Below are 71,224 nucleotides of genomic sequence, written 5' to 3'. Positions count from 1 at the left end.
TATAAAATTACACTTTGCCCCTCTGATAATATCATTAATTTTTTTAAGAATAATAATATAGCCACAAACTTTTTTTCAATATTTTTATAAATTGTTGAGATAACAAATCGTTATTGGTTTGTATCTAGGCTTTCTACTTATATCATTTTTTTACTTAACAATAACCACTCATCACGTCATTAATTTATAAAAAAAGTTTGTATCTTTAACATTTTTCTCCTTTTAAAGGCCATAAAAAATGTATAGATCTAAAATCTAAAACAAAATTGTGGGGCCCAAATAATTTATGGGCCAGGCCCATTCGCCCTTAGAGAGTCCGAAAGCCCGAGCCAAGGAGAACTACGGCCCAAGCTCTACAATACAGAGCACCTAACAGTTTTGTGATGTAGCCGAGGACAACTCAGTCCTCGGCAGATCCAAAACCCCACCAGAAGAAGAAGGGTAAAACTGGTATAGGGCCAAACTTAAAAGAGAATCAAGGAATATCCAGGACAGCTGCTCTCATTGCCATTCAATGCGCTGCCCCTGACAGAGCCGTACTCTCCAGCTTTATCAACCATCCCCAACAATTCCGGGATTGGACTGATAGGACAAATGTCAGTTTTGTAAAGATTGACCCTACACGTGGACGAAGGACAGCGAATGCAGGCTAGTATAAAAGAAGGAGCAAATGAATCTGATGGAGGAGGGCAATCTCCAAAAAAAAAAAAAAAAAAAAACTCCATAGGGGGAAACACCCTAATAACATGTGCAGACCATAAAAGGACCCGCCGTCGGGTAACCTGGGAAGACCTTAATGGTCCTCGGACCAAGTCCGAGGAGCCCAATCACAGTGGACGCCACGCTTCACGGCTTAAATGGTCAAACCCAACTCTTTTCTTTTACTGGAACCCCTCTAAAATCGAGCCCGGAACATCGTCCCGTGACCAACGGCTAGCTTTTCAAGCCCACTCTCTATAAATCATATTGTGAGGGATCTTTCATGCGCGAGCCCAACATCCTTCTTGGGCCGCCAGAGAATTGTGTCCTTACAATTGGCGCCGTCTGTGGGGAAGCTTGCGCGTTGGCGCAGGTGGCGGTGGAGTCAGCTCTCTAGCAAGCAGAAATTCCTGGGGCCTCCTCCGACCCCGGCGACATACAGTTGTTGCTCCGGCATAAGCTTCTGCTAGGGGCTACGCCTTACAGTGCCAAGGGCGCGGGCATCTCTAGGGGCTTTCGGCCTCAAGCCAACTTTCCCCGCCCTGGTATAGGGGCTTATGGTCGAAAAGTAAACCGAATAAAAGAAATTTTACAAGTTTTGGACAGAACCAAGCCCTTGCATGGTCCACGGACTCAAGCCTATGGGGAAATCAAGTACCTAAAAAGATCATAAGTTTTGGACAGAACCAAGGCCTTGCATGGTCCACGGACTCAAGCCTATGGGGAAACCAAGTACCTAAAAAGATCATAAGTTTTGGACAGAACCAAGGCCTTGCATGGTCCACGGACTCAAGCCTATGGGGAAACCAAGTACCTAAAAAGATCATAAGTTTTGGACAGAACCAAGACCTTGCATGGTCCTCGGACTCAAGCCTATGGGGAAACCAAGTACATAAAAAGATCATAAGTTTTAGACAGAACCAAGGCCTTGCATGGTCCTCGGACTCAAGCCTATAGAGAAACCAAGTACATAAAAAGAACTACTATGGCACACAAACCTCAAGATCCATTCGAAGAGAACTCCTCGTTAACAGTTGGGTCAATCCCTTAATTGCACGGGTTCCCTGGTCTACCCTCGGATCCCCCGTGCCAAAGGGAATAATGCCATACGGTATAGCATATTACCCGAAAGCACAAAGTCCTTCGCTACTCGACTATCATCTCGGACGAATTGTTTAGAGTTTATCGTTCTCGGGAATTGGTCTAGCGTGCATCGCGCAGCACTCAACAGCTATCCCGGTTAGTTCCATGAATTTAATCTATTGAGGATTACCATCGTTATACTTGATAATATTTGCGAGTTTAAACTAATAGGGATTTGTGTTAAAGTATTCTTCTGCCCAGAATATTGTTGAAGGCAGGCTTAGACTTAATATTCAGGCCCAAAGTAGTTGTTGCAAAAAAGTATGTATAAAGAAATAAACACATCTTTTATTAAGACAAAAGAACAGCACAGTGTACAATAAAAAGCTGAAACAAGCTTACATTAGAGTTAACTGCGTAAGCAAAAGAAAAGTACAAAAGAGTGAAGATAAAGCCGAGGACATAGCTCAGAGGAGAGATTGGCTACCGTTCCAAGATGCCGTCTAAGGAAACTATTCCTCGACGCTTCTACATGCCCATAACTCAGGCAGCCAAAGAACCTGACCTCAGGCTAACACCATCTACAGAAAAGGTGCAGGGAGTCGGAAGTTGGGAAGCTCCTGCAAAAATTTGCCTGCTACAAGGCAAACGGCGCTGATGGCGGAAATTCTTTCTTCGGACATACCAAAAATCTGACATGACCAGAACCTGCTTCGGATTTTGACTAAAAGAGGAAGGAACCCCATCTTCCTCCTGTCAAAACGGAGGACTGGCTCGAATCTGTGCCATCCTTGTCCATACCGTATCATCTTGAGGATTCGGTGCCTCTGAAGCGAGCGGAGACCTTCCACCCCCATCCACGCCTCAAACATCTTGCTTTAAGGCAGTGGCACTAGAAAGAGAGATCGTGGATATGGAAGAAATATGGTTCTGAAGAGAACAGGAAAGTTCATGTGCAAGTAAAGTGATCCCCTATCCTATTTATACCCAGAAGTGAACCGGTGGCATTTAATTCGTGCAAGTTTCCAAGGAATGCTACGGACGAAGCAGACTTGGCTCAATTTCCAACTTCATCCTCAGCCGTAGGATTTGAAGATCCTCGAGAAGGCGCACCTCGAACACTGGGACGCCAAAAAGTACCGCGTGACCAAAGACTACGGAATTGCCTCTTAATTTGTGGGCCTGGTAAATTCGCGACCCAGGCCCGTTCTGCATGGAAGCCCACGGACTGTGGCCCACACCAAGGAATAACCGTTGCCGAGGACAACTTCCTGCTCGGCAGCTTGTGAGACACCTGAGGAAAGACCAAGTGCATAAAAAAAATAAAAAATAAAAAATAAAAAAAAAAGTTCTGGACAGAACCAAGACCTTGTATGGTCCTCGGACTCAAGCCTATGGGGAAACCAAGTACAAAAATATTTATTATTACGAGTTCTGGACAGAGCCAAGGCCTTGCATGGTCCTCGGACCCAAGCCAATGGGGAAATCAACTACTCGGATAAGAAAAGGTTTGGATTTCATAAGGTGGGTTACTTGATAAAAATGTCAGATCATATGACCCACGGCTTAAACACCATAAAAGGTTAAGGACAACAAATTGTAAGGAAGGTGGTGGAACGCCCCAGTATTCAATGGCCTAAGAGGGCCGTTCATTTAGTGGGTGGTATGTCTTCAAATGGTTATTCCTCACACGGCATCAAGCCTTCGTTTCTCTCCTCGGCTAGCAGGGGGTAAGTATTACTTTTTACTGGTTTGCCTTATTGTGCCAAACACTTCTATTAAAGTTATGGCCACATCTTTTTATTATTAAGTATTTTGGTCTTAGTCGTCATTGATTTAGATGCGATATTATTGAGCCGAGCAGCACTTGCAAATTTATAAAAACAAAGAGACAGAATATGCGAAATGAAATGACAACAATTTTTTATTAATATGAAAAATTATTACAATGTACAAAAAGGGGCCTCAACAAGCCTATACAAAAGAGGGGCTGCCGAGGCAGCACTAACATCCGCAGTACAGATAAGTAAACGGTCAGTCGCCTTTTAAACTCGTCTTCAAAGTCTCTCCAATCTCTGCCCTATTGTTGCTCATATTAAGAGAAGGACCCACTTCAAAAAAAAAAAGTGAAGAAGAAGGAAATAGTAAGGAAGAAATCAATGAAGAAGATGGAGGAGATGAATGAAGAAGATGGAGGACATGAGTAAGAGAAGGAGGAGAAGAAGAGGGGAAGAGATGAAAAGACAAAGAGAGGAGCAAAAGAGGGAAAAGAACAACACCAGGGCGGAGCTGGTGTTGGGAAGACTAGTAGAGGAAGGCGGGGGAGGGCACCAGTGAACAAAGAGAGGGAGAAGCAGAAGCACTTAGCCTCTGCCTCAGCCCTGACTCCTAACACACTGGTGTCGTGTTAGGTATGCTCGTGAGGAGCCAGGTGGTGCTGACATTGGGTATTCTCGACTCAGTCACGCCGAGAGTTTGACGTGACGAGCCCCTGTTTCGGATTTTGGCTGAAAGAGAGGCGGGACATATCTTAAATCTGCGCCATCCTTGCCCTGACCGAGCCATTTCAAGCTTTATCAGAACATGGTGTTTTGAGGAGGGGCATGGTTCCTTCATCATTCGTTATGGTAGACATATAATGATATGGTGTATAACAATCGAGTTAAGCAAATGCTAAAGGAGGCTATGGGTTTCAGATCTCAGAAGGATGGAAAGGGGTCTGCACGAAAGTGATGGCCTCCTGCTTGCCTTCTTATAAGAAGAGCAAAACGGGGGGTATTAAATGCATTCAAATTTCCAAAAGAATCTAAAGAAAAAAGAGGTGTCCGTTCCACTTCCCCACCTTATCAGATGAGTCGCCAGACATAAATGAGCCTCGTAAAGGGGAGTCATTAAGGGCGCGTCTGGGACAGCCAAGCGGTAGGAGTAGATCACGAGCAGATTAAAGGGAGTTCCTTGAAGACCGGCTAACTTCCTGGACAGGTGGAAAACCGCCCACATTAATGCGGGGCTGAACTAAATAAGCCATACTAAAGGCCCGGGTTTACCAAAACCCTCATTTCCAACCCAGAAGTCGGATAGCAGGGTTTTGAGGGGCTATTGTGGGGCCCAAATAATTTATGGGCCAGGCCCATTCGCCCTTAGAGAGTCCGAAGGCCCGAGCCAAGGAGAACTACGGCCCAAGCTCTACAATACAGAGCACCTAACAGTTTTGTGATATAGCCGAGGACAACTCAGTCCTCGGCAGATCCAAAACCCCACCAGAAGAAGAAGGGTAAAACTGGTATAGGGCCAAACTTAAAAGAGAATCAAGGAATATCCGGGACAGCTGCTCTCATTGCCATTCAATGCGCTGCCCCTGACAGAGCCGTACTCTCCAACTTTATCAACCATCCCCAACAATTCCGGGATTGGACTGATGGGACAAATGTCAGTTTTGTAAAGATTGACCCTACACGTGGACGAAGGACAGCGAATGCAGGCTAGTATAAAAGAAGAAGCAAATGAATCTGATAGGGGAGGCGATCTCCAAAAAAGAAAAACTCCATAGGGGGAAACACCCTAATAACATGTGCAGACCATAAAAGGACACGCCGTCGGGTAACCTGGGAAGACCTTAATGGTCCTCGGACCAAGTCCGAGGAGCCCAATCACAGTGGACACCACGCTTCACGGCTTAAATGGTCAAACCCAACTCTTTTCTTTTACTGGAACCCCTCTAAAATCGAGCCCGGAACATCGCCCTGTGACCAACGGCTAGCTTTTCAAGCCCACTCTCTACAAATCATATTGTGAGGGATCTTTCATGCGCGAGCCCAACATCCTTATTGGGCCGCCAGAGAATTGTGTCCTTACAAAAATATACATGCCTAAAAATATTAGTGCAACAACAAAAATTACAAATAGCAAAACTATTAAAAAAAAAAAAAAATTAGCTCAACCAACAAATTTTACCCAAAACAAACAAACCCCCCTTTTAAAAAAATTGAAACAAAATAATTTTCTCCTTACCTAATGGCAAACACATGAACAAAAAAAAAAAAAAAAAACCTCAGAGTCTAAGCAGCAAAGCTAAAGGCTGGAGTTACTGCACGCAGCCAATAATAGAGCTGCCCCCCTTAGCTCCAAGTCCTAATTCCGTCCCTGCCCCCACTACCAATAAACAGTTAAAATGCCAATTGATTTATATATATATTATATATATATATATATAGTTCACTATAACTATATATAAATCCAAGTCACATCTCACCTTCTCAATTTAAACACTCTCCCACTCATAAGCTGCACCAAAAAAAAAAAAAAAAAAAATAATAATAATATATATATATATATATATATATATATATCTTTGAGACAGATAAAGACTCCCAAGTCCTAAACACAATCACATATTCAAATTCAATTCACAATCATCCTTAGGGGAAAAAAAACAACAACACAATCACAGATTCACAAACATTATAATATAAGCGTATTCATAGATTCACATAGAAAAATCATATCAATGTTATGTTAGGTTTTGAAGTTTAAGGATAGAAAAAAAAAAAATACTTAAAAGGGTAGATCGGAATTTTGGGATGGAGGCTGCAGCGACTAGAGATGGCGGTGGGTTGGGCAAATCAAGTTGCTGGAGGCGCTAGACAGATGCAGGGCTGTAGGCTGTGGAGGTGACGTGGGTCAGTGGGAGAGATGGCGGCGTCTTGGGTGGTTGACAACTTGTGCTATGCAGTGGCGTGGTTGACTGGCTAAGTTACTAACCCTTTACTCTCTCCACTCCAGTCTCTGTCTCTACTCTCTCTCTCTCTCTCTTCACAACTTTTTTTTTTTTGGCGAAACTACACTATTAGTCTCTAAAGTTTACCGTGTGAGCGCAATTGGTCCCTTAAGTTTCAAATAAGCGATATTGAAACTTTAAGTTTTTAAAATGAGCTGTATTAGTCCTTTTATTAATTACCGTTAGTAGTATTGCTTACGTGGCTAACGGAATAATAATTTGGCAATTTTTTAAATGTTGTGGCATATTTTAATGAAAAATTTTTAAAAACTATTTTACACATCAAAACCCTTAATCCCAAACTACTTGACCTAGCCATTCTCCCATTTGATACTGAAACGCATGAGAAAGCAAGGTTGCCTGGAGGGGAGATCATTGTTTTTCCATGGCTGTCTTGAATGTTGCATATTCAATCCACCATATGGCACCATCTTCAATGACATTGCAATCAATCCATGGGTTTAAAATTGTGGACAAAACAGTATTGATATTGAGATTCAATCATGGCAAACATATATTGTATATCATGGAGCGAAGAGTGGATTGCAATGGTTGTTTGCATTGCTTGCATTTGTTTTGGGATATATAGATTCGCATCGGAGTTGGGGGATGTGTGGGTTTTTTTGGATCTAAAATAAAACAAATGTGAAGCGTAGAAATCGTTGATCCTTATGTATTGTAGTGGTTTAATGATTGAGTATATCTTATTTGTGAACCTTTGTCAACCATTTTGAGTTTAAAACTAAATGATTGATTAAATTATGGGTCATTAGCAAAGGGTCTTGCACATTTTCAAATAAAAGAAGGTTATGGTGGGAATACAATTCTAGATCGGTGGATTGCAAATGGTGCCATTCCGGTGAATCGGTGTGACTCTTAAGACAGCCATGGAAACCAACAATAGTCTCGTAGACAACTTTTCTCTCTTGTGCGTTTTAGAAACTGACATGGAGAGGTCAGATGACTCAGATCAAGTATTTTGATATTGGTTTTTGAAATTTATTCATTCAAAAATTCCACATCATTAAACAGAATATGACAGGTCATTATTCCGTTAGCTACATAAGCAATACTACTAACTTCAGTTAATAAATGACTAATACTGCTCATTTTTAAAATTTAAGGGACTAATAGTGCTCACTTGTAACTTGAGGGATTAATTGCGCTCACAATGTAAACTTCAAGATTCAATAGTGTAATTTCACCTTTTTTTTTAATAGTCTGAATCGGTTTGTAGGGTTTAGGGTTAATTTTGGGTTTAAAGTATTTTCTTTTGGGGTTGGGCTGGGCTATGGGTCTAGGCAGTGTCGACTTTTTTTTGGGGGGGGGGGGGGGGAGGTAAGGGTGGGCTAGGGTTTTGGGTATTATAAATACCATTTTTTTTTTGGGCCAGGGGGGCTCAAGCCCCCTACTAGGCCCATCCTTGGATAAAATAAATAATTCCAGAGTTACAAAAAATTTATCAATTATGAAGGTAACAAGTTATTAGTAATTAGTAAAAAAGTGATGTCATTAATGAGTTGTGTATAGAGCATTTTTTTTAATAAAGTATTAAATGCATCTTAATCACTGTCCTTAATGTATTTATTAACAATTTTTTTTTTTTAACTATTATGATAATTGTTGGGTATATAGCATTACTCTTTTTTTTTTTTTTTTTTTTGAAAGAAAGGAAAAAAAAAAAAATAAATAACACCATTGTCACTCTTTCTGAGGAGGGTTTAACGTGCATGTGCAAACAAAGTAAAAAGTAATAATATAAATAATAATAAAAAAAGGCATGCATTTTATTTTATTTTATACCAAGTGGTATAGAAAGAAAGGTACGTAGGCATAATGGTGAGAGCTCCAAACTAGGTTAACGTTGGTCCATCTTGAGCTGGTCCACGTTACGCTACGGTCCTCATGTTTTCTAGTTGGGCCGAGTAAAACTATTTTGTTGGCTAAACATTCAAGACTCTTTCTATCTATCATATATATATATAGTAAATGTCTCTAAGAAAAAGCCTCAACCTTTCACATATATAAAGGATCTCTAACCTTCATTATCTTCCTCATTACATTAGTTGCTTAATAATGACTCTGTTTGGTCTTTTAATTTTGTGTACCAAACAACAAAACATAAAAAGTTCAATAACAAACCTGGTCTCTGTCTAGTAATTTTAAGAAAAAAGTTGTTAAAACCGTTCAGATTAGTTCAGACTAATTTGCGCTCTCATTTATACATGAATAGCTTTCATCTCCTTAAATAGACAATTTTTATAGGTTTGTTTCCTTTGAACTATTCTCCTTTTTCTCCATTACTGGACACTACTTTGTCTTTAACCTCGTGCAAGGTAGCATAGAAAAAGACAAAGCAGAGCTGCAGAAGCAGCTTTATTTACTGGTATGTTCTTAAACTTTGCTCATATCTTTGTTATTAATTATAGTCTTTCAATTATTATTTTTTTATATTTTCAATTACTTCCACATATTCTTTGCAATGCTGATTATAAACAAGAATGATCATTGTTAAGACTAAGAACATTTATTTGTTTGTTTGTTTGTTTTTTTTTTTTTCATTCCTAGCTTGGTCTCTGCCATTTGACTGGACCAATGCATATTATCATTGAGTATGGGCTTATGTTCATGGGAACAGAATCATGATATCATACCACAATTTTGGTGCTGGAAAAAGAGTTGGGTTATTCATTTTTTTTGATCATGTAATTTGTGAAACTCATACATAAAAGTAAATTGCTATTAGATTAATGCAAAGAAATTGAAGAAAATGAAATACTATATATAGTTGTAGAATTAATCAATGACTGATGCCAGTGGATCTTTTGTATTGTCTCTTTTTGGCTTAAACCCTTTTAATAGTAACTTTAGACTCGGGCATCTTTAATGTTCTTGACAATCAAACCGAGCTCGACACTAGCTGGAACCCTACATTTTTTCATGCATGCAGATTGCAGAGGATCACGATTAATATGTATATATATATAAAGTCAAAATTAAGTAAGATCATGATGAAAGAGAAGGATGGACCATTTACTAGTTGGAGAGGCACTTGAAGAGATCGAGATCCTCTAGAGTGTTAGACTTATGGTTAAGTGATTAAATTCACCATTTCCTAACAGCTTAAACTTTTGGGATAATCGGTAATTTAACACGGTATTAGAGTAGGAGATCCTGAGTTCGATCCCTAGCTTTACTCTACCTCCCATTTAAAATGTTAAATTCCCACTTGTTGGGCCCCCACTTATTAAGTGGAAGTTTAGGCCCACAAGTGAAGGGGAGTGTTAGACTTATGGTTAAGTAATTAAATTCACAATTTCCTAACAGCTTAAGCTTTTGGAATAATCGGTAATTTAACATAGAGTTCCTAATGTCTTTTACCAAATATAAATTTTTAAATCCTGACATTTCTTTTACAATATAAGAGTAGTCTAGATTATGCTTTCTCAACATTCTACTAATAAATCAATTAAAATAATAATTTTTAAAACAAAAATTCCAAAACCAAAACAATTTCTTAAAAAACAAAGTTTGCAAAGAATAATAACGTGCTTCAAACTATTTTGGGTATTTTTATTTCCTTCACTGTTTTTGAGGAGAGACTTGGGTTTCAAAGCACTTATACTGAGTTAGTTGTTTTGCTTTGAGGAGATGGAGTTTTTACAGGAGAGACATTTGTAAATTTTTTTTTTATAATTTTTTTTAATTTTTTATCTGGAGACATTAACTTCAACATTAACAATTAGTTGTTTTTTAAATACTGTTAATTTAATGGGTTTGAGTGGAACGCTGATATGACATAATTTGAACCTTTGTATTTTAAATAAAGTGTTAAGATTTTAAGAATTCTATATGGTAGAGAGTGGTAGAGAGTATAACTAGATAATTTTGATTCCACTTGAAGCATGATATGTATCGCTGGTCACCAAAATTAATTTATATAGTGTGGACCAATGGTCTGGCTATATTGGCATGGCTTTATATTTTGTGCTACAAAAGATCTTCTAATGCTGATACTAAATTGATTTTAACCATACGTTGTGAGGTCAATAAAATAAGAAAAACACAGTGAATATATAGATTACATTTGATTAATCTAATCCTTCAAAATCAGTGTGTGTGTGTGTGTGTATATATATATATATATATATAGTTTAGTTTACATAAATTGTTTGAAACAAAATTATATGCCAATGGGCTGTTACTATTATGTTGATAAGTTTTCGAGATATTCAAGTTTAAAAAGTCTCATTAACGAGAATTCAACAATGATCTAGGTCTGCATAGTAATCAAGCTTGATTGTTTTGGATTTTATTTATCACCGAATTTGGCTTAGGTGCATGGTAATGCTATGGGATGTGGTTGGGTAATTAAGGTTTAAGTTTGTTTTTGTCTTGGTAACGTTTTTTGTATCTACCTCATGGCCTATTAATTTGTATCCAATTTAGGGGAAGGAAATGCTAATTGCTTAGAGACTACAATGGCTTTAAAAACAAAACCCAATTTAGGTGCATTTCATGCCTTAATTTCCACCTTTTGTCTTTCTCTAATCTTTCAATCATATTCCACTTCGCCTAATTCCAAACCCTTGCTCTTTAGTCTTTATTCGTGTGAAAAATTAGGTCTTTCATCATAATCCCATTACCTTTTACCGTTCTAGTTCGTATATATATATATATAGACACACTGAATTTAAACCTTTTGCTTCTATTGGCACATAAGGCAAAATTAACCTGCCAATGTTATGATTTTATGTCAGAATATTCCCTTAATGGAAAGAGTCAATTTCTCTTCTCTCTGGCTCTCATTGTTGAATATTTCAGATATTGGTTGAATTCATTAAGATAATACTGATAGTTACACTCAGCATCAATAATTACTTTGAAGTTTGCACTATTCTTTCTTCCTTTGTTACGGGATTGCATTGAACAACGACTTGCTATAATGTTAATTCCTTATTAATGTATGGAATGTGCTGGAAGATTCAGCATTTGGGAATCCCTTTAATGGAAACCAACGTATTTTGTCACTAAATACCAAAAGAAATCCCATTAACAAAACACACCGAAAGAAAGGAAGAATGGGGCATATATAATGGAAGCCAACGTATATTTGGCAGTAAACACTAAACATTCCCTCACGGCCTCACCCCACCAAAAGGCAATTACTGTACGGTTTCAAGTTTTTTATTATTATATATTTTCTCAACCAAAAAAAAAAAAAAAGATGTTATATAAATTTATTGCTAAATTATTGTTACATTTAAGTGTTTCATGTATGTAGAGATAGTGGCAGTATTCATTACTCATGAGTAATCTTTATATAGTTTGCAATACATATTTGACTTTTTATTGTAGTTGTCAGACCGTGAGGATTATACCACTCTATCTCAAAATTAATTGGTGATGAGAATAACACTCAAATATTGTATAACATTTGACATCTTGTTCGGGCCTATTTTGAGAGTGAATGTAGGAAGTCGAATAATAGTTTTCCAACAATCCCCTATCACAATGAGACTCTTATGACTCAAAGCTATGACTTTAGCACTAATACCACTTGTTAGACTATGAGATGTGCCACTTCACCTAAAAAATAATTGGTGATGAGAAAGACATATTCAAGTCTTTTATAGTATTCAATATCATGTTTTGTAGACTTGTTTTTAGAGTTGTTGTAGAAAATCAAATTGTGGTATCAACGGTAGTTATCATGGCTTTGTCATTGTGTCATATTTTCCATGGTGTACCGAAATTGACGGTGCAAGATGCCTACTACAGTTCTAATGAATGTCAAACATAAGGATTATATCTAATTGAAGAATCATTTATTTATTATTTGATCATTTTGCATTGACTAAAATATCTACTAGTTAGTACACAGCCACTTTCGTATGCTCTGATTCGAATTAGAATATAAATATTTTTTATTTATGTTGTATTTAGCTTGGTTGACACAGATATTTCTTTATGGTGCAAATTAATATCAATTGGTGACATCTGTTTTCCCATTTTTTTCGTTCAACTGCAACAACTGTGTCTTTGCTGTTTTTTATTAGGACTGGATATATATATGTTTTTGCTGCCAATAATTTACAACGTTGTACCCACAGTTTTTATAATCTTCTCATCATTTAAAAGTCTAGCCTTGAGCTCTATGCATTACAACTCAGATTAGGCATTATTTTTCACATTTTATAGTTTTATTGTGTAGCTTTTATATATGGACCACCACTTTTGTTTCATGTTCTATACAATTTCAAATATCAAGCATAGCATGGAATATAATTGTTAATATTGTTATGGGGATGTACTTGTCCTTCAGATTTTAAGCCTTCTAGTAATCGAAATATGTTGCTTATTACATGTACTCATTTGTTGTTTTTGCTAACATCATTTCTTTATTTCACACACCATGCCAGCTAGAACAGTTATTGGCACTCAGTTACACTTAAATTTGATATTAATTTTTGCAATTCTTGTGTGTAAGATAGATGCAGTCAAAGGTGGCTCTTGTTGCCGATCATTTAATCCACCTAATTTGTTATTAGAGAATAAGAGAATATGATTTTAATTAGGGTGATAAAATTATGACAAATCATCCAAACCGTGCTTTGTTTGCCTACTATATATATATATATTCTCACATCGCTGGAGTACAGTTTATTTTTGCCAGTTTGTATATTGCAGCTCACGTTACCAAATAAATTATCCGTAGTTACATCAAACATGAAGTGCATTTGACGTAACCAGGGCCTACATTAGACTATATATGCTGTTTCCTATGGTTGGTAGACGTGTAGTTACGCTTATTTGTTTTCTTAAACCGCATATTATTTTTTTCTTTAGCCCAAATATGGCCTTCTTCTGAACTATCTAGTGACTCATCTGCTCGAGAGAAGAGAAAAGGATTCAACATCTTTGGTGCTTGAGTGCAACTTGGAGTTTTGCTGCATGAAAACCAAGGAGTGCATAAGTAGAAACCATTTTTGATATAGCAGTAACTTCGAGGTTAGGATTTTCAGTCTTTTATTTCTGCACTGTTCTTCTCTAATCCTATACAGATATAGCTTTTAATGTCTGCTTGGATTCTATTATGATATTGCTTTTATTGATTGAAGTTTCAGTCAGATAACAATAATGTTTGCATTTTGAGAAATTCAATAATCTTAGGACAAAATTTAGCTACAAAATTAGTTATAGTCTTAAGTTACAACCTTACTTATTAAAATAAACATTACTTCATATTTTGAAAATCGGACCGTTGAATTGCATGTTCTTTACACTTTTAATATATATATCAAATTTTGTGTCAATCAAATATTATTTATTATATGATCCATAAGCTTATATTTTATGCATAATTTTAAACTATAAAAACTTGCAATTTAAAAATTTTATTAATGACATAGCTATTAATCTTTAATTTTCTAGAACTTTTGCAAGCATGTAGGATATAAGAAGAAGATGTAATTTTATGCATAATTTTAAACTACAAAAATTTGCAATTTAAACAATTTATTAATGACATAGCTATTGATCTTTAATTTTCTAGAACTTTTGCAAGCATGTAGGATATAAAAAAAAAAAGATTTAATCCAATAGTGGATTTGTCAAAATTTACCATCAATAAAAATATATTGAGTAAGGTTATAACCTTAAATTACAACTGATTCTGTAGCTAAACTTTGTCTATAATCTTATAGTCTCCCAAATCCCATCCCATCTTTTAACATGATATCTGGCCATGGTTTCAACATTGAAAAACAAAATGATTGAAAAACCAACATAGAATGGGAAACGTGAAATGACTAGATATCGTTTTAGCTTAACAAAACCTTTAAATCCAGAAAGGTTCCTTTGTTAGGTTAGTAGTGTTGGCAAACCATGATAAATTGTTAAGTCTTGTTATGTCTTGTTATGTTGTAATGTTCTTATTCAAGTTCAAGACAAAGACCTAAGTTTGGCTCAAGGAAAAGTTGTTTTCGTAATCTTGACACACTTCTTGATTGACTCGATCTATTGACAAAGAGCCTTCAATTGACTCTCAACTGAGTCTCGATTGATCATGAATCAAGAAACCTGATTCTCTTAAAGGTCCTTTTAATCGACTAATGAGTTGAATATCAAATGCAAAAGTATATAAGGGCACACTAAAGTCGACCAAGTTTGTTGGGAGAATTTCATGATAGAATAGTCAAAGGCACTTGGAGAAATTTGTGGGGTCATGAGTACTGTGAGTTCTACTTGAGTTAGCATTAGATGTAAGGGTTATTTCTATTGTAAACTTTAATTTGATTATAAATAGTGAAAATATTCATTGGATTTGTGATAACCCGTGGTGTTTTATTCCCTTTGGGTGTGTGGTATTTCACATCATTACCAAATTGCATGTGTCAATTATTTATTTCTTTTTTGGTAATTCAATTTCCTATTGCAATTAGCCAGAATTTAATTTGAATACATAATTGGTTAATTGTTCAAAGTTGATATAACAATACTAAATCAACCAAAGGGGTGAAAACTTCCTTTTATCTTTGAGGGCACAAGGAAAACCCTAGAATCTACCAGAAAGAAAGAATAAAAAATAAAGAAATCTTAAATAATACCTGTAAGGACACGATTCGTAACGAACCGTAGCGGTGTGGGGTTTGTACGTAAAAGGCCCAGACAATATGATTTGTAGAGCGTGGGTGTAAAGAACTAGGTTAACTGTGGTATCTACCTCCAAGATTTTCTCTAAAGCCCGTACAAGGTTTTTTTTTAGTTGGTATAATGAACGTTTTTCTTTAGTCCCTAGTGCAACTCTCTCTCCCTCCTCTTACTTCCTTCTCTCCATTTTATGTCTGTTCTTTTCTTTCCTTCTTTTTCCGATCCCCTTCTTCATGTTCTTCTTTTAGTTTATATACTTCCCCTTGCGCTCCATCCTCGCCGAACACGTGTAGGTTGTGTCCGGGGGATTTCTTTCTGTCCCATCTGGCACCTCCTGGAACTTCCTATGGGCAGCTGTAAGGCTGCTTCCCTACTGTTCAAGTATCACCTCCACATTAATGCGGCTAGAGAGTTGGTTGAGAGGTCATTAATGCGGAGGCAGCTGTAGTTTCAAATTTTTGTTTGCCTTATCTCTTTCATCTTTAGTCGGCTACTCTACCCTTTGAGATGACCTAATTCTGAGATCTGATCGCGGCGAGACCACGTCCTGATCGTCCTCGGACGCGATCGTCCTCGGACGCGTACTGCCGAGGAGCATGATGTCCTCGGACGGGTATACGGCCTCGGATGGGCCACTGGCCCAACAATCCTCAACCAATTCTGAATCCTATGAGCCTATCAATCGAACGATCCCCACAATACCCTAACATAAAAGGACCCTTAATTGACTATAAAAATATTTAAAATACCTCAATGAAATAAAATCTTATATTCTAAAATTACAAAAATTATAGGAAAATATCAAAAATTAAAAATGATAATAATAGAACCCTACATTAGACCCCTCCACTTGGATAAAATTTGATCTCAAGTTTTCTTCTAGAAATAGAAATCTTTGTTCCAAATAAATAGATCCCTCAAATACTTCAATAACTTGATCTAGTTTTGAAATTGGTATCCTTGAAACAGTGTGGCATAAAATTTCTTTCCGTTGTCCTTTAATTGATTTACAACATCAATCAACAAAGGATTGAAGATAAAATCAAAAATTTCTACTCCTATAAATTCAATGTATTTGTTGCATTGTCAAAAGGATCTTGAGACTTAAGGGTTATAGGCTCACACTTACATTTAACTTTGATTGATAAATCTTCCATAGAATTTCTAACATTCTTGAATTCATGATTTTTTCCATTCTCCTTCATCAATTCCATATTTTCCCCTTTAGCCTCTTCAACAACTACTTGCAAAATATTATCTTGATTTTCTATCTTGACTTCTGGCAAGAATTCATCATGTTCTACGTCTTCAATATATTCTTTTTTTGAAATTGGTTTGGCATTATTGAACTTTAAACTTAGCTCTTCACTTGATAATTGGACATCAAAATTCTTGTTGTTATGCGAGTGTGCTTTGCCAAAATTATTATTCCACAAGTATCCAGATGCTGATTTTGATTGTCAAACATGGAAGAATTCATGAGGAATTGTTAATTTTGATATGTAGTTCTCACAAAGTGTCGTTAAGTTGAATTTTGATTGTTATTAGGTGCTACTTTCAATTCAGTTATTCTCCTTGTGTAATTACTGTCACTTGTTAACCTTGGATTCCTCAACTCATGGCTAGCCCCTTCAATAACATTAGCATCTGTATCTGTGTTTTGATTTCTTTGGCACCACTTACCAAGTTGTTCTTGAAGAACTTGATTACACTTTTGTTATGAAAATCCATTGGCAGATGAAGTATACATATACATGATCAAGCACACCTGCATCAGTTATTTGTTAATTATATTAATGCAATTAAAGTTTCTTAACGTGTGCAATATCTTTAACTAATTTTATTCAAAGTATTCACTTATTATGAGAGCTTCATATACCTAAACTCTTGTTATGCCTTTCAGGTGTTTTTCTTAACATGGAAGACAACACACATATCGGTTCTGCACAGCAGAATTCCACTGAAGTCCCATCTCTCCTCAACTATATATCATCAAATAAAGTAGCTGGCTTTGATGACATTAATATATCTAGCTCCACAAATGATCAGTGTCAGACAAGCGAATATGGATCTTTCAGTCCAACAACTAATGTACGTTTTCTTATAATCATGTTCCTATTGAAAAGGAATTGGCACTTCTAGATTCATGTCTCTCGGATGATTTTGCAGGACTAGAATGCCTGAATAAGCATTTAAATATAATAACTACTATCATTCAGATCTTGCTTTGCAAGATCTGCTGTGTGGCGATGTTCTATTATCGTTCTATTACTGTCACATAGGAAAATAAAGAGTATATAGAGATTAGGAATATATACTTATATTATGTATTATACTAGGGAACTGAAACAACTTCTATATTAAGGCAGGGCATTGAGTCTGAACCCATTCAACGTCATCAAAGGGTACCTTCTATTTCTATTAGCACGCCTGCATCTCCTGTGAATGCTCACTTACCGACCACCAAAAGAGTTCTCTTTAGCGGCGAAACAATTATTAGGGATGGATTTCCAGACTCTTTTGGTGTACCCAAGACTGCTAGCAGCAAACCATCAAAATATTCAAAGTATCATTCTCAGCCAATTGTTACAGGCCCTGCATTTAAGGAGGCAATTACTGATGGAAAATTTGCATACCACCCAAGTATTAAAAGGATAAAGGACAATAGATTTGATTCTTTCAAAACATGGTCAGGGAAACTTGAGAGGCAGCTCACACAACTACGTGGAAAGTTGCCACGGGAAGCTGGACCCAAGGATGACATAGTGCATAAAACAGAATTTGAAAGGAATTTGCCTGTGGACCGATACTTTGATGCCTTGGAAGGGCCAGAGCTGGACACTGTTAAGGTATGTGTTTTCTTTCCTCCACCCTTATGCGCATTTTAATTCTTGTTTTATTCTCTCTCAATATTTTGGGTTCAGCGACATCTGGGAATTTACACAATTCACAAAGTTAGGCCATCAAATAATTACATTGATTTTGAAATAAATAGGAGGTTTGCTTCATAAACATTGAAGGCTTGATTTTATATTCAGCAAGGCTAGCCTTATTTCCCTAATCAATTATGAGAACAATGTTTATATCTATTGCAACACATCAAGCATGTACTTACCTGGAAAAAACATGTGCTACTACTCATGCTAGCATTTTACATAGATTCTTCTCTGTTTGCGTGTAAATATTGCTACTGCAACTAAGTGATATGAAAGTTACACTCCAATAGTATGATTATGAGGAAATCTTTTTGGTTAGTCACAGCTTTAATCAAGTTAGCATGCTCCATTTATGTACAATATATGGGTTGTACTTTCATTGCCAAATGATTAATTGACTATTTTTCTACATAAAGAATAGTCAACAATTCTTGGTTGCTACTATATATCTTGTGACTATGCAACCTATGTGTTTCACATTGTTCATATAATTGTATATGATCTTGTTTTTCTTCAAAAGAAGCCATATTTTGTTTTGCACGTTGATCATGTATTGGTTCTTTTAACAGGCTTCAGAGGAAATACTGCTTCCAAATGATGATTTATGGCCATTTTTTCTACGGTTTCCCATCTCTTCATTTGGTATCTGTCTTGGTATTACCAGCCAAGCAATTATGTGGAAATCTCTGGCCACCACTGCCTCCACAAAGTTTCTCCACATAAGTCTGACAGTAAATCTCATTTTATGGTGCATCTCTATTGCTCTTGTAGCAACTGTTGCTTCCATCTACCTTCTAAAAGTGATTTTCTACTTTGAAGCAGTTCGTCGTGAGTACTACCACCCTATCCGTATCAACTTTTTCTTTGCCCCATGGATAGCCCTCTTGTTTTTAGCTCTTGGAGTGCCACCTTCAGTTGCTAAAAACCTGCCTCAACCTCTTTGGTATGTTCTCATGACACCAATTTTCTTTCTCGAGCTTAAGATCTATGGACAGTGGATGTCAGGAGGCCGAAGGAGGCTATCAAAGGTGGCCAATCCTTCAAACCATCTCTCCGTTGTTGGAAATTTTGTGGGGGCATTACTAGGTGCATCGATGGGTATAAAAGAAGGGCCTATATTCTTCTTTGCTATTGGGTTGGCTCACTACATAGTTCTATTTGTAACTCTCTACCAGAGGCTTCCAACAAATGAGACACTTCCAAAAGAGCTACACCCTGTATTCTTTCTGTTTGTGGCAGCACCAAGCGTTGCTTCAATGGCATGGGCAAAGATTCAAGGAACCTTTGACTATGGTTCACGGATTGCTTACTTCATTGGCCTGTTCCTTTATTTCTCACTGGTTAGTTTCTAATGTAGATGGACATAGATTATTACTGCTAACTCATTTAAATCCTCCACCATGCACATATGCTTACGCACATATTTTTAAGTGTACTACCACCTTTTGTTGCATCTAGAACAGATGATTAATTATCACTTTTCCCTAAAGCTTAAGCTTTTTGGACAAGTGGTAGTTTATCATGCATTACAAAACAGTGAGGGAGAAGTCTGGTAAAACATGAACAAGGTACAAAAGCAAGCAAGACAGAGAGGTCAAATTTAATATGACCAATTTTTTTTTTTAAAGAATCTAATTAGTAGTAAAAAAGAGAAATTTATAATTTGGTAAAAAATTTGCCACTTTAATGCCTTCACCATGAACGGAAACTACACTTCATTTAGTATTGACTTGGTGCCAAAATATAAATAGTTGCCCCCTAGCACAAACACTAATGATCAATTGTTATGATGGTTTTTTGAACTATTATTTTTCTGTGTTTTTGCAGGCAGTTCGGCTTAATTTCTTCCGAGGATTCACGTATGATATGACTTACATTTCTTAGCTGCATAAGTATTGTTCCACCTTTTGTTCACTTTTCTGATACTATATATTCTTTTCAAATCCATAGGTTTTCGATGGCATGGTGGGCCTACACTTTTCCAATGACTGGCGCTGCCATTGCAACCATTAGGTACTCAAATGAAGTCACAAGTGTGTTGACTCAAGCCCTGTCTGTCATCCTCTCCGCCACTGCTACGCTTACAGTTACGGCTCTACTTATAACAACTATCTGGCATGCCTTCATTCTCCAAGACCTTTTTCCTAATGACCTTGCTATTGCCATCAGTGAGACACAGCCAAAACCACACAGGAAATGGTTTCATCTAGGACACGGTAGCTCAGATGACAAAGATGATGAAAATTTCTTAAAATTTAGAGGCTCAGATGGCAATGATTTAGAGGCCTCTACAAAACCTCCAAGCTCTGAGAGAGGTGAAGCTTAAGCTTGTACTATGAGGTCCATTTTTCAACGGACTTAAGAAGTTGGTGACATTCAATGAGTGTATGGCTACTCAGACATGGGAGGAACAAAATATAGAGTTTTGAAAGTTCCCGTGAACATGTGTAGTGTAATGAAAGTTTCTTTACTAAGAGGAGAGTGATGTGTAAACAATAGCTAAGTATTGTAACAGATGGTGTTTGGTAGTATATTAATACATGTATATTTTTCTAGTAAAATATCTAGTTATTTCCACACAAAAAGGTTCTGCTGTGTTCATTTTATCATTATCTTTCTCATCCTAGCAAGTAACCAGGTTTGATCATATACAGGGCTTTGATATTTTTAACCACAGAACATAAATGAAATGAAGTGCCTAGGAAGTTTTCACCTTGCTCACTATGGCATGGTGACTCAAATATATGATTGATAACTGCAAATATTGGATTTAAGCACATTGGTCACACACTTTCATCCTAAATCATGGTGGAGTTGGAATAAACAAAAAGTATATTGGATTTCTATTATGAAAACTTTTGGTTTTTGGGGAGTGCAATATCATTGCTACAAAAATTTTGGGTCGAAGGAAACTTGTATATCATTCTTTTGCTGGGCTACCAACCATACTAACTCTTATTATGTATGCTGTTGCAATTTTAGGGATATAATTTCTAAATTATCAAATAGCTTATATACCATATATGTCAATTTGTTTTGAAGGCAGTGCATGTAATATACACACACAAAAAAATATGGAATGAATATATTTAAGTTTAAATTTACAAATTTGAAATAATTACCTAAACACCATAAAACAGAACCTACAAGGACTGGTTGGCTTCCATTAAACCAGCCTTCTCTCTCTCTCCCCTATGTTGCCTTTGTCATATTCTGGCAAACCTCACATGAAAATGTAAAAAATTCATATTTTTGACCCTTTTGGATCCTTTGCACATTTCATTCAATAAAACACTATCAGATAAGTAAGCAGACATATTATTCCCAGATTTGAGGTCAATTTTATTTAAATCTTATTGCTTTGGTTGAAATTAGAGAAGACTTAAAGTTAGGGTTAGGTTTAGGTTTAGGCCTTGATTTAGGGATTTCCATGTTACACTTATATTTTCTTCCAATTGATCAATAAATCATGAAATTTAGGGCCCAAATTGAAGATTTAAACAAAAAATTGATCAAAACAGTGGCTGCTTAACAAAATTTTAGATATTTGGCATATTAGAATTAGGGTTTTATGCCTAAATTAGGGATTTTGTGTTCCAGCTTTCAATCTATCAAATTTATTACTCAAAAATGTAATTAAGGGTCTCAATTAAATATTTAAACTCCCAATTCAGTCAAAGTTTGATCGGAATGATAAGATTTATCAAAATATGGGTTTAGGTATTAGGTTTATTATGTAAATTAGGGTTTTTCAATCTGCTATGGATCTAATCAAATTGAATCAACTAATATGTAATTGTGACATCTAATTAGGGTTTGGTAACACCAATTGGCCGAAAAAATTATATATTTGGGATTAGTAGGATCCCCTATCTATTTAGCATCATTGAAAATCTAAATCTTAGATATTACAGACATATTAAGAGGTGCAAACTAACTGAGTTATAAGGCTCTTGGGTCTATGATTAGTTAGAAAATACCATGTCAATTGATGGAAACTTAAATCAAGGACTAGTAATCTAAGACCGTCGGTATATTAATTTTTGAAGTAGAATAACATGCTTGTGTAACTTCTAGGTGAGAACTTTTAAAGGCTCAGATTTTATATTGTTCATAATCATTACCATGAATCTCTGATAATCTTCACTGGCTGGACACGTTACTAATTAACCCTATGAAATTTTCTCCTTTTTTTGGTGGTTTGTGATTCTTCCTCTGCTTACCAGCAATGACATCAAATTCTATGCTCTTTTTTCTTTTTCTTTTTAATAAAAATTTTAAGTGAGGGCTGAGCTATGTTTATGAATTGCCTCAATATCTGAGAACCATATCTCACTTTGAGCAAGTACTTTTCATGCAGTCATTTGATAGCAAATAGTATCACTTCAAAAAAAAAGAAGACAAAAGACAAAAGACAGGTGCAAGTAATAAAAATGATATGTATAAAGAAGTCTTGGTTTCCCCTGATCAATCTTCATGGTCTGTTGAATTTGTTCACAAAAAGGGCAACATTAGAAACCGGTTCGAGTTTCTAATAGTGTGTATATACCACATCCATTATAAAATTCTTCCATGCAAGACTGCTATATGCCATTATATCATTGGGTCTAAATGCTTCAATTCTTGTCAAAGATAATAAATGCCAAACAACTCAGTGATATGGACCCTGCCCTAGTGCAATGAATATTATTAAGTGCAACACATGATCTGAACTGAAAGAAGTTATATGCACCATTCATTGTCCTAAATTTTGCAAGAATGATCTTAGGCTGAATGCTTCCGACATACGGCCTGTAACAAGGTTTTGGTTCCCCAGCCTGTTTATTTCAATGTGTCTAAAAGTTGCTTCAAAGAAGCCTTCTGAATGCATATCTCTTGGCAAGGAAGTTAACTCTCGACATTCATCATAATGGGTTTAGTAAAGCATATTTCTTTCAATAATAAATTATGTGACATGGCAATTTATAGCCACCAATACCCTTTGTGCATTTGTGACACATTGATTCTTTCATTTTCATGTCTCAAATATTATATTGCACACATTATTTTCTGTGGCCCTCTATGTCAGGCTTTTTTTTGGGGGGGTGGGGAATAGGATTGGGAGTGGAAATGAATTTTTTATGTACTTACAAGCTGAGAAAGAAAGAAAAAAAAAATGGGAAAAGAAAATCATTATCTACAATCCTAAAGAGCATGATTTTATTACCCCTATGTCTCATTTTCTCAGTGAAGCCCTTCTTAATGTGATGAGACATGTAAAAAATTCTTGTATTTATATTTCTTTGTCAATGATTTGTCTCTTATTCAAGATGAGATGAACTTCAAGGTTGTGTTTTCACATTAATTTTTGTGTCCTCAACAGGACTAATCTTGGAAAACCATATCCTCAACTTGCAAGTCTGTGCAGGGTTTTGATAACAGGCACAATTGTCACTTGGCTAAAGTCTTGTTAGTAGCTACAGTGACTGAAGGATGTATAGCAGCGACAAGTAGCATGTATAAGTTTCTGGTCCCCCACAAGCTAATTGATGTAGCAACAAGAGAGAGAAATTTATGAAGGTACTCTTGGATGTTCTTCCTTTGATAAGGAGAAGAAAATCCAACATGGAAGACAAACGGAAGTAGAAAGAAACGGAAAAGCTGTGTTATCAAACTTTGGAATTTCTTCTAGCACATCTTGTCCATGTCTCCCTATCTTGCTTGTTGACATGTGACAAACTTCTTAGTCTTAGCCAGTTCCTTTCCCATTTCCACTGGCTAAAATTGGGCCAGCTAAACTTGAATTAGGTGCCATGAGAATTACTTGCAATGGAGTTTCAAGATTGGAAGATTAGGCATGTCTAGAGTGCAAGTCCTATCACATACCGGACCCATCGGCGCAGGGGACCAGAACCTTTTAGCATGGTTCTTTCCTCTCTTTGATATCGAAAATTCAAAAGGGAATGATTCTCAAATAAAGTTCCGTTTAGTAAAAGATGTACATCCCACGTCAGTTTTAGGAGCATTTAGCACAATCAGCCAGAGCTAGTAAACACTGAATCTAGCATTTTAAGTCAGCTAATTAAAGAATTTTATACTATTGCAAGAAGGATACTGCACTTTTGTACAGTTGCCCAAAATTATGAAAATAATTATGTGGACAATGCATAATGTGGCTGTACTTGTTGCAATCTTGTGTGGTGTAACAGCAATACCTAGATGATCTCCAACTTCACAATAATACCCAATCCAAGTATCAATGGCATTAAATTGGCCAATTTATGTGCTGGTATCACTGAAGTATATAATTGAGCAGACATAAATATATGCCACAATAATGCGGTAGAGATATGGACACAGCTAGAGCACATTCCATTATACCAATGATTGTACTACAAAGATCACATTGAAGTTTTGTGTGAGGACACTGCGAATTACTCTCAATGAAGCTAACATACATGCTAGCTTTCCTTCCATACAAAATTAAAGCTCTATATGGAATCAAAGATTTTCCCAATTCCAAGCAAAAAATACGTACCTCTTGCACCAATCCTTTGCCTCTATCACACGTTTCTTTAGTGCTACAATTTGAATATGAGATGCTAGTGCCTAGAAGAAAAGAAAGGAACCCGGTATAATTGTGGAGCCACATCAGGCATTATTAAGTAATCAATAAAGAATGTAAAGAATAAAAGGACTGGCAAATGGAAACCATTTCTAAACAACAGGGTAAGACTATTTGGTTGGGGAAAGGATAAGATAGTGAATTAAAGTATAAGAAAAAGAGTCATCAAATTAATTGAACTAAGAATGATAAAAGTCAATGTATTTTGATTTTGACCCTTGATCAGACTCAATGTATTTGATTAGCTAGATTTATTTATCCCACATTATGTGCAAACTTTAATAAAATGTGGATAATGTACTATATTATGTGAGTAATTAGTTTTTTTTTTTTTTTTTTTAATTTTTTTTGGAAAAGTAAGTCAGCTGCCAAGATGAAAGTGTATTTAATAATAGATAAATCCAAATTCTTGACCTTCTGACAAGTAAAAATCTCCTCTTTTTCTGTTTTCTGCTGGAAACAAAATTAAACATGATGTAAAATCTAATGTGGGCACTGCAAATATCAGTTGTCATAGGTAATGGAATAACACTATAATACTATACTAATTTTCTAGCTTTTTTTTAGTCTTGTTAAATTGTGTAAGAGGGCATGTGAAAGATAATATTCTGCTTTGTTTGTTTAGAAAATGTCCTAACTTTTAGCACGTGCTGGAGAGAGAGTGAGAGATTCTATGGAGCCCTACATTGACATCAGGGTTTCCAAAAAGAAAAAATTTAAACAAAAAGTCTAACTTCTAAACTATGATTTTAAGCTAGTATTGCTCTATTAAGCCTTGGATTTACAATATGCTAGAGTGGTGGATTATATATATTCTTTAATACAACTTTGGCATTGTTGCACTAACAAAAAAACCGACCTATATCAGCGCTTCAATAACACTGCTATAGGTCTCTAAACCGCTTCAATAACACCGCTATAGGTCTCTAAACCGCTGGCATAAGTCCAGTAGGGCTATACCGGCGCTTTCTATTTTCAATTTTTGAAATAAATCATTGTGTGCAAAAGAGTATCTATTGATCCAATGCTAAGATTACCTTAAGAACTTGAAACCCACTACTAGTCTACAAGGCAAACTTCCTTCACTCAGACCTTTCAAAATATAATTAAATCCTATATGGAATCCCTCTCTCAAAAGCTTAGCAGGGTATATATTTTTGGATAAAGGGGGGCTAAGACTTAGGATGGCCTATATAGATATAAACATTGTATTTTCGAACTGATTTCAAACTTTATAGCATTTGAATGCACAGATCATTATAAAGAAAAAATAGTAAGGCCTGTCATATAAGCATAAAGTGTTTACATAGTCATGAACTCTGGCATACATGCTAAAAGAAAAGGAAATCATTCATGCTTAACTTTCATCTCAACACTTTAGTGACTTTACTGTGGTCCTTCAAATCAGTACTACTAGTTTCGTATCTGTATAGAAGTGAAAATATACCATGAATTATACAATCCTCTTTTTCATACATTAGATACAACTTCACAGGAATAAGCAAGGCAGATTCTTAGTGTTCTTCCCATAATGAAAAAGACAAACACAAAATTATAATGTATCCTTTTTTGTTTTTCCTCACTACTTTCCCAATGCCAGAAAATTCCATGGCCGACCATTCACACTACTTCTACTCCCTTGTAGGACAAAAACTTTACGTTATCATTCCCAAAAATATAGGACAAAGGGACAAATAACATGTGGCTGATGATCCTCTTGTCACCTCACATTTCCTCTGTTACTAAACGTATCTTGAATTGCTCCTTTCCTTTCTTTACTTTTCTTTGTAACACCCTCAATTCATTTTCCTGAAAAATAACAAAGTTTGGAAAGCTGTTTAGAACCCAAAATATTTTGCAGAATGATGACAGTAATACAATAGTAAAAACCGATTAAGAAAGACATATATTAATATGTACCTATGGATCTTTTGCAATGGAGAACTGCCTCATAAATTGAACTCTCAGAGTCACAAGATTTGCGCCAATCATCATCAGCAGAGTAAGCTACACTAATTCTTGGAGATGTTTCTGATGAGTATACCCAGTTCTTCACCACCTTATGAACTCTTTTATCAACACTGTCAGCTTTAGAACTTGATTTGCTTCGTCTTAGTCCTTGAAACAATGGCCTAAGAAAATCCATATACTTTTGAAATATGTGCTTTGATAATCTTCGACACCTTCTAATACTTGAAGAGCGACGAGGAATATCATTTGGGATTAGAACTTTAGGTGCATGGGAAGAGGATGGCAGAAGGGTTGGAGTACTGCAATCTGAGGCCTTATAATTATAAGCCTCCATCTTCAATGGATCAACAAAGAGAGGCATAACATAGCCATTGGAAAAGAGCTCGTCTGCGTGAACCAGAGCAAGAGAAGATTGTGAAATTGGAAGATCAAACTTGAAATCCTGAGAGTCCCTAAAGAATCTCTTGGAGGGTGGCATTCTTGGGTCCATCTCAATGAAGGAGGCTTCATCGGATGCATCAAGCGAGTACCTGAAGGAGTTGTCTAAGCTTTCTAATGATGGTCTTAGGTTCACTAGCCAACTGTATGAAAAGCTTTCAATTGAAAGAGGCTGTGAAGCTTCCATGGATTAAGGTATGTTGGGAATATGAGATAGCAGAAGAAGACTAATATATACACTACAAAGGGAAATGCATACAAGGTGAGGTAGTGGCAAGCATAGGCCCTATATAGCACATATCTTTAATGTGTACATATATATATACCTCAATATCCTCTTTCAAAGAAATTGCTTGTGTGGTTGTCTGGCAAGAGACAACGAATTTTAATAATTGAAAAAGAGAAAAGAGAAAAGAAACAGAAATGTGAGCCCCAACAAGACCCATAATGTACTGTTGCATCACAAGTTTACCCCACTTTTTTTTCAATCATTTCTTTTTTTCTTTGTAACTTCACAAAGAAGATGGTTTCTCTTTTACAAACTTATTTTATTCACTATCAACTAGAAGTAACTAACTAAAGAGAAACAGAATCAGATTCATGCATGCTTCTTTTTTTTAAAAGTTCCAAGTCACCTATAGAAATTAAATAAAGAGACAGTAAGCACAATTGAACCTCTACAAAAGGAAAGTAATTCTAAGAAGTTCAATGTTTACGGGAAACAGGTTCATGCATGCTCCATTAATCATGCAACCTGCTCAAAAAACTAGTACAAAGAGTTCAACCAAAAAAAAAAAATTAATAATGTTGAATGTTTCTCCATAGTCCTATACTCTATACATTGTGGACAATGTTGATGATGCTTGCTTAGCTACCTCTGTTTGTCATTATCTTTTGATGTTATAATTTTTGTGCTAAAAACTTTTGAGTGGGCATGACCAGTTTGAAAAGATGATTTCACCATTTTGATGCTTACATCCTAACTGCTTCAGCACAAGGCTCTACCTAAATGATAAAATATTTGATTGTACCATGATATTATAATCAAATGGTGGTCTGGATAAAACAATATTACAATTGTTTAAAGGGAAAAGAAGAATGTTGCAAAGGTTTAAGTAGGTCATTCAGCAGCTTTAGAGCACAGTATGCTGCATTAAATTTTGGATGGTGTATTTTTTATCCCTCTCCAACACAATCTGGACAATAGGGTGACCTGGATCTGTTCTAGAAGAGCTGCATGCGTCAAACTCACATAATTAAACAAGAAAAATGTAAGACACAAAAGAAGAGTCGGCATATGCAACAAGACCAGTTTTTTACCAATTAACCATATATGGGGGAACAAGTTTTTAAAACTATGGAAAGCTGTTTTAACATTTACTCTAGTTAGTATTTTATGAGATGAATGGTGTGAGTTCTAACATATTTTTCCAAATTTTTGAAGCAGGAACATCATTATTTTCAGCACATCTGCACCTTACATGGACCATTAGCCAATAGGTTCCACCCTTAGAGGATTGGATTTAGGGTTTTTGGGTTTAGTTATGGTTTAGGGTTAATATATAGTACGGCTCTTTGGGTTTCGGTACTTAAATAAGATAAAAATGTATGTAATCACAGCCACACTCCCATAGACATATACAATAACAAAGTCTTAGTACCAAAACTTTCAAGGTCAGTTATGAATCTTTAACGAGTTGATTGGTGCTGACCACGTATATTATTCTCAGTCATTATGTCTTACATTTTTCCAACAATCTATAGTAATTTCTTGTTCAACAAAATCTTGTATCTTTAATTCCGCAGCACCATTATTCGATATACCACATTCAATTTGATACTGTCTTTTAATACATAAACCTCATGAAAATAGGTTATCCTTAATAGGGGGATGGGGATATATATGGTCCTAACTTTTAAATAATTTTTTGCATTAAGTGGCAGCTTTTATTCATCGAACCAAAAATTACGCTTGAAAATGTGACACCTTTACTTTTACACAAAATAATGGAACCTAGAAAAGAAAAAGACAGATAGCTCACACTTGAAAAAAAAAATAAAGTTGAAAAGGAAAAGAACAGAAAAAGAAAAAGAAGTGTGAGCATCGTATTTGCACTAACATTTGACAAGATTTATGAAAGGTAAATTCAGGAAACAATTCTTGAATTACTCCCTTTCATTACAACTTCAAAACAAATACACAAGAAGACACTTGACATAAATTCTATTTTTCAATACAAAAACAGATAAGAATAAATGACATCCATTGTCATATGTAGCTACATTTTTGTCCTTGAATCAGTTAAAAGATACATCTAAAATGTGAAGGAAAAGAATATGGAATTAAGAAAATATCACAACGTTATTGGTAAGGAAATTTCTGGCTTTTCCATCCACTAACAGTTAGTGGTGTTCAATTCAAATGACCTCAAGTTTAATTGTCAAAGAAGTTATATCCTTTTCTTTCACAATTGAGCTAATTACAATTTACAAACAATTGACAAAAACAAATATAGCAGACAAGGGTCCCCAGATTGTCTGCGAAAGAAATGAACATTGACTAATGTTTTGGGACAAAAGTCAGAAATAGAGAGTGACATGATACCAATTGGTCCCCCCTCATGTGGCACTTCAAGACAATAAGCAGCTGTGAGAGAATCCAAACACTCATAAATGCAGTTTAATATAAGAAAAGAATGTTTTTTTTCATTATGCAAAATTTGATTACAATTTGGAAGAAAAAAATCCATCAGTTATTAGTTGACTTACTACACTTCAGATACTGAAAAGCTTGAAACGCGAAGAAAGAACCTTGATAGCTAACTCTGTTGCCAATAATGTGGACTTAAAACTTGCACAGAGCAGCCTATAACTTGTTACATGAATACAATTGTATACCTGACTCTGTACACATGATTCACTGTATGCTGTGGGTTGGTCTCAGTGATTGCCATAACCAACAGTGATCAAGACCACCATCTAGTCCATAGGAAAACATGTACTCATCTTTCCCAAAGACAAGTTCCACTTCGATTCACTATTTAGTCATTATTACCAAATCAGTAGCATACATGATAAACTCGTCTTTTTGAGAGATGCTAGTAGTGTTTGCGCTCGTCTCTCAGACGAATTTACAAAAGGCTGTTTCCTAAATAATTTCTAAAAATGCATTATTTATTAAAAAAAAAATGGCCCATTTATGAGTTCAAAATTAATTGGGAAAAAAAAATTGATGCTATCATAATCTAAAAAAATATTGCCCATCCCAAATCATAGTGCACTGCATTGAACCAAGGAGGAGAAACAGTTGCAGGGCTCGCGACAGTTGTAATTGTCAAATGACCGCGGTTGTAGTGAATACAAATATGCCATGCATTACATAGCAGGTGGGCTCAAACCTATGCATTTGTCATGGATAAGGATCCTTTTCATTTCACTTTCAAATGAAGAGAATCCATTTCAAGGCTAGAATTTATTTGAGATAAATTAGAGAGAGAGAGAGAGAGAAATTTAAATCAAAATAAGCAGATAGCAGGATGTAAGCGTTACACTCTACATGATCTTCTCCATTTTACTAGAAATGAAGAGCCCATTTCACGTTTAAGATTTTATTTCTTGTATCAAACAATTTACAAAAAGTACTATCTCGTTTAAAATTTAAAATGGTAATTTTTAATTTGAACCATGAAATTAATCATTTTTGAATGGAGAGAATACTGATACTACAAGTTAGCTAAGCTTTCCAATGCCAATTCTATAAAGGGGTGGAGGATATGACAAGGGAGGCCGGAGTTCGTTGTGGCTGGCAAATTGTTTTTGATAAATGATACGCCTCAAATTGTAGAAGATCTTTTAAGCAAATTTTGGTGTCTAATTTAAGCGGGAACAGAGAAGAAATTTTTATTAAATGTTTATGAATGGTAAGTCCAAAGCACGGCCCAGTGTCAACTTAGGTGATGCTTCAGGGAGTGGAAGTTGTAATGCTCGTTTGAAAGAAAAAATAAAAAACCCTATGAAATTGTCGCAAGAGATGAAACAGAATTGTTTCCTCTCTCCACCTGCATGCAAGCCAGACCAAACATACCCAAAAAAAATAAAAAATAAAAAATAAAAGAAAAAATACAAGGAAAAGCAAAATTGGCATGCCCAAAATTGAAAGTACTAGTCAAATAATGGAAGTTGCTACACCTAGTGGGTTGCTTTGGCAAATTGAATCCTGGGATCATAAGCAACATTTAAAAAAAATTAAAAATTAAAAAAAAAAAATAAAAAGGTTACAAATCCACCACCCCCTTTACAGAATTGGCATCGGAGAGCCCAGCCTTCCGTGCCTCCATCCTCTCATCTGCACTCTGACATTGCAGACTCTGTATGGTTGTCTACCACTTATACATAGTCTCACTATTTTTTATCCACCACTCACATTGCCACATCACAATTGTAGCAATGAAGTTGTAAAATAGTTTGTGATCCTAGATTTTTTTCAATAAATTTTAGCCAGGACTCTCAAAGTGAAATGGAGAGGATTCTTACCATTTGTCACGCACGCACTACTCATGCTCATCAGCCAAGGGCCAACAGCATCAACCATACAATAGTTGCCAGCAAGCAGTAAAATTTCAACAGCAAACCAGAGAAGGATTACCAGGATTAAACCAACGTGAATTTTTTTGGATACGTTTAAACCAACTTGATAATTGTACAAAGTGGGACAAGCGATGCTAATTGAAACTTGATTTGAGAAGAATGGAGTACAGAACAAAATCATTTCATGAGATCTAAAAAAACAAAAGCATTCCACAAGCTATGCAACAACATCGATGGTAAAAGGTTCCTTGACCGGGCAAAGACGGCACCCATTACCACCCCAAGAAATATAAGTGGTAGCATCCTTTGCATATTGAAATGTGCCAAGGCAAAAGCTACTGAACTCACTAAAATTGAGCACCAAACGGGCATGTACTTGGTCAAGGAAGGAAGAAGGAATCCACGGAAAACAATCTCCTCCCAAATGGGGGCACAAACTGAAACTACTACTGCATAGAGGGCCATTGCCACTGGGTCTCGTGCCACTATTGATTGCTCAACACTAGAGACAGTGACAGGCGTAGAGGGAAGAATAGGCCACAAATTAAGGTTGACCTGTGAGAGTCGGTTGACAAGGGGAAACATGAGACAGCCCAAACCAACATCAAATTGCCACTTCCCTTCAAGGCTAAACTTGAACCAGTCGGATGGTAGGGGATGAAACCTTGTGAGACAGCGATGCAGGAGTGCTATCCCAGCAAGACCTTCAGCAACATCAGTCAAGAGGCTGTACAAGGCTTGCCCTCTGTATGTCAAGGATTCCTTCCTAAATCCTGCTGCGTGGGCTAAAAATGGAACTACCCAAGAACCTACCAACCAGAATGAGGCAATCCAGAGAAGCATAACCTGCAGAACCCAAAAAGCTTTTACTTTCCTATTCTTATTATTCCTTTCCACTCATATTCATTGTGACTAACAGCAAGATTTTTCATTTACTTCTCATGAAATTTAAATTTCAAAGTCAATAAGATAACATTATTAAACTTGTTAAACCTTTATTCATACATAAAAGATGTGATTGATTATATGTAATCCAAACTTTAATAAAAACATAAAAGCTTCAAAGATTTTTCAAAGTTCTTCAATAAAATACCCCACTCCAACAGTAGTTTTTATTTCTTTATGAATTACTTTGGGTATAAGACTTAACATTTCATAAATACTTCAAAACCTAAAAGGCAAATATAAGCTATTCAATATCATCACTACTATCTTATGATTAATGCACAGCCACTATCTTTGCAATCTAAAAAGCCCGTATACAAAACTTCATCTGATTTCTGATTAACCTAATTATATAACTAGCTGCCACAACTATAATATTGATTCAAATTGGCCTGTTCATTTGGCATTCCCATCATTTAAAATTATGCACATATGGTTGCAGTCTTTTAGCTTTTTGAAATTGGGATCTTGCTACTAAATTTAGGAGAAAAAAATGATAATAAATAAATAAGAGGAAAAAAAAACCCTATGAAAGTCGACTTTAATGGCCACAACTGATGAAGGACCACAGCAACAACCAATAACAACATAAAAAAATGCATCCCAAAACTAATTCTAATTCCCAAGCATTAATGTGGCACTTGTCAGATGACGCCAAGGGTACCTGGGAGCTTGAATAGGCTTTCTGGTAGATTATGACTTTTATTTTATTATGTTTTTGAGAATTTAATAGTTCTAGACAGATTACTGATTGTTCGATTTATTTTTTTAGTGATGTTTTAATTTCTGACAAGTATTAGTCATCTATTTATTTGAATGTAATACTTTCTATTCAATACAGAGAATAAGTTTTTCTAAATTTCCAGAATTTGTGAATATTTGTTTGTATCTCTTTTCTTCCACGTCCTTCAATTTCCCCCAACTTGAACCTTACAATCACTGTTGAGTCACCTTTAAAACCCTAGAATCCCAAAACTTCAAAACTCTAAACTATCCATCCATCAAATAGCTCAAAATAACGGCAAAAATAGCTAAATAGCATTTTTTTTGCAAACTATGTTGCAATCTACCACTGTTTCGAAAAAATGTAAGGATCTACCACTTTTTAGGTACTCAAATTTGGTGAAATCAATTTTTCCATGGTACTCAAGTACCATGGAAAAATTTTGAAAATTTTTTACGGTACTCGAGTACCATAAAAAATTTTCAAAGTATATTTTTTCAAAAAACTCAAAATTTTGGAATTCAAGTTTCATGGCAAACTCAAGTATCAAAAAAGTGGTAGATCCCTATATATTTCCAGAACAGTGGTAGATTGCTAATTTTTTTGCTAAATGGTGGTAGTGGACCATTTTTGCCTCAAAATAACCCACAAACAGCCAAATTACTGTTCACGGGTGACTATTCACAGCCCTAGAACAGCAACCTAGACCCTTGGTTTTCCCCTTTGTTTCATCACAACTCCTACTATTCCTTTTCATCAATAGACACCCTATATTTCTACTATTCTCCTGCAGATTTTCCCACCAATCCTGAACCCTAACTCTTCAAAGTCCTAGCTGCCCAAAACTTCCAAAGTAGATTCTGTTTCATTTCCCTTTGTCCCACATCAATGTCCAAAAGAAATCCCTCTTGACTGTAATCTACAGACCATGTTCTTATATGATGACTTCATAATTAGCCTTATACACTATGAATGCATCCCAATGTTCTCTTCATATGATTACTACGATGCCCCAGCTATAAGTGGAATGTATCATCTGCCCCCAACTCCATCTTTAACGCAATCAACACAAACTCTTTCATTGCAAAGCCAACACCACACTACGCACACACATCAAGTCTCCCACCAAGGACTGTCAAATCCATCACTTTTTTCCCATCCACCATGTTTACACAAATACCACCATGCAAACACTCACCTTCTCAACACCACACTACCACCTCCCACACCACCATTCACCTCACCATCCTAGACATAGAAATCATGTTTCTCCCACTAATTAGTTTACATCCAAAATCCTCCCTGAAGTTGATTAAGTTATGAACGTTCAAAGATTGTTAATTATAAATATCGCACCTAGGCTGCTCACAGGTTGAGTTGGATTGAGTTTGGTGTCAATCCACCACTTGACCGGATTTATTCAGGACTGAGTTGGTTACATCTGCCACTGACCAATAAAATGGTTGGAACTGTTACTCAGACTTAGCAGTTGGGTGCCATTTAAATAAAAGATAAAAATAATAATAATAATAATAAATAAAAAATAAAAAACCCTCAAATGACCCAAAGGTACCAAACCTAAACAGTGAATCTGCTGCTTTAGTTCAAGCCATTAACACTGACTCAGATTTGCAGGCTATAGCTCAGATTGGCGGCAACTGTCTTCAATCTTCTCTACAAAGGTAGCTCTAGTTCAAGCCATTGATGGCAGCTTGGATCTGTGTACTGTGGCTCCAATCAGCGAGAATTGGCTTTGACCAGGCTCAGATCCGAAGGTAGTAGCCGAAAGAGAGAAGAAAAAGAAACTGAAAGAAGAAGAAGAAGAAATGAGGAGGACTGAGGAGAAAGAGAAATATAGGCGGCGTGTATGGGTCTTGATGAGATCTCCGGTTTGGGTACTAGGAATGGGAGATGCATCAAATGATTTGATTGAGGGTTGAGACACTAGTAAACATAATGTTTCGTTTTTCGGAGGACCAACCTGATACCCACTCACTCATTCTTTCAATCCCTTAATGCTCAGGTCGGATGGTTGAGGTGGTTGGATGAGCATCCCTTATTTGAGACTGTTTTTTGGTTGGATAAAGCTTTATTGAATTCAGAAAATTGTGCTAGTAAAATTGATCATATCTAAGAATTTCTTATTTGCAATTGTTTCTCAGCAAGAGCTCCAGCATGAAAACAGTTTTATTAGGACATATCTCCTCAATCTTTTTCTTTTTTAATTTTTTATTTTATAAGAGGACATATCTCCTCAATCTTGGACATAACTAAAGTTGAATATAAATCTGAAATCTAAAATCATGATAACAATATAGGGTTCAAAATTTTTTTAATAGGTAAATAAGGGGGGAGGGGAAGGTGGGGTTTGAATCACAAACATGGGATACTAGGTTCACACTATCATATAGACAACTCTTATTGTACACCCATGTCAAAAGAATGCCCTTTAGGTAGAGATTTGGCCCAAAAAGCAGACATACATATCATTCTCACCAAATGGAGAAGAAAAACAGAGAGACAAAGGGGAACATTGACGCAAAGATTATTTATGGTCATGTAGGAAACTTAAATCTATGCATAAGTAGTTGAGTGGATTAGCTTCAATAAAATTGCAATTTGCAAATAAATTTATATGGTAAATAGTAACTAGAAAACTTAGTGCAAAAAGATGAATGCCACATAACATCAAAGTAATATAAACAGAATGCTTCACCTGTACTATGGTCTTTGCTGTCCATGGCACCGTCCAAGGCCCTGCACCAAAAAGTGCATCTGTAACCTGCAATATTATCACAAAATAGATATCAATCCCAAAAATGTGCAAAACACTTGGTTATCATTCTTTAAAGAGGAAAACATTACACTAGTGTAAAACACTTTATGCAACAACTCTTTAAACTGAAATTAACAAAAACTTCATCTAATTTTCAGTAGATTTTGTTTATGATAGTTATGGAGTTAAAAAAGATCAGGTCTATTTCAATACTATGGCTATGGCCTATAGGTCCATAATAATCATATACCAACCAATAGTAGATACCGTTTGGTTAGAGCATTTTAATGGAATGAGGTTCAGACTTCAGAAATCATCAACTAAAACATGTAAGGGTGAGTAAGCACCAGACTTTACTAGTAACAAGGCATTAAGATTATGTTTATGCCTCTAGTCTTTAATGGGTTCAGGGTTTAATTAAGAAGAAAATTATATACAGATGAATTCATTTACATCACAGTGACATGAAAACTGAACGCTGATACCACAATCCTTTTTTTAATGGACAAAATATAAAAATGAGATCAGAAATCATTTTGGGTACGTGCAAAAAAGTAGTGCATCCATAAAGAACATAGAGATTAAAAAAAAAATTATTTGAGAGAGATAGAAAGAGCATTCAAAATCAATCTCCCCTTAGAGGCATAAACTTCAATTAAACAGTCACAATCCCCCACCCACCCCCCCCCCCCCCCTGCGGGGGCCAAAAAAAAAGAAAAGAAAAATGGAAAACAAATAATCCTAATCCAAAGACTGAAGATCATTGCACAAATGTTATAAAAGAAAATCCTACCTTTCTAAGTCTTGAAATCCAATCTTTCTGCACATCATTTATTTGATTGAATCCAGGCTTCACCAATTCTTCTGATAATTTATCTTCTACAAACTCGGACTCAGGTATTGCAGATGAAGATTCTTCATCCCTAAGACACAAAAATCTCCATTTCTACAAAACAATAATGGTTTAGCAATGAATAGCAAGGAAAAAAAAAAAATAATAATTCATCTTAGAATCAAATATAAGTAAATAAACAGGCACATGGGGGAAGTGTCAACTCAGAAGGGCGGCTGATTCAGAGAGTATGTCAGGATGTTAGGGGAAGAATAACGTAGTGTAAGCATATGAAGGACAATCCAAAACAGGATTTCTGTGCAGCATATGGAAGATTCCTAACAGTGTGCTGCTTTGATATGTTGTTTATTTAGTTTTTGAATTTTATTAATTTGCTGGTTGTCCAGCTGTAGGATTGCTTAGTGGGAACTTGGTGTAGCTGAGAAGCTTGTTTTCTGTTGGGAGTTTGTGGTTATGCTCAGGAGTTATACCTGTGTTTTGATTAAATCAAAATTTATCATTCATTAGGGGAAAAAAACCCTGATGAATCAATCATTTATTCCAAATCCGATGCAACATAACCCGCAACTTGGCCACTGAGAATTTTAATGAAATGTAAGGAGAAGTAACATTTGAATCCTTAGGGTATATAGAAAGCTCAACCCAACAAATGAAAATAATTGTGCCAGGTTCAGTCAGGAGATTTTTGTTCTATCATCCCGGCTTGCTAACAGAATGGTTGAATGGAGGTATGTATTCTGATCAAACAAAACAGATTTAGAGCTTTTTATGTCTTCATATATGCATTTAAGAAATCACAAAATTCAGCCCAATAAACGGGGGTTTGTTCCCCTAAGTGATTTATGAGAGAGCAGACTGTAATTGTCAGTGGGACAAAGGATTCTTTGATTTGACTGGTTAAAAAATCGTGAGTTGCTGAAGGGGTCCAATCAGCACCTAGAAGGATGATGTTGATGAGGCATATTCATAAGTGGGGTGGAAAAAGACTAATTTGAAGAGCCAATGAAAAAGAACAGAAATAAAGGAGGATTCCATAAGCGGAAGCTGAGATCAAGGAATGGAAAGATGCCTCAATTGGTAATGCTTTTGAAGCAAATCCACTTTCAAGGTTACAGGAAGTTACATAGGCATCATATAAAGAAGGTACTGCACGATGAAACAGAAAATTCTACAACAGAGTCCTCAGGACTTTTGGGGCAAAGGCATTTATTCTCGGACAGTGGGTGCATGATGTGATTTTAAATAAATAAGAAACAAGGACAGTATCTACTGATATAATTACCCAATATTAATAATCACTGGACCCTTGTGTGATGGCAAGTGCCCTCTGCCAAAGAAATATGTTGCGAGTTTGAGTCCGGGGAATCAGACTCTCCAAATTTGTGAGAAAGACAACCTACCAAGTGCCAACCACACTTTTTTTTTTAATAATTGCTAGTGCAAACACCATTGTTCACATATTTCAGAAAGTTAGTAACTTTTGTAATTAGCTTCTTATGCCTCCAATAGAAGCTCTAAGGTGTCTAATAGTATATATATATTCAACTATTCATCACTTTAGCTTTAACAAAATTCAGTTCACCCATCCAATAAAATGAACCAAAGCATATTCCATTTCTTTTCCCCCCCCTGCTTTAATTTAATCCTCAAAGATTCCAATCCTATCATTTCTATTAACAAATTCCAAAACCCCACAAAACCCATTTAAAAAAATCAAAACTTGCACCTAATTTCATTTCAAATTCCTCACTTTCTAGGCAAACAAACAGCCAACTTCAAATTCACTAAACAAATGGAAAGAGTTTAAGAGAGAGAGAGAGAGAGAGAGAGCTTACATTTGTTGGAAAGGTACAAGGTTTTGCATTGAGACGAGGAAGGGTTGGATTGAAAGAGAATTGGATGAGTCTAGGGTTAGGGTTCTTCTTCAAAACCCTAACCCTAGAATTGGGAGGAGAGAGAGAGTGGCAACATGGGGTCGTTGTTGAGGCTGACATCGTGGCGGCGCCGGATTGGTCAGAATCCGGGGGTGTAGAGGGCTTAGATTATGCATTAGATATAGGAAATAAAAAAAAATCCAAAATTTTTAGATAGATAACGATGTCCTATCACTATGAGCTGGGAGGAGTGAGTTGGTTGAGGCTTGCGGTGTTGGAAGTTTCAACGAACACGGGCGGAGAGAGAGTCTGCGACGTCGTTTTGACTTTTGACAGCAGAGAGAGAAATACCAGAAAGTTCTTTGCTTTTACCATTTTAACAGTTATTAACAGTTAACAGGTTTAACCGCGGCCTACCTTTAGATAACTCTACTTTACACACATATAAAAACTACAACATCAAAAGTCAAAACACTTAAATTTACACTTTGTGCACATAGAACATGATAATTGTTGTATACATTTACTAAGAAGTATATATTATATTATTTTTATAAATATGTATAATATTTGTCACTTTTTATGTCTCTATAATGTAAATTAACATTACATTTTACTATGTAAAAAAGAAATTTTTCTCTAGAAGTTTCATAAAAAATCTATTGACAATTGTTCCAACTAGTTCTACACTTAATTTCACAATTTGTTAATTTATATAATAATATGAGTAATGAAAACTTTTTGATCACTACTTTACTTTACGTCAATTACTTACACTTTTAAAAGTCAACAAATTGTAAAGAACATTGTAAGTGTGCAATTGTGACCTCTAATGCACCAAATGATCGATAATGCATTTAGTAGGACATGATTATTTTTCAGCCATTTGAAAAGAGTTGTTTGAATAAGGTGTACCTACAAAGAAGGTGAAGTTAAAAATGTTGTACTTAGGGAAGGTTTCATTTGATAATGCATTACCTAACGGGCTACGAAGGAGATGCTCGTGTGAATGCCATTCAAATTCCAACACGTGTAGAACGATCCCTATACAATATTCCATTAGACATGCCTTCTTTTTGTAGTTACAAATTTACAATAGCTTTGAAATCTTTGAAATACACAACTTTGTTTATTGAGTTAACTGAAATTACATAAATATATATACAACTTGAAATGATATTAATTAATTTCATATTATTGGATGGAATGATCAAGGTTTTTGATGATTATTTTTTTTCTTTTGCGCACTCGTAGTTGTATCTTACACTGCAAGTTCAATTGAAAATGATGGGCCAACCAGAGGAGGATTTTCTACTTCCATGCAAAGAAATTTTCACGACACTTGATCTGAATGTCAATTTAAATTTAAAATTAATGAGCCATAAATTTATGGCTTTGCAGTCATGATAGAAGTGCCTAAATTTCAACAGTTGATGTATTTAGTCCATTTAGACATGATCTTCTACCTTAAAAAATTGATAAATGTTGAAAAAGAATGGTATGTGAATTCCATTTTCAATGACAATTTTGATGGAGCTATTTATTGTTAATGTCAAAGTGCAGTCTCTGTTATGTTGTGCCCATACGAGAAAATATAAAAATTTACTTTTGAATAGAATTCTCCCGCTTAAAATTTCAAGTTAGTTTAACCTCTTGCTCTCTCCATGATACACAACCAACTTATATGAGCTTTGCAGTAAATGTACGTACAAATTAATAAACATGTATCTAATTAATGTCCATCTTTATATATCAATACCATGCACATATAATTTAAATGGAAAAGCCTGTTACACATGTGAATCCACATGCTACCCAAAATATATTGAACTCATGACTTTAAGTCACGATTGTGTGCAATAAACAATATCCTAGTTTGAATCCGACTTGTGTTCTTTTTTAACTGTTGTGAATTTTTGATACTGTGAGGCAAAGTTGCACACTAGATGCCATCCTTTTCTGATTGTTACTGTCAAATTTCAGTTAGGGCCTTTATTATGACCCTAAGACAACAGATATTACTAATACCATCTCAGGTAAATGATATAGTTTCAGATTAAGCAATCCAAGTCTTGATATAACGCCACCATGACCTCAAAAAGTCATCATCCTTCCCCAAAGGTCTGGTATCAAGTCGTACCAGTCCATATATATTCCCACTATGCTAAAGTGTGAATATCTGAATTTTAAGGATTATCAATAATTAGAGAGGAGCGTGTCCACTGTCCAAGACTTTCGGCCTTCGGCTTTTTTTGGACTGATCACAAACTCTACAGACTACAGTCAATTTAAAGACCACATAGCAATAAACAAGTGCCCCAGTCACAATATTCAATTATATCTCTTTACCGACCAATATTTCATGCAACCATTTTCAAAGTTTAGCTCACCCACTACTCTATAATTAAGTGTTATGATTGTCCATAACTCTCGGCTCCTTTTAAGTTTTAATTCATCCACTTTTTTGACATTCAAAAGGACTAGCTAAACCTTTTTTTTACATCAATACCACTGGCCACTTTAGCTTAAGCTTGATTCCATGGCTTCTTCTTCTTGGATTTTGCTCTGCTTATGTCTAGCCAGTTTTGGCGCTTGCATGGTTGCTAGTCACATTAGTTTGGGTTCGAGACTGTTGGCTAGTGAGGACCAAACATGGGTTTCGGATAATGGCACGTTTGCTTTTGGGTTCACCCCAGCGGAAGTACGTGATCAGTTTGAACTGGCTATTTGGTTTGCGGAGCTTCCTGGAGATCGAACACTAGTGTGGTCAGCAAACAGGTAAGTTTCAATGGACAACATCAATTTAGTGAGTCCTTTAAAGATTTGGTTGTTATTACCTAATTATTAATAGTGCATTGATCGTCTTGGTTAATTTATTATCAACTACCACTTTTTAAAAAGAACTTAAGCTATTAGCAAAATATATATTTAATCATTTAATCTTATTAATTCTAACAATTTTATACTATAAATAATTAATTACTGTCCTAAAACTTCTCCCACTGTTATACTAAAATTTTGTTGTGCTGCATTAGGATAAGTACATATAACCTCATAGGTTATCTCTCACTTGATCGGTTAGTATATTTTGTCCAAACTCACCATACATTTTTATATTTTAAATGTGGACATTAATAAAATATATGTTTATTTCATGTTTGTATATATAGAGTGTATAATAACAAAGTGTGAAACAATATTTGCCATAAGGCAGTGCTTGTATATGGTGCGCTGCCCAAATACACTAAAAGTGTCACTTAAAATCCCATTTTCAATATATTTTTGCAGTGTGTAATACAATGTGTATAATAGATTTTTCCCTTTTTCATGTGTATAAACAAAAGTACTTTTGCACAAGATCAAAACTAGACTCGTGAAATATTGTCCATGTTTTTCTAAGAAATACAGGGCATATACCAGCATAATAGTTGTTTTGCTAAAAGTATTATAAATAAAGGTAAAAGTTAGTTGAAATAATATTAAAAAGTGTAGTGAAACTCATGAATAGAAAAAAAAAATGAATAATAAAATAAATTGATTTTTAATAGGAAGTCAAACATACACTAAAGTAAATGATAAATTCTTAGAAAACTGGGATAGTTACTGGTTTTCGAGTTGCAACAAAGCGGTAGTACCCCATCACCCAAGTTTGTAGGATTGTAGTGTTGCACAGTCCTTGAAAGAGCCTGATACATAATAAGGTGGATATGGTTACTGGTTCTCTAACTCTAAAAAGAGAAAAAATCATGAACCATTCCTCCATCTCTAGTCTCTACTAAGGCTTTTGCAGGTAATATATGATCCGATCGCTTAAGCCAACGAATTTCATTCTCTCAATCCAATATTATAGAAACTTTCCAGTCACCAACAACGCAATCTTGGAGCTCGACACCACCGGAAATCTTGTCCTCATTGATGGCGACACCACTGTCTGGATGTCCAACACTTCCGGTGCAAGTGTAGAATATGCAATCATGTCAGAGTCTGGCAACTTCATCCTCTATAGCACGCCCAACTACACTGTATGGCAGAGTTTTTCACACCCAACTGACACTCTACTCCCAAATCAACCTCTCACAGTCTCATTAGGGCTAACAACATCTAACTCAGCTTCACAAGGTGGCTATTACACTCTCAAAATGCTTCAACAACCCAATTCACTAATCCTCGCTTTAACATACAATTTGCCTAAAACTTATAACAACTTGCCAGAATCTTTCACCAATTATTCCTACTGGCAAGCACCTGATATATCAAATGTGACTGGGGATGTTGTAGCAGTCTTAGATAATGCTGGAAGCTTTGGAATTGTTTATGGGGAATTCTCGGATGGTGCTGTGTATGTGTACAAGAATGATAACGATATAGGTGGATTGTCAGCAACCTCAAATATGACAACAAGGTCAGAAGTTCTTCGAAGATTGTCACTCGAGACCAATGGAAATATACGTTTGTATAGATGGGATGATGTAAATGGCTTGCCCCAATGGGTGCCAGAATGGGCTGCAGTTTCGAATCCATGTGATATTGCTGGAATTTGTGGCAATGGTGTATGTAATTTGGATAGAAGCGAGACCAATGCTTCTTGTACATGTTTACCGGGTACTTCTATGGTAGAAGGTCGTAGTCAGTGCTTGGAAAACTCATCGTTGATTGGTAAATGTGATTCACAGCATAAATATTCAACATCCGAGTGGATTTCAACGGTGCAGCAAACCAATTACTATTATTCTTATTTTTCTGTAATAGCAAATTATAGTGATATTGCCACTGTGTCAAAGTGTGGGGATGCTTGTTTATCGGATTGTGAGTGTGTTGCTTCTGTTTATGGGCTTGATGATGGGACGCCTTATTGTTGGGTGTTGAGGAGCTTGGACTTTGGTGGGTTTGAGGACGCTGACTCAACTCTCTTTGTGAAGGTTAGGTTTAATGGTTCAAACACACCAGAAGGCAATTCTGGGGGTTCTTCGGAAGGGTCCAAGAATGCAAGAGAGAAGGTCTTGGTTATTCCAATTGTTCTCAGCATGACAGTGCTCATTGGGCTGCTTTGTTTGTTATTATACTATAACATTCATAGAAGAAGAGCTTTAAAGAGAGCCTTGGAGAGCTCCTTGATCTTATCAGGTGCTCCATTGAATTTTAGCTACCGTGAGTTACAAACCCGGACATGGAATTTTAGCCAGTTGATTGGAACAGGTAAGCATAGAATACAATGCTAATTTCAACAAACAGAGGAAATGAAACAGATGATGTTGTATTAATTATATAGTTTTTTTTATCATGTATATTTGCATTAAAGTAATGCTTCTTTTACAGGAGGATTTGGGAATGTATATAAGGGAAGCCTAGCAGATGGGACTTTGGTTGCAGTGAAGAAACTAGATAGGGTGTTGCCTCATGGAGAGAAGGAATTTATAACTGAGGTGAACACTATTGGCTCCATGCATCACATGAACTTGGTTCGACTCTGTGGATACTGCTCTGAGGGGTCACAACGGTAAGTAATGTTCCTAGACAGTCTTTTTTATTATAATTTTGACATAAATGTAACATCTAAAAATATCCACTGGGTATGAAATTTCATTTTCTTTAAGCTTTATGAGTGATATGGTTTAAAGCTGAGTGAACATTTTGAGATTTTGCATTTAGATTACCTCATAATTTAATATTTAAATTTTTTGAAATTTAATTTAATTTTTTGAAATTATTTAGGATTGACAATTTATTGTTTTGCTGCTTTGGCAGGCTTCTAGTTTATGAGTTCATGAAAAATGGGTCCTTGGACAAATGGATCTTTCCTTCATATAATTGCAGAGACAGGCTACTAGATTGGCCAACTCGCTTCCATATAGCTGTGGCTACTGCACAAGGAATTGCATATTTCCATGAGCAGTGCAGAAATCGAATAATACATTGTGACATAAAGCCCGAAAATATTTTGTTAGATGAGAATTTCTGTCCTAAAGTATCTGATTTTGGACTAGCTAAGTTAATGGGAAGAGAGCACTCACACGTCGTCACTATGGTCAGAGGAACTAGAGGCTATTTAGCTCCAGAGTGGGTTAGTAACCGCCCTATAACTGTAAAGGCTGATGTTTATAGCTATGGAATGCTTCTTTTAGAGATTATTGGGGGAAGGAGAAATCTTGACACATCTATAAATGCTGAGGACTTCTTCTTCCCTGGATGGGCTTTTAAGGTATCGTCTGTCTGATGTCTTTCTCAACTTAGATCAATGCAATACTTTTGGATTCTTCAAGAAAAAACATTTGAGACTAACTTCTCATAATCATGATAAATAGAAATGATCTTTAAGAATAATCATCAAGGTGAACATATGCCCGGTTAAACCCACAAGATGGTCATTCTATATAGTAACCAGCCCTTCTAAACTATGTAGAAATAGGAGATTGTGCCTTGAGCATAACCAAATTTTCTCATCCAAAACATTAGATAGACATAACAGCTTGTCTACTTCTATTTATGTGTCTATTTTGCTACTTACTTCCAAGCAAAATAGTAATCCTAATTGTGTTTTTCAGGACAACATCACAATATTGTCAAGTGACATTTGGAAGTCAATCTTCTCAAAGATGCTTCTAGAATTACCCTTAGGCACATTCATGGACTACTAAGTTTTTGCTAATTACCGTAACTCATCAACAAAAGTGCTAGTTGTATGCTAATTCTTAACCATAACAATGTTTATTTCTTGTTAGGAGATGACCAATGGGACACCAATAAAAGTTGTAGATAGGCGACTACAAGGGGCAGCAGAAGAAGAGGAACTCGTGCGAGCTCTGAAAGTTGCATTCTGGTGCATACAGGATGAGGTATTCACGAGACCTTCAATGGGGGATGTGGTGAAGATGTTGGAAGGATCAATTGATCACATCAACATGCCACCAATGCCACAGACGGTTCTGGAGTTGATTGAGGAAGGCCTAGATCAAGTATACAAAGCAATGAACACAGAGTTCAATCAGTTCAGCTCCTTCACGATCAATAGCACAATCCATAGCCATCGTTCATCTCAAGCTACATGTAGCCATTCCACAATGTCACCTAGATAGTAAAGGTAACACAAAACAGATTTTTGTTCAGACCATGAAACTGGTACCATGGATTGGCAAATAGCTAAAAGCTCCTCAATATTGTGTTGTGCATACATCAATTTGATCAAATATTTGTAAACATTTTTGTTGCACAGTTCATGTAAAAATGAGATCATATATAAACAAGTAGGCGACAGTTTAAAGTGATTCTATACTCTATATTTGTACTACATCAAATTATAAAACCAAAGTACACAAGCATCAGTTCAATGACCAATACAGCAAGGAAGTACAGGAATTTATTAGGAAGTAATTTAGACATGGAAGAGCTTAAGCCAGTTAGATCATCAAAATACTTTGACCACAGCATCACTCCTCCATATTTAGCCAAGTTCTTAATGGCAGGAAGAACTTCCGATGTGAGGTCAGCTGGTCCTGCTGGAATGAAAGCCACTTCCAGATGCCTGAGGTGCAGCAGGCAGTCCTTAAAAGATGTAGTCCACTGCTTCCAAGCATCTTCAAGTTTTAGCCAAATTGCCTGGACTGTACTGACATGGTGGGTTGTAAAATTGAACCCAAACATAATCTTCCCAGTCAGTCAAGTACACCTTACCATGCTTGCTATATTGTAAAATAGTGGAACCTCAAATTACCAAAATTGATTGTAAAAATATTCTAGGCTTGAGAAAAATCTCCAAACAAGTAATATGAGCGAAGAAAATGGAGGTGGATGTAGAATCGAACAACAATGAGCATTGTGGAAATCCAAGAAGGACTTGCTAAAGTGAATTTAACCAGGGAAACCAAGCTTCGAATCAGAAAGCCTCGGTCAAAAGCTTTTATCGTCAAGCTTTATGGTAGGTCTGCGGCATTCAACTATCTACAGAATAAGCTCAACCAACTCTGGAAGCCAACCGGTAGATAAGACTGCATAGACCTGGGAAATGGGTTCTTCCTGGTACACTTCAATACCAAAGATGATCTCGACGCTATGCTTAAGAAAGGCCCATGGTTTATAGGGGACCACTTCCTTTCTATCAGGCCATGGGAGCCGTTCTTCAAGCCCTAAATGACAAATGTCTCTTTAATCGTAGTTTGGGTTAGGCTTAATGAGTTGCCCATTGAACTGTACAAAGCGAGAGTCTTTAGACAGATTAAGGAGTCCATTGGGAGGGTGTTGAGGATTGATACTCACACAACTATGGAAGCCCGAGGTAAGTACGCTAGACTCTGTATTCAGATTGATATCAATAAGCCCCTAGTTAACACCATCCTCATTGGAAACTTTGAACAAGTGGTGATTTACGAAGGTATTTAGAAGCTTTGCTTCTCTTGTGGCCGAGTGGGGCATCAAAAGGAAGCTTTCCCTTTCACCATCTACAAGGAAAAAGAACCATCGTCCATGGTTTATGAGACTCTTGGTGGTCCGATGGGTAGCCAATGTAAGGGGCATGAAGCTCACTGTACTGGCCAAAGTAGTGGTATGCTAGAAGTGAGTGGAATGGAGGAGGATGAAGAATAGTACGGCCCTTCGATGGTAGTGACCAAGGAAAATGCTAGACACAAGGAGACAAGGAAAGGTAATGGCCTAGAAGGCCCCACCAAATCAATCTTGAAGCAAGCACCTTCCCAGCTATTTAAGGATAGAAGTTTTTGGACACTAATGGCAATGGTGGCACCCTTCATAAAACTAGGGTAACCCCCACCCCCCCCCCAACAACCAGATCCCATAGGTTGTATGAGTCGGGCCTTATTAAGCAAGTTGGGCCCTATTTGGCCCCCACCAACTTAAACCCCCCATCTGACCCCTTTTCAACCTATAAGCATGGCTTCAGGTCTTTTGTCAAAGGTAAAAAAGTAACTGCTAGGGGCAAGGTCTCAAAAGCTAACCTTAACAGCACCACTCCACTTTAGTCAAACTCTTTCTTTCCTACCTCGACCTCTCTTCTCACCCATGGATCCATCCCTTCCCCTAACTCACCATTCAAGTTCTTGGCCTCTACCAAAGCCGAGATGGGCCATCAACCTAGAAGGGAAGGTGATCGAAATTTCGGAGAATGTCATAGCGAAGGTAAGGGCATACCTCACCCACGTGATGAGGTGGTTCAACAACAAACTGAGGAAAGCATGGAGACTCATTTTCCCACTGACAAAGGAGAGTGCAATGATAGGCCATCTTCCCCTCACAGATCTGATCTAGGGCTTGATGCCGAATCGATGGTGGTAGTTCTTGGCGGACGGATTATCTCCAGAGGAAGAAAGTGTTGGATTTATTACAACAATTTACTATTGTGATAAAGTAAAAGGAACAATACACAGATTTAAGAATAAGTAATAACACAAATAGATGTGATAGGTAAAAGCAATATATAGATACTGAATAAATATAAATAGAAATCTACAAATAATAAAAGACTCACAGACCAAATGCGTGAAAGGATGAACAATTGAGATCAAGTCTTGTGTTTTACACAATCTCCTTAAAGTAGATTTCGCTCCTTACACAATCACTGTGGTGCTTTGAGACTCGTGGATGTCTGCCTCCTAGGATAAAATGATCTTCAACACAAAAATGAAGCACACAAGGTCGGGCTCTGCGAACTACTCAATGCCTCTTTCTCTCTCTTTGACACAAAATGAATGAACAAAAATTTCTCACTCTGAGAGTTTTTTTTGAAAAGTTCTTTTCATGAATGAGGGACTATGAAACTTATACGTTACTGAACAGGCATTCTGTTTCAGTGATAACTACCATGCACAGACTAACTGACTCAATAATAAAATAATAAAATATTATTATTAATTGGATAAGTGGGCCTAGTCCACACATGCCTAAAGCCCAACCCAATATCCAACCTAAACTCATATTCTATATCAATTCCAAAGTGGAACTCAAAGATTTTCATCACTTATAATAACATTTTCAAGTGAACATAGAAAACATCGATTTCTTATTCACTTCAAGCTATTTTTTCCAACAAAAAGGAAAATAGTCTAGCAAACGATCCCACATATCTCTCATATTCCGATCTTATGCAAGATAAACCCAAATGAGTCACTATTCGAAAGGAGGATGCTAGAAATCCAACCCATTTCCACTTCCATAATGGGAAACCAACACACCACCAAGATCATCTAAGTCTTCAAGCCAACATTGGAGTTCAATCTGCATTCAATGGCTCGAAAGATGGAGATGGGAGTTCTCGAACACTGTTTGACACTGATACCAAGGAGGGGCTAGACAAGTGAGATGCTAGCGAAGATTGGATAAAATCTGAGGAAGGAGGCAAAGCTACTCCCTCCTAATAATGAATGTCCCACCCCCAACCATCTTCTATCCATGAATATTATAGTCTAGAATAGCAAGGGCACTCTGAAACCCAACTATCAGAATCATATCTATGAGCTTGCTCAAAACCATGATCCTACGATCCCAGTGGTTATGGAAACCCAACTTGGTGGTGAAAGGGCGAAAGTAATCATGGACAGACTCTCTTTTGACAGTGCAATACACATCGAAACAATTGGAAATGCTAGCGGACTTTGGCTCCTTTGGAACTCTGATAAGGTGGAAGTGGTGCCCCTTGCGAACACTGAACAGGAGATCCACGTGGAGGTAAAGGTATAATCCTCTAACCTTACTTGGATTTTCTCTGCTATTTATGCTAGCCTTAGAAGTGTCGAAAGATGCATTCTTTGGGAAAATTTAACAAAAGTTGCAAATTTACACAATAAGCCTTCGATAATAGTTGGAGACTTTAATGAGCCTCTTGTTGAAGAAGATAAATTCGAGAGTAGAGGAGTGAGTATCAATCGATCTCTACTGTGTAAAGATTGTCTGGACAAATGAAACATGGTGACTATGGGATTCTCCAAGCCTAGATTCACCTAGACTAACAAAAGGGATATCAACAACCCTATTCTTGAACGGATTGAAAGATTCTTTATAAACCTAGACTGGTGTGTGCTTTACCCAAATGCTAAAGTCACTCATCTCCCTAGGTGCCATTCGAGACCACTGCCCGGTCCTTATGGAAGCTTATCCCAGAAGATTGGTCCAGCTTAAGAGGCCATTTAGATTTCAGAGCATCTGGCTATCCGATTTATCCTTCCCCAAAATAGTTTCATAGGCCTGAAACCGAGAAATAGTAGGTTTTTTGAAGATAATGAGAGATCCATATCAGACCTCAAGTTATTTTTCTTTAGAACCTTAGTAGATTGGTTGTCATCTTTGCACAACCAATCATTCTCTTCCTTTCCTAAATTTCTTGATTAATGTAATTTTTGTATTGGATTTGTTTGACCCTTGTACACACTTCCTGCGTACTAGGGCATCTATTTTTTGATATCAATAAATCTTATTACTTATCAGAATATATATATATATGCAAGAAAAAAGTCTTAATTTCTAGCATAAATTGTTGGCATCCCTCGAAAATGGTTGGAACCGTTGGTCAATTTCCTTTAACTTAGCAGGGGCGCCAGTTAAATAAAAGTTAAAAAATTAAAAAGTTATTAAATTTTTTTTTTTTAAAACACTCAAATGACCCAAAGGTCCTAAACCTAAATAGTGAATCTGCTGCTTTAATTCAAGCCATTAACACTGACTCAGATTTGCAGGCTATGGCTCAGATTGGCAGCGACTATCTTCAATCGTCTCTACAATGGTAGCTCTAGTTCAAGCCGTTGATGGTAGCTTGGATATGTGGACTGTGGCTCCAATTAGCGAGAATTGGCTTTGACCAAGCTCAGATCCGAAGGAAGTGGCTCAGAGAGAGAAGAGAAAGAAATTGGAAGAAGAAGAAACAAGGAGGACTAAGGAGAAAGAGAAATAAAGGCTGTGTGTATGGGTCTTGATGAGATCTCGGGTTTGGGTACTAGGAATGGGAAATGCTCCAATTGGTTTGATTGAGGGTTGAGACACTACGAAACATAATGTTCCATTTTTCGGAGGACCAACCTGATATCCACCCACTCGTTCTTTCAAAACCATCCCTTAATGCTCAGGTTGGACAGTTGAGGTAGTTGAATGAGCATCCCTTATTTGTGACTGTTTTTTTGTTGGATAAAGCTTTATTAAATTCAGAAAATTGTGCTAGTAAAATCGATCATATCTAAGCATTTCTTATTTGCAACTGTTTCTCAGCAAGATCTCCAGCATGAAAATAGTTTTATTAGGACATATCTCCTCAATCTTGGACATAACTAAAGTTGAATATAAATCTGAACTCTAAAACCATGATAACAATATAGGGTTCAAACATTTTTTTATGGGTAAATAATGGAGGAGGGGAAGGTGGAGTTTGAACTACACATGGGACATATCTCCTCAATCTTGAACATAACTAAATTTGAATATAAGTCCGAACTCTAAAACCATGATAACAATATAGGGTTCAAACTTTTTTTAAATAGGTAAATAATGGGGGAGGGAAAGGTGGGGTTTGAACCATAGACATGGGACACTAGGTTCAAACTATCGTATAGACAACTCTTATTGTACAACATGTCAAAAGAATGCCCCTTTAAGTAGAGATTCAGCCCAACAAGCAGACATATATATAATTCTCACCAAATGGAGAAGAAAAATAGAGACACAGGGGAACATTGAAGCAAAGATTATATTTGGTCATATAGGAAACTATAAAATCTATGCATGAGTTGTTGAGTGGATTAGCTTCAATAAAGTTGCAATTTGCAAATAAATTTATGTGGTAACTGGTAACTAGAAAAATTAGCACCAAAAGATGAATGCTACTTAACATCAAAGTAATATAAACCGAATGCTTTACCCGTATTATGTTCTTTGCTGTTCGTGGCACTGTCCAAGGTTATGCACCAAAAAGTGCATCTGTAACCTGCAAAATTATCACAAAATAGTCATCAATCCTGAAAATGTGCAAAACACTTAGTTATCATTCTTTAAAGAGGAAAAACATTATACTAGTGAAAAACACTACGTGCAACAACTCTTTAAACTGAAATTAACGAACACTTTATCTAATTTTCAGTACATTTTGCTTGTGATAGTTATGAAGTAAAAAAAGATCAGGTCTATTTCAATACTAAGGCTATGGCCTCTAGGTCCATAATATTCATGCACCAACCAATATTAAATACTGTTTGGTTAGAGAATTTTAATGGAATGGGGTTCAGACTTCAGAAATCATTAACTAAAACATGTAAGGGTGAGGACGCACCAGGCTTTACTAGTAACAAGGTATTAGGATTATGTTTATGCCTCTAGTCTTTATTGGGTTCAGGGTTTAATTAGGAAGAAAATTATATACAGATGAATTCATTTACATCACAGTGACATGAAAACTGAACGAAGATACCACAATCCTTTTTTTAATGGAAAAAATATAAAAATGAGATCAGAAATCATTTTGGGTATGTGCAACAAAGTAGTGCATCCATCAAGACCATATTGATGCATGGAGATAAAAAAAAAAAATTATTTGAGAGAGAGAGAGAGCATTAAAAATCAATCTTCCCTTAGAGGCGTAAACTTCAATTAATCAGTAACAAAACCCAAAACAACAGAAAAAAAAAGGGCAAACAAATAATCCTCATCCAAAGACTGAAGATCATTGAACAAATGTTGTAAAAGAGAATCCTACCTTTCTAAGTCTTGAAATCCAATCTTTCTGCACATCATTTATTTGATTGTATTCAGGCTTCACCGATTCTTCTGATAATTTATCTTCTACAAACTCGGACTCGGGTACTGCAGATGAAGATTCTTCATGCCTAAGACACAAAAATCTCCATTTCTACAAAACAATAATGATTTAGCAAAGAATAGTAAGGACCAAGAAAAACAAACCAATAATTCATCTAACAATCAAATATAAGTAAATAAACAAGTGCATGGGGGGCAGTGTTAACTCAGAAGAGCGGCTGATTCAAAGAGTATGTCAGGATGTTAGGAGAAGAATTATGTAGTGTAAGCATATGAAGGACAATCCAGAACAGGATTTCTGTGCAGCATATAGAAGATTCCTAACAGTGTGCTTCTTTCATAAATTGTTTATTCGTGTTTGAATTTATTGATTTGCTGGTTGTCCAGCTGTAGGATTGCTTTAGCAGAAACTTGGTGTAGCTGAGATGCTTGTTTTCTGTTTGGAGTTTGTGGTTTATGCTCAGAAGGAGTTGTGTGTGTTTTTTGATTAATCAAATTTATCATTCCTTAAGAGAGAAAAAAAAAAAAAAAAAAAAAAAAAAAAAAAAAAAAAAAAAAAAAAAAAAAAAAAAAAAAAAAAAAAAAAAAAAAAACCCTGATTAATCAATCATTTATTCCAAATCCTGTGCTACATATCCCGCAACTTGGCCACTGAGAATTTTAATGAAATGTAAGGAGAAGTAACATTTGCATTCTTAGGATATATAGAAAGCTCAACCCAACAAATGAAAATAATTGTGCTAGGGTCAGTCATGTGGAGGCTTTTGTTCTATCATCCCGACTTGCTAACAGAAATGGAGTTAAGGTATGTATTCTGATCAAACAAAACAAATTTAGAGCTTTTTACGTCTTCATATGCGCATTTAAGAAAACACAAAATTTAGCTCAATAAACGGGGGTTTGTTCCCCTAAGTGATTTATGAGAGAGCAGACTGTACTTGTCAGTGAGACGAAGGATTCTTTGATTTGACTGGTAAAAGATCATGAGTTGCTGAAGGGGTCCAATCAGCACCTCAGTGGTGGAGCTAGGAATTTATATTTGAGGGGGTCAAATATAAAATTAGACAATTAATTATTTCTATATATATATATATATTAATTATATTCATACTAACAGTAATATACATACAATTTAATAATCAAAACCCAAAAGTGTATTATTTCTAAATTACCAACTTCTAAACTTGTCCATGAACCTAGATTTTTCAAATTAAATTATCACCCATTAAATATAATGACTAAAATTTTAAAAAATACTAATAATTTAAAGATTTTTAAATAAAAGACAAACCATCATTCAAATTTCAATATAAAAAAAAAATAAAAAAAATAAAATAAAAAAACTATAACTACAACAAAATACATGTTATATTATTGTGCAAATATAAATAAAATGATAAAAATAATATATTTTAATCATATAAATTTATGATGTTATGATAAATTGATTATTTTAATATTTTAAGAACAAATAAAAATATGAGAAAGTGAGAGTAGCCTACACAGCTACACAACTGCTTTTGCAGGAAGTATTTTAGCCGCACACATGGTTATATAGTGGAGGAAAATTAATTAAGTGCTACCTCTATAATATTTTTACAACAATTTCACAATAAATCGTAAGTGGTAAGTTATTATTAGTTCTAATTTTAATCCACAAATAAATAATTTTTTTATACGCACGTAACAGTCAATAATAACTTGCTACTTAAGATTTATTGTAAAAATATTATGAATATAACATTTCTTTATTAAAATAACTCTACTATATATACTAATTTTTTCAAATATTTTGGGGGGCCAAGGCCCCCTTGGGTCCCAATGTGGCTCCGCCACTGCAGCACCTAGAAGGATGATGTTGATGCCGCATCTTCGAAAAAGACTCATTTGAAGAGCCAATGAAAAAGAACAGAAATAAAGGAGGATTCCATAAGTGGAAGCTGAGATCAGGGAATGGAATGATGCCTCAATTGGTAATGTATCATATAAAGAAGGTACTGCACCTTAAAACAGAAAGTTCTACAACAGAGTCCTCAAGACTTTGGGGGCAAAGGCATTTATTCTCAAACAGTGGGTGCATGATGTGATTTTAAATAAAGAAGAAACAAGGACAGTGTCTACTGATGGAATTACCCAATGTTAATAATCATTGAACCCTTTTGTGATGGCAAGTGCCCTCCGCCAAAGAAATATGTTGTGGGTTCGAGTCTGGGAATCAGACTCTCCAAATTTGTGAGAAAGACTACCCACCGAGTACCAACCACGCTTTTTTATAATTGCTAGTGCAAACACCATTGTTCACATTTTACAGAAAGTAACTTTTGTAATTAGCTTCTTATGCTTCCAACAGAAGCTCTAAGGTGTCTAATAGTATATATATTCAACTATTCATCACTTTAGCTTTAACAAAATTCAGTTCACCCATCCAAAAAAAAAAAAAATCATATTCCATTTCTTTTCACCCCTGCTTTTCTCAGCAACAAAAAGTAGAACAGCTTTAATTTAATCCTCAAAAGATTCCAAATTCCAATCCTATCATTTCTATTAAAAAATTCCAAAACCCCACAAAACCCATTAAAAAAAAAAAATCAAAACTTGCATCTAATTTCACTTCCTTTCCGCACTTTCTAGGCAAACAAACAGCCAATTTGAAATTCACTAAACAAATGGAAAGAGTTTAAGAGAGAGAGAAAGAGAGCTTACATTTGTTGGACATTGAGACGAGGAAGGGTTGGATTGAAAGAGAATCGGATGAGACTAGGATTAGGGTTAGGGCTTAGATTATGCATCAGATATAGGAAATTTAAAAATCTAAGATTTTTAGATAGATAATGATGTCCTATCACTATGAGCTGGGGGAGGGTGAGTTCGTTGAGGCTTGCGGTGTTAGAAGTTTCAACAAAAACGGGTGGAGAGAGAGTCCGCGACGTCGTTTTGAGTTTTGACAGCAGAGAGAGAAATACCAGAAAGTTCTTTGATTTTACTATTTTAACGGTTATTAAAAGTTAACACTTACACGCGCCTCTAATTTTACAGCCGTTAGAAACCGCGGTATCAACAAGTCAAAACACACGTGAATATTGTGATTAGGAAAAACTTTATATGTTTACCTTACATTGTACTTGTAAAATATGATAAATGTTTTACATATTTGAAAAAAAAAAAAAATGAGTATAATATTTGTCACTTTTGTGCTTTTACAATGTAAATTTAAAAGAAGAAATTTTCTTTAAAAAAAATAATTTTTTTTTAGAATTAGTGCGAGACAACACGGTTTCAAATGATAATTTCTATTGATATTTGACACTATTAATTTTACGTTTAATTTTATAATTTATTGATTTGTATAATAAAGAGTAATGGAAACTTTTTTGTTCATAGCTGATTACATGAATGACGAACTTATTACTTTACATCAATCAATCACGCTTATACAAGATTGTAAAATATATAGTAAGTGTGGGTTTGTAATTTCTAATGTACCAAATGATAAATAATGCATTTAGTAGGACATGATAATTTTCCAGGCTTTTAAAAAGAGTTGTTTGAATAAGGTGTACCTACAAAGAAGGTAGAGTTAAAAATGCTATACTTTGAAAAGGTGTGATTTGATAATGCATTATCAAACGCCTACAAAGGACATGCTCGTAGGAATGCCTTCCAAGTTCCATCTCGTGAAAAATAGCCCCTTTACAATATACCATTAGACAAATTCCTTATTGCTAATTTTATTATGAAATTACGTGGTTCAGCCTTGACGACCTACATCCACGGAAGAATCCCTTAAAGGCTACATCTTTATTATATGAGAGTGTAATACAATAACCTCCTGTGTTACAATGAACCTTAACATGAGTAAATATAGGCGACTAAACCCTAGACTACTAGTACAAGCAGGATTGAGCTTGGGCCTATTACATTGGGCTAATATGTCTAATATATATCTCTAACACCCTCCCTAAAACTCAAGGCGAAAGCTCGATGAAGGCTTGAGGTTGGATAAGTATGAGAAGATCACTTGGAGATGCCTTGAAGAATGCCTTTGAAGAAACCATAATGAAGAATGTGCCAATTGACCAACTTTGGAGTCTCAAATGCAGAAACGGAGCCCAAAATCGAAATCTACGCGAAAAACTGAGCAAGATAGGCCCTTTTGGAAATTTTGACTTTTGGTCAAAAGTCAACGCAAAAAGTCAAAGTCAACTGGTCTAAAGTCAAAGTCAACATTCAAAGTGCTCACGGGTCAGATCTGGGTCGGGTCGGTCCTAGTCAACGGTCAACTAGGTGAAGTGGTGCTGACGAGACGACACTGCTGACGTGGCTGATGACGTGTCGGTGATGTGGACTAGGGCTGATGTGGAGGTGTTTGCATGGTTGCTGACGTGGAGTGATGACGTCATCCTGTGAAGTCAGATGACATCAGCAGTAGTTTTCCGGTGCTGGCAGGAGTGTGCGATGTTCGCCAGCGCATGGAGGAGAAGCCAGAAAATTGGGAGGCACGTGGCGGCGCGTGTAAGCTCTATTGAGGCCCATAATTTCAGGTTCTGTATATCGGTGGATGAGGAGGCCATCATGGTGGCGCGTGTACCAAGAAGACGATCTAAAAGTGATGAATCTGAGGCGGCGCGTGGGAATTTTTCGGAGAAAACTGAGGCGGGTGGAGGCGCGTGGCAGGGCTTCGGGAGACCGGATTTCTAGGTTTTCCTCACGGGAGGCCGAGGAGCACGTCTGTGGTGTCGGTTTCGACAGACGAAGGTTTGATGCGTACAGATCTGAAAAGTTAAGTCACAGCTTTGCTTGAGTTTGTGGGTTTGGACACAGCAGTGAGCCATGGTGGCTGCGAGATGTCATGGAGTCTAGATGCAGCAAACAAGTGTGTGTGACTTTTGATGATGGTGTGCACGTGAGAATCTTCTTTACTTGTTAGAGATGTTTGTTTGATGCCAAGAACGAAGTTTGGCTCTGATACCATGATAAATAAATGTATTATTATGAATATTAGCAACGTGAAGTGTGTTATACTATGTTGTGTATGTTAGAGTGGATGCGGAAAAGGAAGCATAGAAGAGGAACACTGAACACAAGGGTTACGTGGTTCAGCCTTGACTGCCTACATCCACGGAGGGTTACGTGGTTTAGCCTTGACGGCCTACATCCACGGAAAAATCCCTTAAGGGCTACATCTTTATTGTATGAGAGTATAGTACAATAACCTCGTGTTACAATGAACCCTAACATGAGTAAATATAGGCGACTAAACCCTAGACTACTAGTACAAGCAGGAATGGGTTTGGGCCTATTACATCTCTACACAGCAAAGAAGATTCACATGTGCATACCACCATCTGAAGTCACACATATTTTTCTGCTGGATCTAGACTCCACGGCATCTCGCAGCCACCATGGCTCTGTGCTGTATCAAAATCCAACAAACTCAAGGTGGAAGGCTAGGTGACGTGGTGCTGAGGGCTTGGGCCTATTACATTGGGCTAATATGTCTAATATATATCTCTAACAGAGTTATTGGAAACCACAGATATATATACAACTTGAAATGATATTAATTTTAATATTTATGGATGGAATGATCAAGGTATTAAACAGAGTAAAAGAGAGAGATTGAAGAAAACTGAATCTACTCTTTGATTGAAGAAAATGAGTAGTAGTTACAAAATAATTATCACCTATTCTTTATATACATGGAAACAGAGGCTAATAGTTTTCCCTCCAAAAATAACTAACTAACTAATTACTAATACATCCAATTACAATTTGACATTTGTCACTTCTATTTGCTTCTTCTTCTTTCTATGACACGTGGACTCCCCTTGAGTCTTTCTTGCTTTCTTCTTTACTCTACTATTCCACCGTGTTGACCTTCTTCGATTTTAATAGGTTTTGATGATTTTTTCTTTTGCACACTTGTGGTTGTATCTTACTCTGCATGCTCAATTGAAAATGATGGGCTAGCCAGACAAGGATGTTCTACTTCAATTCAAAGAAATTTTCGAGGCACTTGATCTAAATGTCAAAATAAAATTTAATGAGCCTCAGATGATATATGGTTTTGCAGAGTCATAATATAAGTGCCTAAATTTCAATAGTTGATTCCCTTGGCCCATTTAGACATGACTATCTACCTTACAAAGTAGATAAATGTTGAAAAAGAATTGCATATGAATTCCCTTTCAATATCAATTTTGGTTGAATTATTTATTGTTAATGTCTGATATGTCGTGCCATTACAAGAGAATACAGAAACCTACATCCGATATAAATAGAAATTTCCCGCTTAAAAGTTCAAAGTTAGTTTAACCTCTTGCTCTCTCCATGATACACACAACCAACTTATATGAGCTTCACAGTACAATTATATATAAATGCTAATTATTATTATACACGTTAAATTACACACTTCAATTAAAATTATGTTTTCATGAGTTATAATTTTGAAATAGTCAATTATAACTCAAAACACGATTTCAGTTGTGTATTTTGTACACACAGTATATATATATATATGTATATTATTATCATTCACATACTGGATGTACACTATCATCTTTTTTTTTTTTTTGGGGGTAAAAGTATGTACACTTTCGTCATTCATATATAAATGTATATACAAATAAACATGTACTAATGTAAATCTTATATGTGAGAGAAAATATATATCATGCTCATGCACAAAGTTTAAATGCCATTTGTTATTCTAACGTGGCAAAGCTATTGTGAGTTTCTGATCTTGTTGGAGGCAAAGTTGCACACTAGATGCCATCCTTTTTCTGATAGTTACTGCCAAATTTGAGTTAAGGCCAAAACAACAGGTGTCACTATAACCATCTCAGCTAAATGATAGTTTCAGATTAAAGCAATCCAAGTCTTGATGTAACGGCAACCGGCCAACATGAGCTCAAAACCAAAAAGCCATCATCCTTCCCCAAAGGTCTGGTACCAAGTCGTACGAGTCCATATATATTCCAACTAAGCTGAAGTGTGAATGTCTGAATTTTAAGGCTTGCCAATAATTAGAGGAACGTGTCCACTGTCCAAGGCCTTTGGCCTTGGCCTTTCGGACTGATCACAAACTCTACAGTCCATTTAAGGACCACACAGCAATAAACACGTGCCACAGTCGCAATATACAGTTACATCTCTTTACCGACCAATATTTCATGCAACCATTTTCAAAGTGTAGCTCACCCACCTCTGTATACGTGTTATTATTATCCGTATTTCTTGGCCACATAAAACTCTCGGCTCCCTTTCAGTTTTAATTCATCTACTTTTTTTGCCATACAAAAAGACTAGCTAAACCTTTTTTTTTTAACATCAATACCACTTGCCACTTTAGCTTAAGCTTGATCCCATGGCTTCTTCTTCTTCTTGGATTTTGCTCTGCTTATGTCTAGCCAGTTTCGGTGCTTGCATGGCTGCAGCTAGCCACATTGGTTTGGGTTCGAGACTGTTGGCTAGTGAAGAACAGACATGGGTTTCAGATAATGGCACGTTTGCTTTCGGGTTCACTCCAGCTGAAAGGCGTGATCAGTTTGAACTGGCTATTTGGTTTGCGGAGCTTCCTGGAGATAGAACGTTAGTGTGGTCAGCAAACAGGTAAGTTTATAATTTCAATGGACATCATCGATTTAATAAGTCCTTTATAGATTTGGTTGTTATTACTTAATTATTAATTGTGCATTGATGATCTTGGTTAATTTATTATCAACTACCACGTGTTTAAAAGAACTTAAGCCATTACTATTAGCAATATATATATAAAATCATTTAATATTACTAATTCTAACGATTTTATACTATAATTTTAATTAATTACTGTCCTAAAACTTCTCACACTATTATACTAAATTTTTTTTGTGCTACATTAGGATAAGAATATATAAAATCATAAATTATCTCACACGGTCACACCTATATTTTGTGTGAAGTCATCATTTATTTTACATCTTAAATGTATATGGATATTAATAAAGAGTGTATATTTCATGTTTGTTTATATAAAGTGTACAATAATAAGTGTCAAACAAAATTTTCTACAAATACACCGTGTATAATATATTTTTTCCTTTTCCGTATATATAAACAAAAATACTTTGCACAGGATCAAAACTAGACTCATGAAATATTGTCCTTGTTTTTCTAAGAAATACGGGGCATCTACCAGCATGATGGTTGTCTTGCATAGTCCATGAGAAGGTCTTATATGGATCTGTTTGGATTGAACTTATTATTGTTGAAACTGAAAACTGAAAACTGAAAATACTGTAACAAAATAATTTTTAAATAGATAAATAGTACCGTGAGATCCATTTTTAATATTTTTTTAATCTGTAAACAGTGTTAAACAGTATTTAACAGTGTTGTTGTCCCCTAAAAGTAACGCCTGCAGGGAAAAAAAAAAAGTTAAAACGCAGAACTCAAAACGTGAGTTTCAGCCGAATCCAAACCCAGCCTATATATAGACTCAGAAGTCATAAAACTTAAAAAAATAATAATAATAATAATAATAACAAATAAAAAACATAATAAAATATATAAGCGAAGAGAAAGAAGTAAATAAATAAGTAAGTAGATGATAAAGTCTTAGAAGGCTGTGATAGTTACTGGTTTTTGACTATTACAACAAAGCAACAGTACCCCATTACCCAAGTTTGTAGAACTGTAGTGTTGCAGAGTCCCTGACAGAGCCTGATACTTAAAAGAGTGGATATGGTTACTGGTTTTCTAACTTAAAAAAGAGAAAAATCATGAACCATTCTTCCATCTCTAGTCTTTACTAAGGCTTTTGCAGGTAATATATGATCCGATCACTTAAGCCAACAAATTTCATTTTCTTCTCAATCCAATATTATAGAAACTCTTCGGTCACCAACAACGCAATTTTGGAGCTCGACACCACCGGAAACCTTGTCCTCATCGATGGCGACGCCACTGTCTGGATGTCCAACACTTCCAGTACACGCGTAGAATATGCAGTCATGTCAGAGTCTGGCAACTTCATCCTCTATAACACGCCCAACAACACTGTATGGCAGAGTTTTTCACACCCAACTGACACTCTACTCCCAAACCAACCTCTCACAGTCTCATCAGAGCTAACAACATCTAACTCAGCTTCACAAGGTGGCTATTACACTCTCAAAATGCTTCAACAACCCAATTCACTAACCCTCGCTTTAACATACAATTTGCCTGAAACTTATAACAACTTGCCAGAATCTTTCACCAATTATTCCTACTGGCAAGCACCTGATATATCAAATGTGACTGGGGATGTTGTAGCAGTCTTAGATGATGCTGGAAGCTTTGGAATCTTTTATGGGGAATTCTCGGATGGTGCTGTGTATGTGTACAAAAATGATAATGATAAAGGTGGATTGTCAGCAACCTCAAACATGACAACAAGGTCAGCGGTTCTTCGAAGATTGTCACTTGAGTCTAATGGAAATATACGATTGTATAGATGGGATGATGATGTAAATGGCTCGCGCCAATGGGTGTCAGAATGGGCTGCAGTTTCAAATCCTTGTGATATTGCTGGAATTTGTGGCAATGGGGTATGTAATTTGGATAGGAGCAAGACCAATGCTTCTTGTACATGTTTACCGGGTACTTCTAAGGTAGAAGGTAGTAGTCAGTGCTCCGAAAACTCCTCTTTGATTGGTAAATGTGATTCACAGCATAAATATCCAACATCTGAGTTTAGGATTTCAACGGTGCAGCAAACCAATTACTATTATTCTGATTTTTCTGTAATAGCAAATTATAGTGATATTGCCAATGTGTCAAAGTGTGGGGATGCTTGTTTATCAGATTGTGACTGTGTTGCCTCTGTTTATGGGCTTGATGATGAGAAGCCTTATTGTTGGGTATTGAGAAGCCTGGACTTTGGTGGGTTTGAGGACGCTGGCTCAACTCTCTTTGTGAAGGTTAGGTCTAATGGTTCAAACACACCAGAAGGAAATTCTGGGGGTTCTTTGGAAGGGTCCAAGAATACAAGAACGAAGGTCTTGGTTATTCCAATTGTTCTCAGCATGACAACTCTCATTGGGCTTCTTTGTTTGTTATTATACTATAACATTCATAGAAGAAGAGCTTTAAAGAGAGCCTTGGAGAGCTCCTTGATCTTATCAGGTGCTCCATTGAATTTTAGCTACCGTGAGTTACAAACCCGGACATGGAATTTTAGCCAGTTGCTTGGAATAGGTAAGCATAGAATACAATGCTAATTTCAACAAACAGAGGATGTTGTATTAATTATATGGTTTTTTTTTTTTTTATCATGTATAAGTAATGCTTCTTTTACAGGAGGATTTGGGAGTGTATATAAGGGAAGCCTAGCAGATGGGACTTTGGTTGCAGTGAAGAAACTAGATAGGGTGTTGCCTCATGGAGAGAAGGAATTTATAACTGAGGTGAACACTATTGGCTCCATGCATCACATGAACTTGGTTCGGCTCTGTGGATACTGCTCTGAGGGGACACAACGGTAAGCAATGTTCCTAGGTAGTCATTTTTGTTATATTTTGACATAAATGTAACATCTAAAATCTCCACTGGGTATGACATTTATTTATTTATTTATTTTTTTTTTTTGAGCTTTATGAATGATATGGTTTAAAGCTGAGTGGACATTTTGAGATTTTGCATTTAGATCACCTCATAATTTAATATTGATATAATTTGAAATTTAAATTCTTTTTAGAAAAATTATTTATGATTGACATTTCATTATTTGGCTGTTTTGGCAGGCTTCTAGTATATGAGTTCTTGAAAAATGGGTCCTTGGACAAATGGATCTTTCCTTCATATAATTGCAGAGAAAGGCTACTAGATTGGCCAACTCGCTTCCATATAGCTGTGGCTACTGCACAGGGAATTGCATATTTCCATGAGCAGTGCAGAAATCGAATAATACACTGTGACATAAAGCCCGAAAATATTTTGTTAGATGAGAATTTCTGTCCTAAAGTATCTGATTTTGGACTAGCTAAGTTAATGGGAAGAGAGCTCTCACAAGTCGTCACTATGGTCAGAGGAACTAGAGGCTATTTAGCTCCAGAGTGGGTTAGTAACCGCCCTATAACTGTAAAGGCTGATGTTTATAGCTATGGAATGCTTCTTTTAGAGATTATTGGGGGAAGGAGAAATCTTGACATGTCTTTTGATGCTGAAAACTTCTTCTACCCTGGATGGGCTTTTAAGGTATCCTCTGATGTCTTTCTCAACTTAGATCAATGCAATACTTTCTGATTCTTCAGGAAAAAAAAAACTTTTGAGATTAACTTCTCATAATCATGATAAATAGAAACGATCTTTAAGAATAATCATTAAGGTGAAGATATGCCCGGTTAATCCCACAAGATGGTCATTCTATCTACTAACCAGCCTGGCAAACTCTGTAGAAATAGGAGCTTGTGCGTTGAGCATAACCAAATGTTCTCATCCAAAACATTAGATAGGCATAACAGCCCGTTTACTTCTATTCATGTGTCTATTTTGCTACTCTTTTTTTTTTTTTTTTTTTTTTTTGGAGAGAGGTCTATTTTGCTACTTACTTCCAAGCAAAATAGTATTCCTAATTGTGTTTTTCAGGACAACATCACAATATTGTCGAGTGACATATGGAAGTCTACCCTTAGGCACAACATATATAGATTCATGGTCTACTCATTTTTTGCTAATTGCTTTTACTCGTAAACAAAAGTACTGGTTTTAAGACTAATTCTTAACCATATCAATGTTTATCTCCTTTTAGGAGATGACAAATGGGACGCCAATAAAAGTTGCAGATAGGCGACTACAAGGGGCCGCAGATGAAGAGGAGCTTGTGCGAGCTCTGAAAGTCGCATTCTGGTGCATACAGGATGAGGTATTCACAAGACCTTCAATGGGGGAAGTGGTGAAGATGTTGGAAGGATCAATTGATCACATCAACATGCCACCAATGCCACAGACAGTTCTGGAGTTGATTGAGGAAGGCCTGGATCAAGTATACAAAGCAATGAAGAGAGAAGTTACTCCGTTCAGCTCCTTCACAATCAACAGCCATCATTTATCTCAAGCTACATGTAGTTATTCCACAATGTCACCTAGATAGTAAAGGTGACTCAAAACAAATTTTTGTTTGGGCCATGAAATTGGTACCATGGATTGTCAAATAACTAAAAGTTCCTCAATATTGCGTTGAGCATACGTAAATTTCATCAAACTTTTGTATACATATTTATTGCATTCTTTGTGTCAAAATGAGATCATATATAAACAAGTAAGCAATAGTTTAAAGTGATTCTATACACTATATATGCACTACATCAAATTATAATACCAAAGCACTCAAGCATCAGTTCAATGACCAAATCAGCAAAGGAAGTCCAGTAATTCATTAGGAAGTAATTTAGACATCATTCTTGTTGTAAGAGCTAAAGCCAGTTAGATCATCATAATACTTTGACCAAAGCGTCACTCCTCCATATTTAGCCGAGTTCTTAATGGCAGGAAGAACTTCTGATGTGAGGTCGGCTGCTCCTGCTGGAATTAAAGCCACTTACAGCAGCTTGAGATGCACAGGCAGCCCTTAAAAGATCCTGGTTGCAGGAATATCTGAAAGTCCACTGCTTCCAAGTATCTTCAAGGTTAGGCAAATTGCCTGGACTGTACTGGCATGGTGGGTTGTAAAATTGAGCCCAAGCATAATCTTTCCAATCTCAAGGGCATTTCCAACCAAATGATCAGGGAAAGTACACTGAGGAGTAGCAGTCAAGTACACCTTCTTACCATGCTTGCTACACACCGCCAATTGATAAACTAACTAGATTGTCAGAAACAAAGCATGGCATTTAACTATGAATTTCACATAATTATGGAGCCAAGTCTTCAGTATCAAGGCATAAGAAATTTTGAATTTTATCACATGGTTATTGTGTTTATTACTTTATTTATTCTTTCTCATGTCAATTGGTAATTGCATTAATAATTGGGCTTAATTTCTCTGGTAGTCTAAAATTGACTAAGCCATAAAAATTGGGATCTAAACTGGTAACTAAAGAAACCAATTCAAAGAAAAATCTTGGAGTAGTAAAGATCAGTCCGTGGATATTAGCTCAATTAAATGGAGAAGAGGTTTAAACTTTAAATGGCTATCGTAGAGGCAAGAAAAAAAAAATCCCGAAATTTGTAGCCAGTACTACCTAGCCATGAAGATGATGTTGTTGCTGCCACTGCCATGAAGGTTAAGCTCCAACAGCAGCTGGCATTCCACATGGAAAACACCACCACAACCAATCATAACAACATTCATCTCAACGATAATTCAACTATCACCACCATCAAGATCAACAACCCATGTCGATAGAGTCACCCAATTAAACTCCAAAATCAATACACCTATGAAGGAATACACAGCAGGGAATCACTACACCCAATCATGATCAACATTAGGCTATCGCCTTGCTTGTATGGAGACCTGAACCATGTGGGTCGATGTGTACGTGGTGATCACGATCTGGTGGGAAAGCTGAGGGAGGAAATGCCAGAGAAATATAGAGATATGAAGAGATGTGACCTGTCTGTGGCTGAAGAGGGTCAGCACTAGACATTTTGAGTTGTCAGATGAGAACTAAAAATAGAGTTTTTTTCTATACTTATATATTAATTAAATTAATATTTATTTAATATTTTTATGTTATAATATATTTTATTTAAAATATATTTTTCTTATCTTTCGAGATGTAAATTAATTAATTAAATTTTTCTTATGTTTTTCTTTTTTTAAATTTTTCATATTCAAATGTATATTTTTTGGTAGACATTTCTAATCAAACAATATATTTATTTATAAAGACTAAAATAAAAAATAACTTTCAAGAGCAAATGAGAAATAGAACCTTATTTATATAAAAAATATTGTTGTAATTTCATCGAACAAGAACAAATTTTTAGCAATCTCAATATATATAAATAAAGATTTATTTAATATATTACCACTAACTAAAAAAAAACACAAATAAACAAAATATAAACAAAACATGCATGCTTAAAAAATAAAAAAAAACAAAACAAAAACTTGAACGCCCAAACCAAACGTGAAACATCCAGCCATAACTAAACTCAATATTAACAAAACACAAAACAGGCCCAAAATATGGATAACAAACAAAATGAAGAGAAAGCCAAACGCCCAAGACTTTATTCTTTATACCTGATACGGTGATTCTGTGATACCCAAAACTCAAAACCTGCAGATGCAGAATCAATCAAAACGCATCTACAACGGCAGCAAAGCAGCACCGCAAAAAACGAAAAAAAGAAAAGAAAAAGGCAGTCGGCAGGGCAGTTCAGAGAATCAGAGTTTTCAGATCAGAATCATCAGATGTGATCGCATGATTTAGATCGGAGGAAGCTTCAAGCATGAGCAGTTGAGCCACTGAGCCAGGCAGCCAGCAACAGTGGAGAGAATCAGTGAAAGAATGAGAGAGGCGGAGAGCAGAGAGAAAGAAGCAGAGGGAAAGGGAAAAATTTTAGGCATTTGAGGTTTTTTATTTGTTTTGATTTGTGATTGTTTTGTGGTTAATCTCTTAGACCGGATTTGTAGTATATCTTGTTAATTTAATAGTGTTATTTTTGGGCAATTGATTTTGTTTAGAATCAATGTTTAACCGGATTTACTAATTTTTTTGTTTTTTTTGTTAGAAGGATATGCCTAATTCATCTGAAACTATATTTTTTTTTCCCCTACTATCCCTTCTTTTTTTAAATTTTGGGGCCCTTTCACTTGGTGGCCTTAGACAATTGTGTAATTGGCCTAGTCAACTGGTTTTGTCCGAGATGATCTCCTATGATCACGCTAGGATTTTTTGTTTGTTTTTGCATAACTTACACACGGTCATATTTCAAACATGAAACGCGATTTTAGTTATATTAGTAAAATGATATTTTCAAAACACCATTTCAATTACGATTGTGAAATTTCACAACATCAGTTGAATTTGTGTCCCCTGGTGTAACTATCACCTCTCCATCGGTTTATCTTGCTTTCTCCAGTCAAGCTTTTATAGCCAAGCAAAAAAAAATAGCGTGTTATGGACTTGTTGCTATTCTTGACAACAACAACATAATATTGACTTTTTTTGTCTTTGTTTTTCTTACAAGTTACAGAAATAATTTCGTGGAAACTTATATCTGATACTTTTCTTCATGTGCCCGGTGATGACAAAAATTTTTTTACTTCTAGGAAACTTCATAAAGCTGGCTTATTCAAACTGGTTTATGAATAAATAGTTCGTGCTTAATGTTACAACCTACAACGTACAAAGTATAAAAAAAAAAGGTATGGCAATGAATCTACGTTTGTGAGTGTCTCACAATAATTTCCCCATTTTTTATTTATTTATAATTATTTATGGTTCTGAGTAAATTACTCGCGCACTGACTCTCTAAAGTCTTCACCTCATTTGTTTGCCACTTCAAGCAGAGATGTTATGGACATGAAGAACAACCACAGAAGCTGCTGTAACGACCTTGCCATCACCAATGAGAAACAAGAAAGGCGGGTTCGGTACCACGAGACTAGAGCTCAAAACTTGACAATTGCATACCTCATACTGCTTGGAATATACACAATGGCAATCTCACACAGATCATCAACGTCTCTTCAGTGCAAAAACTGGTGGGTTCCTTTTGCCATTTCCCTCTCGTCCTCTATAATATACTTCATGACCTTCTTAAATACTGTGAGCAAGTTTTACTGGACACAGTATCATCTAGACCTGAACTATCTGGATCTGCAAGTGATACATACGAGGATACGTGAAGCTGAATTCGAGACAAAATGTCACAGTACGAGTGAACAGAAGCTTGATCCTGTGGTGCTGTTCAAACGAAAACTCTATATTGGTATTACCGTTTCAGCTTTGATTGCTATTACGGTTATCCAATTATATGCCTGCAGGTTGCTTTTGTGTTGAAATGATATGCTTGTCCTTGGCCAGAAAAATAATTTTTGACATGTATGGGGGCATTGTATTACTATCTCTCACTCGCTAACAAGAAGAGCAATCTTATCATCTCAGTCATTAGTCTGGGGAAGATATTCCACTTGACGTTGAACTTGTACCTTTGCACCTTTTTTACTTTTTGTTTTTTGAAGACAGAGGTTATGTACTTAATAAAGAGAGCTAAATAATGCCAGGATCTAGCTGATCAGGCAACACTTCCTTATTTTATTATCTTTTCTCCCTCTCTTTTGGGAACTTGAATGTCTTGTCAATAATTTTTTTTTTTTTAAACCGAAATAGTGGTTTTTTTTTTTTTACTAAGATAATTACCATTTTCCAGCAATTTAATTAAGAACCTAATTTAATATACCTAAATAATAGTGGTCATAGGTTATAACTCTTTTTTTTTTGGTGGCTAAAAGCTTTAAGTTATAAATTGTAAAGTTTAATATACTTCATTGAGGGAGATTTGAGACCTTGGTTCTCTAATTTAAGGCGTTTGGGGACCTACGTTCTCTATTTTAAGGAGTTTGAGACCTTTGTTCTCTAGAATAAGCAAACTAATTCTAGAGTTCTCTACTATATAAACTTTACATTGAATTCATTGTAATAAAAAATAAAAATAAAAAATTCATATGCAAAGATATAGTTACCAAGGGCTTTCTGCTCCATTAAGCCAAACCATGTTCAATTCCTTACTTCTATTTTTTTTTTCTTTTTTCAATCACTCAATGAAATTAATATGGTATTAGAGCCTAATTTGTTCTTGGCAAAGCATTGAATCGCGAATAGCAAAAACCAAAATTTTCAACCAAAAAAGGGGGGAAAAATGAATGGTCATGTGGTGTTAGAGGGTTTTACCACATCAACCCTAGCCATATCTGTAATTGGCAACATCAACGTGCCATACTTTGCAATGCGTTGACACAAGATCCTACCATGCTAGCTAGGCGTTAGTGTGTCACGTCATTAGTATGTGACAAATCTAGAATTTTAAGCTAGGGAGGGCCTGAAGTATAAGCAAAAAAAATTTCAAATGAGCATCCATAGCAAGGTTTTGAATTCTGTTTTGAAGACCATTTCAGATTGGCTACTATAATAGAATATTTCAATACTGGTGTGTACTATTGTACCGTTTCAGAATTATGTACCAGATATATATATATTTGTATTATTATGATTATGGGACTTATTATTATTGCTAAACTAAAATTTGAAAATTGAATATCAAATGAAATATTTAAAAGAACTAATGAATTGAAATAATGGTATCTTTGTAAATAGAAAAGAATGTAATGGCAATTGTAAAGGAAGCACCTTCCTAGAAGCTTCCCATCTACCCTCCCACATTTTGTCATCACCACCAGTCCACCTGTTTAATCTTCTTTGCTTCTGTATTTCCCTCTCACCTTTCATATTCTTAAAGTCATCTCATACCTCATCTTCTTCTCCAGGTATATTTAACCTCTCGTCCTTTTCTTTTTTTGAATGTCATTTTCGGTTCAACTTCTTTCTACATCTTTGATTTGATTTTATTTTTATTTCTCTTGTCATTTTCTACCCTCTCACATTTCATCATCACCAGTCCACCTGTCCTTTTGCCATTTCCCTCTCGTCCTCTTCCATGGCTTTCCCGCCACGGCCCACCATCATATCTAAAAGTTTCCCTTAAGTTTGGTTTTTATTTTGTAAATTTATTTTGTTTTATTTTTAAATAAAATTTGTTATGTTTTGGGCTAAACATTTACATGGATTTGGGCTGGACTCTAGGTTGGGTTGGACTGATGATTTTGGAGGGGAGGAGGGCAGACTACTTGGAAGATGGGCCCCAATATATATATATATATATATATTTTTTTTTTTCATAAGGCCATGCAAACATCTCACTCAAGCCCAAGTGCCAAATCTCCACATTCAACACTAGTATATTCTCTTCCATATTTGCTCATTTATGGTTGAGAAATTTTGCTTGTTTAATTTACTTATCAGCGACAATAGTCCCAACTCCAAGTATTTCTCTTGTAGTCTCTAACTACTTTTCCCCCAACAATAAGTCACAGAGTTGTTGCTTGTGCTTTTGTTAACTAGAGGCCTCCTCATATTCCTTCAGAATTCTTTATGTTTCTCTCTGCATTCTATTTTTGTGGCCTTGCAGATGCAGAAGATCATACTATCATTAGCGAATAACATATATGTAATATCTTAGGGCCTCTTAATTCTACTCAGCAAAACCACCCATGCAATTCCTCCTCTTCGCTTTGTTTAGTGACAATGAAATCCCCTCTTCACATAAAAGCAAGATATTAGGTGGTAGATGATCTCCTTTATTGGAGTCCCCTGGATTGGAGTGTTAGCCACTTGGCTCACCTTTCATAAGTTCTAAATATGCGACAGTTGAGATGCATTTCATTATTTTTGCAATCCACTGATCATTAATGCCAATTTTTTGCATCATTTTTTTCCCCAGAAAGAAACATTTTCCTCGAAACATTTTACTCTATCATAGGTTTTACTCGTATATAATTTGAGGATCATGTCATTGCTCATCCCCA

General features: G+C 36.0%; 6 protein-coding genes and 1 long non-coding RNA gene across 14 annotated transcripts; 4 read left to right on the top strand and 3 right to left on the bottom strand.

Moving 5' to 3' along the window:
- The first annotated feature begins 13,309 nt into the window (after positions 1-13,309).
- Positions 13,310-20,664, top strand: LOC115960998 (S-type anion channel SLAH2-like). 2 transcript variants are annotated; one of them, XM_031080042.1, is made up of 6 exons: positions 13,310-13,570; positions 17,115-17,302; positions 17,581-18,060; positions 18,717-19,487; positions 19,975-20,006; positions 20,098-20,664. In XM_031080042.1, exons 2-6 carry the CDS (start codon positions 17,129-17,131, stop codon positions 20,471-20,473), a joined length of 1,833 nt encoding a protein of 610 aa, XP_030935902.1. In that variant the 5' UTR covers positions 13,310-13,570; positions 17,115-17,128; the 3' UTR covers positions 20,474-20,664. The 2 variants fall into 2 exon arrangements, with proteins under 2 accessions (XP_030935902.1, XP_030935903.1); XM_031080043.1 differs by lacking the exon at positions 13,310-13,570 and having other exon boundaries at positions 17,230-17,302; positions 17,577-18,060.
- Positions 20,665-26,039: 5,375 nt separating this feature from the next.
- Positions 26,040-27,475, bottom strand: LOC115960337 (probable membrane-associated kinase regulator 6). The gene is made up of 2 exons (XM_031079178.1): positions 26,672-27,475; positions 26,040-26,560 (listed from the first exon to the last, which is right to left on the bottom strand). The coding sequence occupies exons 1-2, from the start codon at positions 27,345-27,347 to the stop codon at positions 26,553-26,555; spliced, it is 684 nt and encodes a 227-aa protein (XP_030935038.1). The 5' UTR covers positions 27,348-27,475; the 3' UTR covers positions 26,040-26,552.
- Positions 27,476-31,810: 4,335 nt separating this feature from the next.
- LOC115960732 lies at positions 31,811-39,267 on the bottom strand. Its single transcript, XM_031079713.1, has 4 exons — positions 38,881-39,267; positions 36,986-37,138; positions 36,133-36,198; positions 31,811-32,593 (listed from the first exon to the last, which is right to left on the bottom strand). The coding sequence occupies exons 1-4, from the start codon at positions 39,037-39,039 to the stop codon at positions 31,925-31,927; spliced, it is 1,047 nt and encodes a 348-aa protein (XP_030935573.1). The 5' UTR covers positions 39,040-39,267; the 3' UTR covers positions 31,811-31,924.
- A 1,997-nt stretch (positions 39,268-41,264) lies between these two features.
- LOC115959190 (G-type lectin S-receptor-like serine/threonine-protein kinase At5g24080) lies at positions 41,265-47,350 on the top strand. Its single transcript, XM_031077507.1, has 5 exons — positions 41,265-41,697; positions 42,770-44,115; positions 44,236-44,416; positions 44,665-45,118; positions 45,639-47,350. The coding sequence occupies exons 1-5, from the start codon at positions 41,459-41,461 to the stop codon at positions 45,990-45,992; spliced, it is 2,574 nt and encodes an 857-aa protein (XP_030933367.1). The 5' UTR covers positions 41,265-41,458; the 3' UTR covers positions 45,993-47,350.
- LOC115959191 lies at positions 45,896-55,597 on the bottom strand. Of its 4 annotated transcripts, none has more exons than XR_004084792.1 (4): positions 55,363-55,596; positions 52,598-52,750; positions 51,767-51,832; positions 45,896-45,984 (listed from the first exon to the last, which is right to left on the bottom strand). It is a non-coding gene; the product is annotated as an uncharacterized LOC115959191 (long non-coding RNA). The 4 variants fall into 4 exon arrangements; XR_004084793.1 differs by lacking the exon at positions 45,896-45,984 and adding an exon at positions 46,038-46,595 and having other exon boundaries at positions 55,363-55,597; XR_004084794.1 differs by lacking the exon at positions 45,896-45,984 and adding an exon at positions 46,039-46,522 and having other exon boundaries at positions 55,363-55,597.
- A 4,283-nt stretch (positions 55,598-59,880) lies between these two features.
- LOC115960739 (G-type lectin S-receptor-like serine/threonine-protein kinase At5g24080) lies at positions 59,881-64,969 on the top strand. 2 transcript variants are annotated; one of them, XM_031079720.1, is made up of 5 exons: positions 59,881-60,273; positions 61,532-62,883; positions 62,986-63,166; positions 63,429-63,882; positions 64,436-64,969. In XM_031079720.1, exons 1-5 carry the CDS (start codon positions 60,029-60,031, stop codon positions 64,775-64,777), a joined length of 2,574 nt encoding a protein of 857 aa, XP_030935580.1. In that variant the 5' UTR covers positions 59,881-60,028; the 3' UTR covers positions 64,778-64,969. The 2 variants fall into 2 exon arrangements, with proteins under 2 accessions (XP_030935580.1, XP_030935581.1); XM_031079721.1 differs by having other exon boundaries at positions 60,190-60,273; positions 61,469-62,883.
- A 1,751-nt stretch (positions 64,970-66,720) lies between these two features.
- LOC115959125 lies at positions 66,721-68,905 on the top strand. Of its 3 annotated transcripts, XR_004084766.1 has the most exons (3): positions 66,736-67,209; positions 67,910-68,005; positions 68,150-68,903. XR_004084766.1 is itself a non-coding variant. In XM_031077431.1 (2 exons), exons 1-2 carry the CDS (start codon positions 68,008-68,010, stop codon positions 68,640-68,642), a joined length of 513 nt encoding a protein of 170 aa, XP_030933291.1. In that variant the 5' UTR covers positions 68,001-68,007; the 3' UTR covers positions 68,643-68,905. The 3 variants fall into 3 exon arrangements, 1 of the variants encoding a protein (XP_030933291.1); XR_004084765.1 differs by having other exon boundaries at positions 66,721-68,005; XM_031077431.1 differs by lacking the exon at positions 66,736-67,209 and having other exon boundaries at positions 68,001-68,027; positions 68,150-68,905.
- The last annotated feature ends 2,319 nt before the right edge of the window (positions 68,906-71,224 follow it).

Source organism: Quercus lobata, chromosome 9 (assembly GCF_001633185.2).
Source record: "Quercus lobata isolate SW786 chromosome 9, ValleyOak3.0 Primary Assembly, whole genome shotgun sequence".
In the NCBI taxonomy this organism is placed as follows: Eukaryota; Viridiplantae; Streptophyta; class Magnoliopsida; order Fagales; family Fagaceae; genus Quercus; species Quercus lobata.
This window is presented reverse-complemented; position numbering and strand designations above follow the sequence as displayed.

Coding starts and splice junctions, on each gene's coding strand:
- LOC115960998 (XM_031080042.1), top strand. CDS start 17,129: ATGGAAGACAACACACATATCGGTTCTGCACAGCAGAATTCCACTGAA. Junction 17,303..17,580: donor CTTTCAGTCCAACAACTAAT/GTACGTTTTCTT, acceptor ATATTAAGGCAG/GGCATTGAGTCTGAACCCAT. Junction 20,007..20,097: donor AATTTCTTCCGAGGATTCAC/GTATGATATGAC, acceptor TCAAATCCATAG/GTTTTCGATGGCATGGTGGG.
- LOC115960337 (XM_031079178.1), bottom strand. CDS start 27,347: ATGGAAGCTTCACAGCCTCTTTCAATTGAAAGCTTTTCATACAGTTGG.
- LOC115960732 (XM_031079713.1), bottom strand. CDS start 39,039: ATGTCAGCCTCAACAACGACCCCATGTTGCCACTCTCTCTCTCCTCCC. Junction 36,199..36,985: donor GGATTTCAAGACTTAGAAAG/GTAGGATTTTCT, acceptor ATAATATTGCAG/GTTACAGATGCACTTTTTGG. Junction 32,594..36,132: donor CAGCAAAGACCATAGTACAG/GTGAAGCATTCT, acceptor TGGGTTCTGCAG/GTTATGCTTCTCTGGATTGC.
- LOC115959190 (XM_031077507.1), top strand. CDS start 41,459: ATGGCTTCTTCTTCTTGGATTTTGCTCTGCTTATGTCTAGCCAGTTTT. Junction 41,698..42,769: donor CTAGTGTGGTCAGCAAACAG/GTAAGTTTCAAT, acceptor CCAATATTATAG/AAACTTTCCAGTCACCAACA. Junction 44,116..44,235: donor TAGCCAGTTGATTGGAACAG/GTAAGCATAGAA, acceptor CTTCTTTTACAG/GAGGATTTGGGAATGTATAT.
- LOC115960739 (XM_031079720.1), top strand. CDS start 60,029: ATGGCTTCTTCTTCTTCTTGGATTTTGCTCTGCTTATGTCTAGCCAGT. Junction 62,884..62,985: donor TAGCCAGTTGCTTGGAATAG/GTAAGCATAGAA, acceptor CTTCTTTTACAG/GAGGATTTGGGAGTGTATAT. Junction 63,883..64,435: donor ACCCTGGATGGGCTTTTAAG/GTATCCTCTGAT, acceptor ATCTCCTTTTAG/GAGATGACAAATGGGACGCC.
- LOC115959125 (XM_031077431.1), top strand. CDS start 68,008: ATGGCAATGAATCTACGTTT. Junction 68,028..68,149: donor ATGGCAATGAATCTACGTTT/GTGAGTGTCTCA, acceptor CACTTCAAGCAG/AGATGTTATGGACATGAAGA.